The 72,089-nt window shown below is 42.2% G+C and overlaps 3 protein-coding genes across 3 annotated transcripts in view; 1 reads left to right on the top strand and 2 right to left on the bottom strand.

The window, feature by feature from the left end:
• The window catches only part of LOC139422185 (homeobox B10a), a 3,602-nt gene extending 941 nt beyond the window's left edge, over positions 1-2,661 (bottom strand). The window contains exons 1-2 of the mRNA XM_071173344.1: positions 1,881-2,661; positions 1-280 (exon numbers count right to left, since the gene is read on the bottom strand). The exon at positions 1-280 is cut by the window's left edge and continues 941 nt beyond it. Of these exons, the coding sequence (XP_071029445.1) occupies positions 3-280; positions 1,881-2,661 (1,059 nt within the window). The 3' untranslated portion in view covers positions 1-2. The remainder of the gene's footprint in view (positions 281-1,880) is intronic.
• Positions 2,662-20,121: 17,460 nt separating this feature from the next.
• LOC139422186 (homeobox protein Hox-B13a) lies at positions 20,122-21,510 on the bottom strand. The gene is made up of 2 exons (XM_071173345.1): positions 20,844-21,510; positions 20,122-20,369 (listed from the first exon to the last, which is right to left on the bottom strand). Exons 1-2 carry the CDS (start codon positions 21,508-21,510, stop codon positions 20,122-20,124), a joined length of 915 nt encoding a protein of 304 aa, XP_071029446.1.
• Positions 21,511-38,484: 16,974 nt separating this feature from the next.
• Positions 38,485-45,444, top strand: LOC139422515 (even-skipped-like1). The gene is made up of 3 exons (XM_071173673.1): positions 38,485-38,581; positions 44,303-44,541; positions 44,974-45,444. The coding sequence occupies exons 1-3, from the start codon at positions 38,485-38,487 to the stop codon at positions 45,442-45,444; spliced, it is 807 nt and encodes a 268-aa protein (XP_071029774.1).
• Positions 45,445-72,089: the final 26,645 nt, after the last annotated feature.

Raw genomic sequence — 72,089 nt, forward strand, 5'->3', positions numbered from 1 at the left:
AATCAGATTGGGAAATGTGTGACCGAGTCCCTGGTTCTGTGTTCCCGTGTCATCTTCTTCATCTTCATGCGGCGGTTCTGGAACCAGATTTTGACTTGACGGTCAGTGAGGTTGACACTGCGAGCGATCTCCAGGCGGCGATCGCGAGTCAGATACATGTTGAAGAGGAACTCCTTTTCCAGCTCCAGTGTTTGGTATTTGGTGTAAGGACAGCGCTTCTTCCTCCCCGCCTTCGCCCACAGCCATCCACAGGTTGCATCATTTTCGAATGTTGCATCCTCTGTCAAAACAAGACAAAACAAGTCTTTAGTGGTAGACTGGCAGAACGCAAATTCTTTGTTCCAGAATATGCACATTTCTATAATGCTTCCGCGGGCATTACCTGGCTGAGAATTTCAGTTTATTACGGGATATAATGTCACATGGCATGCGCATGCCTCTCTCCCCCTATGTATGTGTGTGTGTGTGTGTGTGTGTGTGTGTGTGTGTGTGTGTGTGTGTGTGTGTGTGTGTGTGTGTGTGTGTGTGTGTGTGTGTGTGAGAGAGAGAGAGAGATGTAGTACAATTGTTTTGTGTTCTATTTTCTCCTCTAATTCACTGATTGCTAGTTCTCTGGTAGTTCTCTGAAATGCAGGGTTTGTTATCACGTTATCAACGAATTACATTCTACTTGGGGGTGAATTGGGTATTGTCAAAAGAACAAACTATTATCAAAAGGACAAATGGAAATGATGTAGGACTAGACATGCATAGGCATAGGAATAGGTCTTACAAGTATGGTACTGAATTTAACGACTGTTGTGCCTACTGGAGTAAATTCAATTTGCCTAGCAACCCATACGTCAAACAAAAAACGATGCTAGACCCATGTTTGCATCAAATCTATTACACATCTCAATATTTTCCTATGTTTCATTTGTAAATGGACAAAAAGCTAAGTAGTAGTCTATCTGAGTGTAGCAGATGATGTGAATGGCGTGTAGCCTTACAGCGAGGCATAGGCTATTGTTAGGCTAAATGATGCTAGCCTACTGAATAAATCATTATATGACAAAACTCTAATCTGAGTAGGATATAGAAATCAGACGATTTCACACAAAAATGTACAAATGAATTGACATTTTAAGTAGAAATGGGTTGTTGTTGACCCATTAATCTGTTTCACTAGGCCTATAATGACAATTTATTTTTAATATGCCAAATGCCGTTGGACAACTTATTTCGACATTTACTATTGACAAACATGTTATAGTTGGAAAGAAAAATATTATTTTGAACAAAATTACGTAATTTTTGAACACTCAATGGCAAATATTGTCATGTGTGATGACTTTACAACCGGAGTTGAAATATGTTAATATTTGGTTCATTGGTTAACGTCCTTGTTATATGACCCCGATTTTAAATTGGATATTTTACGGCACCTCTCAGTGCTCATTTGACGAAACTATATACATGTTAGCTATAGCATCTAGCATTGCAACAGGCAAATAGAAGCTAGCATGAGCTTTAGCCTACATTTTATTGTGAGACTGAGTCAGTCGGTTATAGCCTACCCTCACATAAACCTGGGCCCACAGTCAATTGTAGGCTACACCTAGCTAACTGTCCCTAAACACAAAGGAGACATCCGCTGTTTTGATGTTCAAAGGAGCGCACAGTAAAATCGAGTGCAATTTAGCCTGGCAGGGTAGTTCCGTGCAATAAATTAATTTTGAGCAATGGTTCCCTTTGTCCTCTCTCCTCTCTCTTCCCTTTAACAGCCTTAGTAAAAAAACACCTTGTCTCGATTGACCGGATAATGTTTTCCTGTGGCTATTGCCATGGTCGCGTTCTATCTTTTCAGAGCTTTTTTTTAACTTTTCATTCCATTTACCCACCTTGCGACTCCTGTCTGGGACCTTTATCGCCCTTGGGTAAGTCTGATGGGGGCTTGTCTCGCCGTAAACCTATGACTAAGTCTTCCGTGTTGGTCTGACTGCTGGCCAGGGTGATGCTGCTGCTATCGCTTCTCTGGGCTGGACACTCACTGCTGCCCAACGCTAAGTCATCAATAACGCGCTTGATGTCAGTGTCTGGATATGGCAGCACCGGGAAGCTCAAGTGGTACAAATGGCTCGAGACTGAGTGGGGAGTGCGCGGTGGATTGGTCGTGGGCAAGCCGTGCACGCTGTTGTTGTACTCCTGGACTTTGAACCCGGAGTATGACTGCTCCGGGCGGAAGTAGCCCTGAATTGGACCAGAACCACCCGTCATGGAGCCCATCTCTGACATTAGTCTGGTGAAGGCAGACACGTCCGGTGACGGTTTTGAGTGGTTGTCCGGTTCCAGCAGCAAATAGGAGGAGTCGTCTTTTCTGTTTGACGCGCTGTAAGGGCACGCACTGACCTGCGGCACTCGGACCGGGCTCAAGTGTGGCTCGTCCCAGTTCAGTATTCCCTGGTGGTATTGGTATCGAGGCTGAGCCATAGCTTCTTGCGGCTGCAACGGCTGGTGCTGGTTCATTGTCCCGGGTATGGCCGTGTTTGGCACGGAACCCCAGTTATGTTGGACTCTGCGGTCCGGGTCAGGGTGGGCGACAGAGGGGGGCTCCTTTGGACGACAGTCCACGAAAGAGTTAACCAAGGACGCCGTGAAAACGAATCTCTCAGAGCATGACATTGCTAGGACATATTTTCGCGAAAAGAGTCTGGCGAGCAGCTTCCTGCAAGGGACCCAATAGCGCCTGGGGTTCACGGGCAGGCTCCTCCCCTTGCGGTGCTGGTTAATTCAAGCGCCTAAATCTGCTATTGCCAGAACTTCCTGTTTAATTGATTTCTGTAATAGGTTGCAGATTTCTTATCCTTTCTCATAGAGCCATAGCTTATCTTTAATTTAATTAAATGCATATCGCCAATGTGTCAATGGAAGTAGCAGAGTTGTTTTCAAAATGGCTTTCAAAATGGCAGAGATTGACATGTTGTTCACTGCTAGATGGAATATCTGCATTCAATTATATTTTGGACACAGTGTGTAATTCACTCACTCGGTTTAATAATATATTTACGCCTGGCTTGCCTCTATTCCAAGCTGTATGAGCATATTCATATCCGTTCTTAACGTGTATCATTTTATAGGATTAAAGCTTTCAAACCTGTTGTCAAAATTAAGCATAATTTCGCTTCGGCTACAATCCTTTGTTAAAATGGCAATTTTAACAATTTATCAGTCAGATTTATGCCTATAAATTCGACGAAATGTGCAGCAATGTCATATACATCGCAAGAGTTATTAGCTCAAATGCACGCCTAGCAATAGCCTATCACTTACATCATTATGCAGACATTATGACCACATATCTTATTTTAAATGGATGATTACTTCATACTTTGTACAATCACACACTTATTTGTGTTTTAGTACAGGTTATATACAGTGCCTTAGCCATGGCTCCTTATAACCTAATGAGTCATTGCTGTTGATGATTTATATTCTGTAAACGTTGTTTTATTGTTTGTACATAAACCCACCAGCTTTACAGACACATTTTTCGAACAATGGATAAAATATATAAGGATTAATCTTGTAAATGTATTTTTAAACGCTGTATTGTTTAGTAATAATACAATAATGATAACAATAGTAACAACTAAAGCCTATAGCTATAACAGCAATAGTTATAATGTTCTTACCTTTTTAGCAACACATCGCTAATCTACAATTGTTGTCATTTCTGTAAAGTACTATTTCAGTCACACCTATAGACACTTTAATATGGCATGAAAACAATAATTTAATGCAGGACTGTCTTTCATATTTGGTTAGAGGATAGGCCTTTTCTTGGCACACGAACGAGCTGAAGTAAAAACTAACTGCAGAATTTTCGATATAGGCTATCTAGTATTACATGTTTGAAATTACACGAAATTAAATGTCATGACCCATAGTCTGGGTTACAACTAAGCCTCAAATTGTAAAAGTATTGTATTTTTTTAAGCAGCAACATTTTACTGGATTAGGCAATAATGCGCAAATAAAACAGCTGGCATAGCTGCTGGTATGTTTAAAAAAATCTAAATCAAATCCAACATTATTTGTCACATGCGCCGAATACAACAAGTGTACGTACACCTTACCGTGAAATATTTACTTACAAGCCCTTAACCAACAGTACAGTTCAAGAAGAGTTGAATAAAATATTTACCAAATAAACTAAAGTAAAACATAAAATAACAATGATAATAAAAAGTAGCACAATAACATAACAATAAAGAGGCTATATACCGGGGTACCGGTACCGAGTTAGTGTGCCGGGGTACAGATTAGTTTACGTAATTTGTACATGTAGGTAGGGGTGAAGGGACTATGCATCGATAATGAACAGCAGTGTACAAAACAAATGGAGGGTTTCATTTCGAAACACGTGCGTAAATTCTGAATTTAGAAACAAATGAAAACACCTGTATGTCTCAACGATAAAATTATATGTGCTCTTTGGTGCCAAGTATGCGCAAAATATGTATCCTAAATAGGCAGGCCTAGTGCTCATTCAACAAGGCCCAATCAATGGAGTAGTCTACAGCATTGATGTGAAAGGTTTAAAGAGGGAAAAAAAAGTTAAGGGACAATGTGCATGTTGAAAATTGACAGAGAATACAGATACTGCTTGTTGAAAATTGACAGAGAATACAGATACTGCTGAATGCAAGTAAAGGTTATAGTTAAAAACGAGGTTTACTAAAAACAAAGGGACATTTGAACGTTTTGGAAATCTCCCCGAGTCAACATCTTTTGTGGCCTCCAGATGTCACTGTACAGTTGAATCAATCGAAGGGCCCATGACACGTTGAATAGTGGGTACAGATATAACATTGTGAATTTGTAGGGCCTAGAGGTTTATACACCTTTCTTGATGCACTGCATTTACAGGCTAACTAATACAACATGTTGGCTTTGGACAGACAACAAAGACTGCGTGCAACTAATACATAAATATGTAGCCTAATTCTTACATTTCACTAAATTATAGACTAGCCAACTGATCAAAACTAAAAGGTCCGTATGCTATAACCATATTTCGTACATATGAAACACATAGCTAAGAAACATAACTACATTCCAATCGAGTAACAAAACATTTTCTTTCTCGCAAACCAATAGGCCCTTGCGACTGTCCATCCGATAGAAATGATAGATTCGTTGCAGGTAATCGTTTTGCTAAAAAGCACATTGGTCAACAAAAGCACTATTGCAAACTGATAGCCTAGTATTTCATGATAAAGTCTATTAGCCTACACATGTTAAGGTCAGACTTCGACATAAGAATACATAAGCACCGTGTCTGAGGAAAATATAGCCTACATTAGAAGAAAAACAACGTTAAAACTGAGAACGATTTAGAAGTTTGTATAAAACGTTTGCATGGGCGCAGAAGGACAATTGTTACTGCTTCGGCGTTAGTACTGCATAGGCCTGCACATTTGTCATTAACATAGGTCTGTCTATACAACTTTAAAAGCATCACCTATATTTAAATTGTTTATATTATATATAATTTACCTATTCTACAGTAGGCCTACGCTACATCATTCAATGTAGCTTTAACTTGGACTGCACACGTAGCCTCGTGGGATGAACTGTTCCCATATTTTTCTGTAAAGCCTGCCCCATGGGATGGTAAATAATAACAAGAATAAACTATGGGAAGACGTATTAGCCTACAGTAAAACTACACTCAAAAAAAGTGACCAAAGCTTACCAGACTTCGAGGATATTGACGTATTGACGTAAACATCCTTGGATTAAAGCTGTATGCCTCTTGATCCAAAACCAAACGAATTTGTATCTTCCTTTGCAAAAACTAATCCAATCGTTTCCGGCGGGCCCTTGGCCTCGTTTATATTCCAGACACTGCAGTTTTGACGTTGACAACCCCAGTCTCATGCGGCTGTTTACTTTTTGTCTGGCGGGTTGCACTAAAGCAATTAAACATTTGTGGGGGAACTTGGAATGATGGCCATGTCCTAGGAGCCCAGATAGAATACCATCTTATATGCAAAGTACAATTTTAGACCCAACTTTTTTTTGTGCAACGAAGGAACGACAATTTATATATTCCGAACATTCCTTCTTCATAATCACAAAGAATTGCTCTCCAAATGGTGACACTAACGACAGCCAAACTCGTATAACTGTATCCATGACTACGGAGCCCCCAGATTGCTATAAAGTTTTACAGCTGATAAAGGCTCTAAATACTATGCCGCTGCTCTGGAAGGTAATGGAATCGATCTTATGCAGATATTTCCTCTCAAAGCTGGAATGCTGGGCTTTTTTTTAAAGACAAACCCACCAGGCTGTCCATGCATGCATGAGTCGATATCTATATTAAAAAAACGACTGGTTTTTATGAAAATAGAATTGTGAGTGCATTGCTTGCTGAGAATAGTAAAATAGTGCATTAGTAGAATTAAACCATATTATAACGAGCTGATTTGCATATCTTATAATCAGCACAATGCAAAAGTCTAACCTTGAGGTTGGAAGGTCGAGCGCGTGCACTAAAGAGTTGAGTGCATGGGCTACATTACTGGAAATCATAGGCTATGTGCTACTCACTGCTTCCTCAAAAGAACACGAGTTAATATTTTCCAGCATGGGGTCTTTGCCAAATTACCAACACGGGTATTGGTATACCTGTTTGTCTGGTATAGACGAAGTCAGTAGCCTATTCGTAGGTCAAGGATTGAAACAATTCATATAGCATAGTAGTCTAGGCCCATGGCGAATTCGGAATCTCCTCTGTTTACCTTCGTTTCGACTACTCACGCAATAGATACACAAAAAAGGTTATTAGAACTGAACGTTTACCTTCAATACTGTAAAAATCTTCAGCGGTGCACACTTTTGAAAGACTATCTAGAAATAGATCTAGCATGCTCCGAGCAAAATACAAGAGAAATAACCCACTGGGCAAAAACTGGTAGAATCAAAGTTGTTTCACGTCATTTAAAAAACAACAACAATGTGATGATGTTGAATCAACGTGGAAAACTGATTGGATTTGCAAAAAAATCATCAATGTCATATTTCATTCACCCAACTTTGAACCTAAATTGAATGACACGGTGACATGTTTTGTTGATTTCACGTTAAATTCAAGTTAGTTGACAACTAAACCAAATGTAAATGAAAATTACACGTTAAACTGACGTCTGTGCCCAGTGGGAACGACAGTAAGTGGTTAACTTTGGGACATACGGACATGGACAAACCCACATGCAAGTTCTGCTATCAATTATACGTTTCCTGTGCCGTAAACCAGAAATGGAATGGCACATTTGAACTTTAACAAGTCTTATCTGGCAGATGACCATTTTGGCATCTAACGCATGAATGGAAGTGCCGAGCAGTCGTTCAATATGAAATCCTCATTTTATATTTACAAAGCTGAACTAGGAGGGGGAAACTAAACAACACGGAATAGATTGCCTTGTGCTTAATGCAGGGTGTTTCACACATTATGAACATTCTATGATGTACTATAGTGCTATGTATTTCATCATTGTCAAACAGAACTTAAACAAAGTATCACCATTCTGTAAGGACCGCAAGTATTGAAGTATCCTTCAATATCCTGCATCTAGTCACCAATAGGTTTTAGAGCATGAAGCAGGCGTGTAGCCCGCCTTTACATTTCACCTATCTCTACTACCAGATGCGAGAGAAGAAGGCGGGGTAAATTGATTGTTATTTGTTATTGTTATTTATTTGTTATTAAGTAGCTTGCTTCTAGGAAATGGGGTGTTATAAGACTGCTTTTGTTTATTTTAATTGCATCTTTATAAGTAGATTTCAGAACAGCATGCTTTAAATCATTTGTATTGCATGATGAGTTATCCTTTCAAAAGTCAATGGATTAATTCTATAACATTTGCATTGAAGACACCCATTAGCGCCATCAAAATGAGATGCTCTCAATCTAAAAGTCTTGTATTTCAAAATTGCTCTGTATTTTAGATTTCGCTGAAGCCATCTTATTTATCCCACGAATATATGGACAAAGAGCAAAGAGCTATGCCTTTGAATTAATACTTTGAGTTGAAATACTGTTCGCCAAGCAAACTGAATGAGAGACGTGACAGTTGGAGAAAACGTCTGCCTTCGATGTGCAATACAATCCTATGACCAGAAGGTGACAGTGTTGCCTAACTTTGACTCCTGTATTTATTTTTGTTTGTATTTAACCTTAATCGTATCAAGGAGTCAAACTGAGACCAATGTCTCTTTTACAGATGAGCCCTGAATGACATAAATTACAGAAAATACACAAATCAATATAAATACAAAAATGCAAGCAGAAAAACAAGTCATAAAAAAATAAACACATTCATCAGTAATACGTCCTCAATCAGCTTTCTGAATTGCCATAGAGGCACCAGAACATCACATGTTAGAACATTTTGAAGACTGTTCCACAAATAAGGTGCAAGAAAACTTAAAGCTGATTTATGTCTGCCAAGGTCTGCAGTGGAGAGTACTGGTGTCTGCCCCTAAACAATAAGGCAGTGAGAATCTACTCTGTCTTTTTATTGCGACATTACTGATACATTTGTCACCATTTAAAGTTAGAATCCTGAACTTAAACAATTAAAAAGCTGTTACCCGCCACTGTTTTAGTAAAAAATTTGTAAAAAACTCAGGGATGCGCCTGGAGAAATGTAACCACTATCAAATTCATAGACAGAGCAATGGATCCAAGGACTGACCATCCATAATATCAAAATGATTATTGTAACCATGTTTTAAAGCTATACAGTGTTTATTTACATTTATATTGTTTACAAACGTTGGAGTAAAACAAGCCTCTATTTTGGGTTCTGGTGGGATACAACCGTTGAACAAAGCTCATGAGGCATTTAAGTTATATTCTTCAAGAATCAATGGGTATATATCCTCAATTTATAAGTCCAAAAAAATGGATGTAGCAACTAAGGATACTAGCTTTAATCACAAATGCCCAGATATAGACATTTAAGTTTCACTGCAGCATATGTCTATAATGGGGCCTATGATGGACACAATATACAGACTGTCCATGGAGATTACAACCAAACATTGTTTTACACAAGAACAAATGAGAAAAGCAAACTCGTCACAGAATGTGTTTGTCTACTCCATCCAGGGCCGGCTCTAACCTTTTGGGGGCCCTACGCGATATTTGGTTGGGGGGGGGGGTCATTTTTTATGACAGCCGAGAACAAAATGTACGTTTAAAGTTAATTTCCTGCAATTCTACACCTTTTGCCATGGAACGTAGAGAAAATGTTGCAGTTTTATAGCTAATTTCCTGCAATCCTATACATTTTGCCATGACTTATGCCATGAGTGAGAGTGACTAACAACTCTCTGGCTAGACTAACTTATCAATCTAAAATGTGTAAGCTGACCGCTAATTGAGTGACTGTCAGTGACTGACAAAAGAGAACAACTGCTGATGCACAACCAAATTGACTAGCGTACACACTTTTGGCCCAAACACTGATGATTTGGATGGTCTGCTTGCAATTAGCATATTCATCCAATTAATATGGTCAAAATCTGGCTTAACAATGACACCCTGTACAGAGTCTCTCTTCCAACATGTTGACATATCAGACCACAATAGACATGGTTTTCAATTCAACCCACAATTCTATCAAGGGCACTTTCAATGTCATCCAAAAATCTTCCTCTTCATCATTGTTCCATTCTCTCTATTAGTCCACAGCCGTCAGGTGTATTGTTCTGGTGTGTCCCTCTGCCCCACTGCCATGAAAGATGCAAGGATGGGGTCCTCAATGATGAGTCCGCCTTATTCACGATCCCTCTGGAATCTGGGAGACGGAGAAGTTGATTGGTTATTACTTCAGCCTGAAAAAGCCTGTGATGAAATTAACATGCTGATATGAGAATATTCATAAAGAATTTTCCTTGGTTTCCACTCTGCCTACTTGGCATGCATGCAGTATATTACATGGACATGCTATTTATTTGAACAAAGGCCCAATATCTAATAAACTGCATTCTGAATGGAAACTGTGTTTTAGTCATGGTTAACCTGTTGGGCAGTGTTGTCTCACACTTAAACATCAATGAAAAAGTATGAAGAACCACACACTGTATAGTCTACTGTACATGGCCTACAGTAGGCCCTACCAGCACCTGTGTTAAGCAATCAAACATCGATATGTAAAGATGGTCGATAGGCAACCCGTGATCTCATGATGGATGAATTAAAAACTACTAGGACTGACTAACATTGATATTTATAACGAAGCCACTAAGCCAGTTGATCAATTCAAAATCATGCAAAACGCATGTAGGCATATGGGCCTACTTCTCAAATTGGAACCAAAACTGCACAATGCACAATGCAAGTATTTTCCAATAACTCCTGAGTTTTATTTTGTATTAATATATATTTGGTGACAGCCAATCTAGATCATTGGACAAGGGTGAATTATTTTATAGATATGTATTTCAGTGACTGTATTGCCTCCGACAGACAATTACGATGGGGAACACACGCTCAATGTCCCGGGTGCCTATCAGAGCGAGAACAATTCAATAAAGAGCCTTCCTGTAAAACGAGCAGCCTATGTCGTCACTGGGAAGGACCGCCGGGTTTTTCGGAATCGTAAAACACTAGACCGTTCTCTAATCAGAAGCTCTCGCTTCAAGATCGCGTTTGACCTTGAGTGACCGTGAAAGAGGACAAAACCAAGAAATTCGCTTCTGTCTGTGTAAAGTATCGTTTCTATAACTCTCTTTATTCTATTTGATGTCAAATCCCGATCTAAAGATTGGTATATTTGGTTTGTGAGTGCGGTCTCTGCACAATCCCCCTTGAAGGAGAATTCTTCCATCGACCTCATGGGTAGCCAGCCTACTAGTGGACGCTTAATGCAACTATCTGGCTGCATGTCACTCAAAACGACGCAAGATGGCAGAAGAGAGCCGACCTACTGAAGACAAGGACGTTGCTCAAACGTGCCTGTCTCTTTGATTATGCATACGAATTCATGTCAAATGTACCAATCATATTTTAACACAACTATATTCTACAAGTTTATAGTGCAGCCTAGAAGTGAATAAACTATTTTAAATAGTTAGGCTACCCCAACAAGAAGTCCAAATTATGCCTTCCTGCTTTACTAAGTCATTGGGAAATAGGCTATTAACCAAATATGATACAATTTGAATACATTATTTTAATTTTTCATGTCAATCATCAAGCATCACATTGTACACAATCAAGAGTAGGCTACCTCATAGCAAGGCTAGTAAAATTGCAATTTATGTACAGAAAAAAAATAGAAACCGCTGATGCCCAAAATAAGTATTCGTGATTCATGAAGATTAATCGGTACGTGCTGATAACTTGTTGAGGAGCACGAACAATAATACTATCGAATGATTTGAGAATTCAATTGCAAAATCCTATTTCAAAAAAGGACAATTAAACATCCATAAAATAAGAACGCTTCTGTTGTATACCTTTTCGATAGTATTATTGTTGGGAAGTACTTTTTACAAGATGAACATGGTAGAAAGAAATTCAGCTCGAGGTAGGTCGACTCAAGAACATCTTAGACCACACATAAATACGTTTTTACCATTCTCATCTTATCCTCTTGTATTGTTCCGCATAGATTACGTAGGACCAGATAACATCCAACATTTTAATCAAGATTTGAAAAGATAAGGCATAGAAGAATAACATAAAACTAAATCGGAATTGTATACAATGCATATTATTGTATTGGTTAAAAAGTAATAGGATAAACAAACAGCTATTGTCTATCAAAGCCTCTAGAGATATTTCATGCGACAATGAGAGCAAATATTTTTATAACGCAAAATTACAACTCAGTATTGACATGTTTTCTAACGAAATTAAGGTATTGACATGACACAGCATATGCCTATGCATAAGAAGAAATTGCTAATTTCGACGGACACACAGGAACCCGCATTGCAGTATTTAGGCAGTAGCTCTTTCAGTAGCCTAGATTTTTCATTATAAGAAGTGTGTGTGCAGTAGTTATTGATAATTCATCATTTTATTGCTCACTGTATCCTATCGTTTTCTACATTCAGGCTAAATGTATAAACAGTTCAACAACTTTCAATTGTAATCGATTGGTCATATTGAAGCATGCATTTGCGAGACTCTCTCTAGAACTAATAGAGTTACATTAGTATTTCTTTACGCACTTATCGAAATAAATAAATTGGTAGCATATTACGTTTAGAATTTATATCACAGAACCACTAAACGTTTTGAATAGTGTCAGAGGTCAAACACAGCAGGTCTGATTCATATCTCCAAATGGGAATGCAATAGACTTGTATCAAACATGTAACACAATTCGGATTACAAAGATTGCATTCGTTTATCCATGTCCGTTTACTTTGTTCACCAGATGTTACTTAGGCTATATTGACCAATACAGCTTACAACATTATATATAACGTTGTCTATATATCTTAAACGGGCACAACTCTGAAGTTCCACAACAATTTGTATCCCAATGTAGGATAATGGAATTGCTTTTAACCCGGGAAGCTATTGCCTACCGAAAAGGTGATCAATTATGGCTGTAGAGAATGAATTAACCGAATTACAAGTTATTGACGATTTTGTGTGTTATTGTTTTGGAAAATCGTTAAAATACACAACGGCCTGCAAAAACCAGGATAACTATATCGGGCTATTTTGTGAACTGCGGTTTCGCTAATACACTCCGACACCTGGCATCAACTCTTGTCCAATATAGGCTTGCCTACACCACTACCCCCGAGAGCAATGTCTGGCGTGAGGTGTTGACAAACCACCCACGTCATGATACAAAATGCCCTTTTTACTGGCCCTCAAAATATGGAATTTGCGACCAGGAATGCGAGTGAGGTCAATTGGGCCTCGGCTTCTAACACGCTGCTGATTCGTGTAGGGCACCTCTGCACTCTGGCGCGGCCCAACACATCTGGACCACATCCACGCGATGCCAGCGGGCTAGTGCACTGGGCTGCTAACAACATCCACGCCTTTCATTACGATTCTAGCTACACCACTCATCCAGATGTACTGAGTCCGATTGTAATGCCTGTGCAAGGCATGGAGCAAGGTTAAAGCGATAGTTTACTCAAATGACAAAATGACACATTGGTTTCCTTACCCTGTAAGCAGTCAATGGACAAGGTATGACAACAATCCATACTTCGGTGTAGTTTCCCTGGCACTGTTTCCACATGCTAATGTTTTTCAATTTGTGTCATGGGACCGATATTAGCATATCTCGCGCATCATGTCCAAATCATCCAAAGTATCTCAAATTATTTGTGAAGCTCAACAAAGTCACATTTAGATGTTTTGAACAAAATTCGTCCCATGAATTGAATGGGATTTGTGCCACAAATGCTAAAACATTCGCATGTAGAAAGGGAAACTAAACCAAAGCATGGCTTGCTAGATATAGCAATGTTTGTGTTATTCGGTCCGATACTGAGGACTTGGGACATAACATTATTTTTGTAATTGTAGGCCATGAGTCAATATGTAAAGCCATATATGATCATTGACAATATATTCAGCATAATGTTATTGAAATGAATTATTGGTGGGCTAAATAAATCCAAATGTAGCTAACAGCTATAACATAACTAGACTCTACAACTGGAGGTCAGTGCGTAAATGATTTCAATGACAGGGAAAATGATGGAACCAATAGTTAGCCCAGCACAATGTAGAACATTGCCTCACTTTCTTCCAAAACCAACTCCGATTTATAAGGTCAACATAATTGTAGTGCCCCGTAAAATTTCACAGATGAGTTGTGTGTTGCATGCCAATACATTTGGTTATTTTACTGCGTAGTCTTAAAGTTATGTTAATCTCGGTTTAAGTAGGCGGGCTTTTCCTCTTAATCAGAACGATGCTATGATGTGTTTTCATTGTGCGCGGGTGGGCTGGTGATCATTAGCGCGCTCAAGAGTTCCAACTCGTGTTCCTGTTTGTCAATACCAACACCTCTCCCGCTTCTCCCAGTTCCCCTGGCGACATAAGAAAATAAAGCACAAACCTAACCGGATTCAAGATATACACTGAGTAGCCTAGCCCATGGTCAAACGACAGGCCAAGTCCATGCTGTCACCCTTTAGTATAATTTCCTCTCATATTATTTTCAGTATAGTCTTTGTACCTTATAAATATTGTTCATTTTATCCCTGTAGGTAGCCTAGCCTTGTCTTCTAGAACCCCATTTATTCAGCCATATCCGGCAGCTGAAAATACAATAATCTAGGCCTGGTTGAATGCGTCTATCCAAAAGTCCCTTTGCTGGCGTATGGGTCCTATCAATAACTTTTGGCATGTCACTCTACAAGAAAGGTAAATAACGGCATACGAATACATACCTAACATGATGAGAGCCTTATCAATTAATCTTAATGACTCTCCTTTCTCAATGTAATGTCAGTAAGTATCCAGCTATTGGCTATACGTTTGGTAGCTTATTAATGGTAATATGTACATTCGAAAAGTTTGTAGACATAAATATTGGACACCTAACTGTGAAGTGTTGTGGAGGGAATATATGACAAAAAATTATAATATATAAAAATTAAAATAAATATTCAAGATTCAGACATACATTAGAATAGCCTAAAGTTTTTATTTTTAAATAGTTAGAGCTAACATGCCTAATAATAATAATATGTTGGATACATATAGGGTAAACAGATAAAAGTTGTTGAAAATGATAGGCCTATGTGACTTTTGAGCATCTACACAGTGCAAGGCCAACAATTTGTTTTGCTCAACAACAACAAAAAGGCATTTTAGTTATTTCCTCCGAGTTTTCAATCCTAAAATGTGGTGTAGCCATATCATAGTGAGCCGTTCAAAATAGCAAATTTGACCACTTATATGGGCAGCAAGCACGTGCACCGCCAGAAAATATATTTACAGTTGAGTTCATGATCTATTGGAATAGTGTTGGCACCAGCTGATGTGGCTGTAAGAAACATCATTTGTTTCTACAATCTGTATGCTCTTTATAAAAGCACACATTTGGGGAAATTCTAGCTCAGCTACAGTTTAGCTAGGCTATTAGTGTTGTGCTTTTCTAAATGTGTCTTTAGGTGGGGATTTTCATCTATGATCTTTTCCCACAATAGCTTCTTACATGTGTCTATTGTTCATCTTTGTAAATATTGTATATAGATATCGCCTATGTTTCCATGTGATTTTGACCTTGTCCCCATATATACTATATGGGAATGCAGGTCTTATTCTCAATTCATTAATCCATGTAGGCCTGTGTGTCACCTTGTAGCTCAGGGAGCTCAGACTGAGCTGACCACTAATTCTAGGTGCATCGTTGGAGGCCTGGTGTGTAGAGTCATTTCTTCTTCCTCCTGCATGCAGCGAATACGTTTTGAGCCTCAGGTCTATTGACCACCTCTGTCCAGACAAGGGCCAGACTACTTATTGTTTACAAGATGTCTCAAGTTCAACTGCAAAGTCCACCGTGTAACAAAAGACTGTCCTCAATGCAGACTAGGGGGAGGGGGAGTCTGCAAAGGGAAAGAGTGTAATAAACGGGGGAAGGGGGACGGGGGACTGGACGTGAACTTGAGAGAGAAGAGTCTGGCGCATTCTTGAAATGAAGCATGCTCCTGGGACGGACAATTGAAGATATATTTACCTGGAAGACATCGCGGGATAGAGCTTGAACTCTCCTGCTTGTCTTCAAGCAAGCCACCAAAAGCACTGTCAAAATATTCCTATTTTAACAGATTGACATATTAATTAGCAATCTGCCTTGTTTAAAGAAAGCACACTCAGGAGTTTCAAAGATTAGCCTGAGTGGCCGAATGTCTCAAATCTAGAATATGCCTAAAGTTACCATGTCCAAAACATTTAATAGAATTAAGCATATTAACTGCTTTACCCCATTTCATTTTGTGTAACTTTCCTATCACAGTAGGTCACATTTTCATTTTCTGAGAAAATACTAAAATTGAAAATAGGCCTACTGAAATATATATTTTAAATTTGCTTCCATATACCCGTCAAGTTTCACAGACATAAACATTGTCCCTGTCAAATACATCGAATAAAGTTAAGTAGGCCAAACTATGATATTAAAGCATAAATGTATAGCCAATATGTGGCATAGCCTGTCCTATCAATAAATTAGTTTTGAGCGTCACACTTTAATCGTCACACTTCAGAGTTGGAATGCTGTGTGATGATGATAAGATCTGTTGCCTACTTCAAAAAGCCACGAGATGCTATTCTTTGTGGTTATGTTACAAGTTATATCTCTGTGAATCTTGAGCAAAGCTATAGGCTATACTCCTAACCCTGATATTGTATTGGTAGCTGGGTATCAAGCACACTCAAGTCCCTGAGCGTTTGTGTTATGAGAATATCTTAAATTGACTAAAGAAAAATGTCGATCACAGTGAAGACAACGTTCAACAAAAGCCAAAATATTGCTTCTGTACTGCGGCACTATAGGCTACAGCGTCAATCTTCCGTCACTCCGGAGTGGGATAGGCCCAGATGCACGTAAAAGGCCTTGAAGTGGCTATAGGCCATACGAAATGGGAAATGGATATATTTCCTATACACTGATAAAATATCGACCAATTACAATTTATTATTGTAAATAGAAGAGTAAAACAATTAATTATAGGGTCTGGTATTTCAACTGAGGGAAAATGCAGCTTTATTGTATTGCTGGTGGAAAGCTACTTCCGTGCTTAAAGCTCATATTGTGTGTTTTCTAAAGGAGGAGAAGGAACTACCATTAAACCACAACGTAAACACAAAGCAGACGCGCCGTTTGTTAGAATGCTTTTGTCAAGTTCAATGTTAACCAGCGGTGGAAAGAATGGTATTCTGCATTTATTGCCTAGCACAGTTAGGTGCAAGGCACGTCTAGCCTACGCTGTGTTGGTCTGAAAAGCAGCACTGCACATGCTGTGAAATCTGGACTGAGAAATGACTAGTCCATTCAAAATCTCCATGAATTGGCTATAGGCCATGTTGATTATAATTTATTCTAATGCACAAACTTAATCAATAAGATATACTGGGGGGAAATACATAATTCAATTGTATTTAAAACAATGAAACTGCAATAACGACATTACAAATTTGGTTTCAAAGGGCATGCATTGCTATTTACTGAGGCTTACCTGAATGAATAGAAATGCTACGGGGCACAAAAAGCTGCACACTCAAAGTGATACAAGCGCCTTAGGTTGTGTTGAAATAGGCCTATGAGGTCTAATAGCTGTTTTTATCGTCTTATTTTGGTATCGTATGTCAAATAAATTATGTCTGGTCTGATAGTAGCACCAGGATAATATCATAAAATATATGGGTTTGGGTTGGAATACTAAAAAACTCAGATGGGTTTCCAAAAGTCTCTCGCAATGCGTAAAGCGGCACAAAAAAAAAGTGTACAGTGTTCAACGGGCTTTGATATCGTTCCTCTCAAATTCTGTCAGGATCCATACCAAGCACAAACTTCCCCAATCAAGGTTGGAACATTAGATTAGTGCTTCAGCTCGTCTTTGTAATTGTTGCATTTATCAATGGTAAAGTGAAACAACCTGTATTATTATTGCATGACTATGCTGGCTGTCTGAGCGTTGCCTAGGCTACATATGGCACATATTATGGTACGCCTACGTCTTAATCAATGCGTCGGTAGTGTATGTTTTAATCTGAAATGTCGCTCCGCAACATTTTTCCATTGGCAACATTCCCCAAAAGTGTCTATATTTCCCCAACGAGCTAAATACATGCCTATATGGTGTGTCGACTTGCATTTAAAACAGAGCACAGCAAAAAAGAAAGCAACAGGACGATGCAAAGGTGATGATGCTAAGCCTTTGAATAACGACGCACCTTTTACACCCTGACTAATCTAGACCGGCGTTAAGTGCAGTATGCAGCCGGAGCGCGCTTTAGCTCTGCTCACTATCCAACAATTAAACTGTTCCGAACCGGACAGATGCGTAAATCACGTCTCAAAAGACTGTTAAACAGATTATAGTGCGTAAATCTGCTTATCCAAACGAGCGAACATTCGGATAATAATATTTCATACAGTTACGCAGGAGGATAGCCAATATGAGATCCTCTGAACACGAAGGGAAGCATGTGTGGGGCACCAAGGCTAGAAGCTACTTTGAGGGCCTTTTCCATAACAAGAGTGACACAAAATAATGTTTATGTTGTGAGATTTACTGTATATCCGAGATATGGACAACTGAAGATAATCAGATCTAGCATAACGGTGGCTATAGGCTATTCATAGGGACATAGAAACACCCCGTTCCCCGTGTAAATGTTCATGATTAGCGTTATTGCTGATCTGGTGAGCACGTGACACTCAAGGTCAAGGTCAAGGACGGATTAAGGAATTCTGCAGTTGCCTCATGCTCTTTTTTTCTTCTTGAACGTAAACATTCCTCGTATCCACCGAGAACAGGATATATAGACTAACAACCAATATTGAATAATCAACTCATTTCTTGACGCTTGAAGTGAATTTAATTTGTTTTAGTTTGCATTTAAAGGCCTATATCTATAGTCAGTTTAAACTTTGTAGCCGTATTTGACTGATTTCGTGTTGAATAGGCTAGGAATTATGTTAATTTTTAAAAGAAAATAGGCCTACCAATTAACAAAATCCTGTCTAAACCATTCATATATATTTTGAAGTAGCCTATTGGCCTAGGCCTGCGTAAACCTCCAAGGGTTCCAAGAGTATTAATGAAGCAGTAATAAGAGCATCAGTAGGTGATACAAGTAAGGCTAAGTAATAACATACAACACATTATATAGCTAGCCATTTTAAATATGGCTGTGTTTGCAGGCCTTCAACTTTCAAAGTATATTTAAGCAATAAGGCCAGAGGGGGTGTTGTATATGACCAATATACCACGGCTAAAGGCTGTTCTTATTCACGACACAATGCGGAGTGTCTGGACACAGCCCTTAGACGTGGTATATTGACCATATACTTTAAACACCAGAGGTGCCTTATTGATATTATAAACTGGTTACCAAAATAATTAGAACAGTAAAAATAAATGCTTCGTCATACCGGTGGTATACTGTAAGAGTACATCACGGCTGTCAGCCAATCAGCATGCAGGGCTCGAACCACCCAGTTTATAATAAATGATATATTTGGCACAATTGGCACAGTAGCTTTTACCCACCACCAAAATCATTAGCCCCAGAAAGACTGTTATTTGGCACGAAAAGCATGATGTTATTTGTAAAGGGTATGGATACTTTAAAAGTAATATTTGTAATATTTTTGATAAGTCATATTTTTGATGCAGCTTTCATGATGGAGCATATTATGTCAAATGAATCACCAACTTAATGCGTAAAACTCATATTTCAAATATATTATAAACGGTTTGAAATAACTTTACATTGCACTGGAATTTCTGAACTCCATTTCTTGGTCTTAGACCATCCCTATTTCAATGTGTACATTTACCAATCATTACCAATTCTATTTTATCTTTAACTATCCCTATATAAACAGGGTTTGCAAACATAATCACATATATAACACATATATTCCATGGAGTAACATTTAATGTATACAACATACTGGGATTAAAACAATTTATTAAGCATTACGCTATATTTTTTTAAAGTACTGTTTTACAAGCGTTATAAACAGTATAGATTGGGAATATGATTGCATAATACGTTTCCTATTCTACTGCAGTAACAACATTGACATACCTAACATATAGCCTATATATACCTCCATGTATAGCACGAGTTAAACAGTTAAGCAGACGTAAGTGTTACATTAAAGCAGGCAAGTGCTGTATTTACAGGCCTCTAAAACATTGTCTTTAGAGGGCTTGGTTCTTGTTTTATTTCTTCTTTTCTAAAGACGAATTGGCGATGCAATTGCGCAAGCAAAATAGCACACCAAATCCCAATCCAAAAAAAGGTACCACGTCGACGTTTTCTTTCCTTCATTTTTTGTTCATACAGCAAAAACAATGTCCCTCGTCCAAATCGTCTAGGTCAAGCCTGACTGACTACGGCGCACTGGTCTTGACTTTGGCCACGAACTTCTTCTCTTTAACTCTCCTGTTTTGAAACCAGATCGTAATCTGCCTTTCCGACAAGTTGGTTCCTGCTGAAATCTTTCTCCTCTTATCTTTCGTGATGAATTTGTTGGCGGCATACTCTTTCTCCAGTTCCTTTAGCTGCACCTTGGTGTACGGAATCCTTTTCTTTCTACCGCGACGAAAGGAGTTGCCATCGTGTTGGTGGGCCACTACATCTGCAATGGACAACAAAGAGAAACTGAAGTCTGTAAAATGTGCATTTAATTCTATAATTCAGTCTTTCTCATTGCAAGGGATAACCCATGCTGCGTTTTTGAGAAACGGAAGTGTATAACTGCCTACATATTGAAGAATTAACACCACAATGAGGTATTCAGAAGCTCAGAAAACCAGGAAGACTACAACGACCAAAATGGTCGCTCATATGAACGTGCGTGCCTATACCGAGACACATATTACAATTCAATACTCAGCCCAAACATGCGATAGAATAAGGGATTGAAAATCATAATGCATTAGATGGCTTGCGATTAATGCACAGAATGAAAAGTAATTGTATTGCGTGATCATGCATTAGAAAAAGCTTGAATTAATTTGCCTCATATAGGCTATCCAACCCATGTCACAATGTGTCCCATTACAGTAATCTAATAATCTACTAAAACAGTGTGCAGAGCATATGTTTTTACCTGCCAACGCAGATTTCCAAAGGTGTCCGGCTTGACTCTGGTCCTTTGAGCAGTACATCTGGCCGCCCCAGCCATTCGTCAGTGCCCACGGCTGATAGCTGTCCATTGGAAGCAGCGTGTCGTGACGGGGCTCTCCTGCCCCGAGAGTCTGCACCACCGACACGTCCAGGTAGCTCGCCATGGACTGGTAGGGGCTTGGGTACCCGTGGTAGAACGCAAATTCTTTAGCCCGGCTCGGGTATTCTTCAGATGTGACCGGGGTGTCCATGTATTTTTCCGCAGAGTAGCTGAGCGCGCTGGGCTGGGTGCAGGATTTGAGCGAACCCCGCCCCATTCTGCAGGGATAATAGCCGTTGCCAAAGTACCCATAGGGTAAGGGACCTGTGGAGGAGCCTTGAGGGACCGCGGGGCATGGTGTGCACTGTTTGCCTGGTTCCCCGGAGCTTGAGCCCGATACATCCACCGCGGAGTAGCCGGAGCTGTGCACCAGGCTAGAGGGGTGACCCCCCAGAGCGGAGTGGGCCATCAGATTCCTGCACTGGTTGGCCGCGAAATTGCCGCTACCAACCAGACCCTCCATGTTCTTGTTCAGCTCATCCAAGTTGTTTTCATACACAAACATAACCGTGTCCGCCCAGCGAGGATTCAGGACCAAGGAGGTGGTCATATCACGCTCACCATTCGGGCGGAGAATTCTGTTTCAAAGACCCAAGTCCAGAGTAGGACACCAGGTTACATCCACAGCTGGATTGACGCAACGGACCAAAACTTGGAATGGCGCGTCTCCATTGGATGAAAAGCTTACCACGTGATAAGAAACCCTTGTTGGGGATGTCAGTCAAATACATTATTTCTATTGCTTTGGAGAAATGACACGAGATACTCTTCAGCGTATTGTTTTGTCATTTTCTATTCCCCAATTGTTGTGTTTTCTGCGGTTTCCATGAACACGCTGTCTGGAAGAAATAGTACAATTCAACCTCTGACTACAATTCTGAAGCACAGCATTTCAATAAAAACGGTGTACAAAAGCCTTTCTACATGCATTTCGTACTGGATTTGTAGGGTGAAAAAAGCTTTCCAAAGCTCAATGCGCCTAGCTCTCCAAAGGCCAGTGGAAGCAGACAAACTAGCATGTAGCCCCTAAGATAACCATGCAAAGGACTACCTATGTTAATTAAGGCACGTCAAGCAATGATGGCATGAGGACTATTTTACCTATGACATCTATTGAATGCGCAGAAAATCTGGGAATGAATCACTTTGGCAATCACTCCAACAAAAGTCTAGTAATAATGTAACCCTGCTTGTTTTGTTAAACGATTGCATAAAAATCATATTGGCCTCACATAGGGAAATGGTAATTCAAAATTAACACTGTTAAGACATACTTTTTTTTAAACTTTCACACAAAATGACTATTAATGTAGATTTTACCACAAAACCCAACAGATTATGTTACACTGTTTGCCTCTTTACACTGTTTGCCTGGTTTGGCTTTAATTAGATCATGTAAAATGCAGAACATTTCCCAATGGTTATGGACATATTTAAAGTCGTATAATCGTCCTTGCCAAATGCATGAAGAAAGTTTATCGTTGTCATAAAAATATCCTTTAAGCATAACATGAGATTGCATACCTGGCACATTTTTGAGGGGGGATTTTAGAAATCAACTACTTTGGACGTTTAATAGTAAATTATGTGCGCTTTTAGAATATAATGCTTAATGCTCATGGCTAAAAACATATTACTGAAGGAATCGTAAAGATAATTTATTAACGGGATTGAAGGTCTTAAGATTTCTAAAATACGGGTGAAGTTCAAATAGATTTAGTGGGGTTTTGAGGCACTTGAGAGTAATATTCTTTGTGTAATCATTATTTCTGTGGTTATGACTGTAGTTATGAATTGGAATATTTTATGCTCAAATGCATAGGCCTATTGCCATTATTCCAGATTAGGCTAAACGTGTCTAAAGTATGTTGGGGCTCCTGAGTGGCGCAGAGGTCTAAGTGCTAGAGACGTCACTACAGACCCTGGTTCGATTCCAGAATGTATCACAACTGGCGTGATTGGGAGTCCAATAGGGCGGTGCACAATTGGCCCAGCGTTATCCGGGGGTTAGGGTTTGGCCGGGGTAGACCGTCATTGTAAATAAGAATTTGTTCTTTAACTGACTTGTCTAGTTAAATAAAGGCACACTATAAATAAATACATGTTATATCTCAAACCTGGCATGAAGTGTTTCAAAAAAGCAAAGTACGCTTTCATTCTGCCATGAAGTGGGTCTTGGTTTGGAAAATCTGTGTAGGCTATGCCCGTACGTAAAATGATAATCATAGTTGTAGAGGACGACATGAAAAACACAATGACTAAATACCTATATTACAGGTTGCTCTCATATTCACAAATGTGTTGAGCGAGATAGGATTTGGGGCGGCAGGTAGCCTAGTGGTTGCTGGATCGAATCCCCGAGCTGACAAGGTAAAAATCCATCGTTCTGCCCCTATAATGTTCACTGGTAGACCGTCATTGTAAATTAGAATTTGTTCTTAACTGACTTGCCTAGTTAAATAAAAAATAAAATGAGTGGGCAAATACTCATGTGCGTAAAAGTGGTGTTTAATCTGAAAAGTAGCCTATATGCTGCAATTAAAAATCCTTTACCTCTCCGACTCTGCTATTTTGAAGGTAGGCCTGATGTTATCTAGTATTATGAAAACATATGTCAATCTTCTTCTGGAATTGCTATCAGGTAACGAAATGTTCATTTTAGCTCGAAGGCGCAATTATGCATTTTATGGTTGATTTGCGTCAGCGAGAGACGCACAAGGTCCAGCGATATGGACAATGTTTCAAACAATATAACTATAATGAAAACGTTTCAAGCAATACAAATAGGTTAAACTAGTGGCTGATTCTTCTCATTAGTCAGGATTTGTACATTGTGTTTAAATGGGATAGGCAGAAATACTCTCTCTCAATCTTTACCCTCTACCCAGATTATTTAAGTGCAACAACAGCATCGCCTCACTCATTCCAACCCTCACCACACACACGCGCGCACACACAACCCCCGACAGTAGTCTTTACATAGGGATCAGAATAGGCCCTCAAGGTCAAGGCCAAGTTTAAAGTGAGTCTGGCCCTCCCTGAAGGCTCTGTTTAGGCCGCCACCGACCAGACCAGACCCGCCCCTGCCTGAGTAAATGCTCAAGTTCAAGGCTGCCTCTGTCTGTGTGTCATCATCACAAACACACAAGGTACACACATACCATATAACGTTTGTAACCAGCACCTTCCTTTCATTTCAATCGAAGATAGACCTACAGACCACAGGGCAAGTGACTAGGCTAGCCTGTATACGCTCAATTAATACATGATTTATAGAATAATGTATTAAGAATTCAATCTACAGTTTCCAAACGTATATTGAGATTACTCTTGAATAATTGTGCAATAGTGCAGGATGAGATTGCAGTATGTTATGCTGTATTTGGCGCGTTTGTCTGCTATGTCATGTCTCATGCGTACCGCGTCGATGCCACGCGCCTTGGCTCCTGGAGGTGCAAAGCATCCGCCTAATGGCACATGTTGTACTTGCGCACAGAGCTACTGTACGCAGGAAATGCCTTAATAACCCTTATTGTCAAACTTCCGGCCCAGTTGTCGAGGCTCATAATGATTTCACAAAGGGGTCGGTGCATTTCACGGTTGTCTCGCTCTCCACGAAAATAAAAGGCATTTTCCTATACCCAAATCCAGGAATAAGGAATGGTAAGTGTCAAAACTGATTTGTAACCTAAGTAATATTAACTGTGCGTAATTGCGCAACTAACAAGGGGAGTGACTCGGAGGGAAGACAACAATAGAAAGAGTGGTGTACACGTGCAAATAAACTCAGGTTAAATATTTCCTAGGAGGGTAAATAAAATGTATTACCAATACTTTGAAAACGGTAATATATTCAATTTCAAACTACTTGTCCATAAAACATATTCAAACCCAAAATCTATACAATAGCTAGCGTTATTTGGTATGAGTTACTTGCGAATACAGTAGGCTATACAGTTTGGAAATAATACATTAAACTATTAGGCTCCATCGTGGAATAAGTATGATATCATGCAGTTACTAAAGTTATTGAGGAGAACGTGTCGTGCGTAATTGTAATGCATCACCAAACATGAATAGGCCTCACCAACATTTTTTGTACAAAAATAGATGCATGTAGCCAGGAAAAAAATCGGACTTGTGCGTGTGGATTCGAAATGTATATACTAGACATGCCAATGACTATTAGGGTTAAAACCCTTGGCGTTTTGAAATGTACCAAAACCATATCTTGGAATTTAAGTGCTCTCTGGAATTTAAGAGTTCTGTATTCAATATTTGAGAATGACAAGGTCTTAAAAGTGTGATGTAACGAGTAGCCAACAGCCCAACACAATATGGTTGTGTGCTATTTATTTGTTATGGCAATTCATTATTTACATCCAAGAACTGTCTGATCAGGTATGCTACGAATGTTTAAAAACAACAAATAATTCCTAATACACAAATAAATGCCAATTATTCAGCATACTAAGCAAATGTCATGTAATTTCCCATTGCACCCTTGAGCACTTGGCAGAGATGGCGTGTTGCCATGGCCTCCCATTTAGCCTCTTGTGTGTCTCTGCGCCTGACCCATTTGGCTTGATTCTAAACTATTTCCAACCCTCTGTGTTGAGAAGATACGTAGCCTATAACTTTTCTTCCTGATGAAAATGCTGGATCCCGACATTTAGATTTAATTTATGTGAACAATGGACATAAATATGGCATCAACATTCTGAAAACAAGACCCTAACAACGAACCATTGGGTGAATTATCGACGAATACTTTCCAAATAGTAACTGTTTTCTTTAAATATGAACCAGATGTCAAAGCAGCCTTTTACAGTATTTGCAATCTCTAAAGAACCACCATTTGGTGCAGAGGACAGGTTGGGCGTTTCACCTCAAGTCACTACCGCAGGCCTGAGGCTCAACAGTTTTATTAGAGGGGCCACTCTTTCGCCATGAGGTCTAAGTCCTCAATGAGACTTTCGGGATACATTCAATTACCTAATAGTAGGCTATTTATGTTTTCTAAAGTGGATTCGTGGAGCACAATACATACTAATCAAAGTAACCTAGTCCATTGCTGTAAAGTTGTTCTAGGCCTACATTTTGTCAACTGAATATTTGCAAAAATGCAAATGCAGCAACATGCTTTAATTTACAGCAGACATGGTGGCAGTATTGTAATAGCCTACAGTTCTTGGACACTAGGCATGTTCACGTTATTTTCTATTTTCCGTGTCTTTACCATACTGATCTACCGCGCACTGAAGATTAAACGTTTTCCTAAATTGAACGTCATATAATATTATGCACCATTTTAAAGTATGCTAGAGCCTGTCAATTCAGTTGAAACCCTAAATAAAAAGATATTGACGACTGAGAAAACATAGACATAGCTGTATAGACTAGCCTATAGTTTAATTCTTTTGATATTTTTTCTGCCCATGAAACGTTGTCCATATATGGACCTTGCATGCTGAGTCGCCATTATAGAGGAGCGAGTATAACAGGGAGGCAAAAATACATTTTCCTGTATCGTAAATTAGTCGAAAATCTATATTTTTGAAAGAAGATTTTGGTTGAGTTTTTAAATTACATTTTCAAAGAGCTGGTTAGACAGCCTGACATGCGTGAAAAAAAATATATGTTTTTATTTGTTTGTACTAAAAAACGTGAGCTACAGCCGTGTAACTTCCATTTTCACGCTTCACAGCCATTAACATCAATTTCTCAAGGCTTAAATTCTAATCTTGAGTTTTACGCAAGGGAAAAAAAGCATGTTTAATCCTATTTGATCTGCAGCATAATCAACTTCACTGCTCTATCGAAACTATTATCACATTTGACGCTTGCTCTTAATGAGAATCAACACCATTCAACCATTTTGCTATAATTTCCGACAGAATGTTAAGCAGCATGTGGTTACTAATACATAACAGTTGTCAAAAAGGTCAAATTGACAGACCAGATCAAGGTCATTTCAATGAACATGAAGTCAGGGTATTTTTCAGGCTCAGAATAATGCAATATTATAACTGCAGTGTGGTAATTAATGTAGCTATATGCAGTTGTTAATTAAACCACTAAAGGTATCAACCAAGTATCATCAGCAGCAGCCCCAGCATCACCCTTATAGTCAAAGTGTAGCTAGAATAAATTGTGTGAAAAGTTTTAGGAAACAAAACCAGGTTTCAGCACTGAAGTAAAAAGGTTATTGGTGCTGCTTACTAATGGCCTTTATAACTAGTATCCCTACATAATCATCATCAACAACAACAAATCACCATCATCCTAATCATCATAGCCACCATGGTAACACAAAATACAAAATCTAAACGACTTAATTACTGTTATTGAGCTGGTTTAACTGGGTGAGTAAACAGTAGCAGTATTTAACATGAAACCAAGTTGTGAAATATACGAAATTGAAGTAGCCCGACGGCTATTTATTCCAAATATCCTTTATGTCCGCCAGCACCAAAGAAAAGAGTGTGGAGTGTTACAACACTTTAGTAAGATAGAGTGGCTATTATGTGGTTACATAAATGCCTCTAACTTCTTCCAAATGCACTGCCATTAAATGGTTGGAATAATGATAAAGGAGTGCATGCTTTCTTGAGCTTTAGCCTAGATACAAAGTCTTCAGATTCTTCAGAATCTTCAGATTCCTTAACAAACTGTTTTACCATTTGGAAACTATTTGAAGAACTTTCAAATATATTCTAAATGATGTTCCCTGTCTCAGATACATCCTCAGCAATGGTGAAAACAACAAGGGCAGTGTGACGCTTCACACACAGGCAGCCTGTCATTGTATTCGCATAAAGATCTTATGAAAATGACCCTACTCCTTCGAAGGGAATCATAACGGGTCATTAGCACCAACCGTATAACTCTGACTATCATAAAGCAACAATAGAGATCATTTCAATGTCCAGTTGTCACTGTTATATGGCGTGTTATTGCAGTGTGGTGTCAGTTCATTTCAACCAGTTTCAACCAGTTCACATCAACATGGGTATTGTTGAATACCAATTAAAGTCCTTCTTTGCTATTTATAATGGAACTGTTATAACAAGTGGATATAGTTCAAATATGACTGGTAACATAAGATGTACGGTAGTAAGTGTGTAATTTGAATGGCATTCTGTAAGAACAAACTAGCAGATGAAAAACTGTCCACTAAAGAAGATTGACTCATTCTAACTGGAAATGGTTCCAACAAAGACAATACGCAGTATGACTTCTTTCAGAACAGCTTTGATCGTACAGGAAGGAGCATAACTACGTAGAACAGGACACTACACTAAAAGCACATGTTTAGAATTAAGATAAGGCATAGACCCCTCATTATGAGTGGATGTCCTTTACTCTGTCAGGGAATCCTAACCCTGATGTCTGCGGGAGAGTTGGGAGGAAATTTTAGTTACACATCTAAAGGTAGGACTCAGACCTTAGATAGTGTATGTGTGTGTTTATACGTGTTACGTGTGTGTGTGTGTCCGTGTGTCCGTGCAAGGCATTATCTAAAATCATGTGGGCCCATGAAGCACAACCCACAAAAAAACAGACCTGGCAATCTGGCGACTTTCAGGAGACTGGGGTTCATTTCAACAATGTGCTGTACAGTATTATCTGGGTAAGTTACACCCAAGGCTTTAGTTCTCAGCACAACATTTCATATAATAGTTGAATAATTACAAAAGTAAATTCTCATCACCACAAAACCAGGATTCATAACTTGGATTGTTATGGAGACGCGCCATAATGTTCTCACGTGATCTTTAGTAGCAGTCTCTGAATATACCCTACACTACTCTACTGTACACCATTCACTGTTTTTACCGGGATGCCTGCATATTGGCCTTGTTGGGCACCTTCCTTGCCATGGTTTAGGGCAGGGGTACTCAACTCTGACCCTACGAGGTCTGGAGCCTGCAGGTTTTCTGCTATACCTGAAAAGTAATGCACACACCTGGTGTCCCAGGTCTAAATCAATCCCTGATTAGAAGGGAACAATGGAAAAAATGCAGTGGAACTGGCTTCGAGGTCCAGAGTCGAGTTGGAGGGGTATAGGGCCTTAATGACAAATATACACTCAGGGGCCAGGTTATTAGGTAGTACCAGGTCGGACCCCCCTTTGGAGCCAGAACAACCTGAATTCTTGAGGAATGGATTCTACAAGGTGTGGCATTGTTCAAACATTGCTAAGTTGGTATCAAGGGACCTAACGTTGTGCCGGGAAAAGATTGCCCACATCCTTACACCACCGACATCAGCCTGTACCATTGACAACAGGCAGGATGGGACCATGGACTCATACTGCTTATGCCAAATCCTGACTCTGCCATCAGCATGACGCAACAGCAACCGGGATTTGTCGGTTTGTGATTCTTGCCATTCTTCTTCAACCTCTCTCATCAACGAGCTGTTTTCGGCCACAGGACTGCCACTGACTGGATGTTTTTTGCTTGTCGCACCATTCTCGGTAATCCTTAGACACCGCTGTGCGTGAAAAGCCCAGGTGGCCGGCTGTTTCTGAGATAGTGGAACTGGAGCGCCTGGCACTGCCAATCATACCACGCTCAAAGTCACTTAGGTCACTCATGTTGCCCATTCTAACGTTCAATCGAACAGTAACTGAATGCCTCGATGACTGTCTGCCTGCTTTATATACTAAGCCACAGCCACGTGACTCACTTTCTGTAGGAGTGAACAATGTTTTTGAATGGGGCGGTGCACCTAATAAACTATGTTGAGGATATAAGACATGGTTCACAAGCATAGTGAGTGATCCGTCCATTAGCCCCTTAGTGGTCTTGTCACCAACATGCAGATTTGTATCATTAGTTATAGATATATAATTGTACCCTTGCAGTTTGTACTTTAAAAGTGCCAAAAGGTACACATTTGCCTTTTTAGGGTAGTACCACAGTGAAAAAGCTGTCTGATCCGTTTAAGTGGCAAAAATGTACCTATTGTGATGATGTCTCATCAAATTGGACATATAGGTAGGATGAAAACATGCCAACAGGATATGTATGCGGTCAAAATGACCATCTGCTTCTGTAGTTATTGACAAAGTTGATGGAATTACTGTTAGCCCACATATACTGTCAACTATTGATCTAACATAATACAATCCCAAATTATGAGACGCCATAGTGGCAAGTAGTAACTAGGCAGGCAAGTTGAGCCATGACTGAAATAATACATATTTAAGTACATGGTTTAAGACAGAAGGCAACTTAGGCTACCTCCTCAGAAAAATACAAAAAGCAATAAAAACTATTCTGTATCATGCATATCCCTCATTTGAAAGATCTTTATCTAAAATGTTTGCCAAATATGGACCATTACAGATAGAAACCTACATAATTAGATAGTGAATATCATAAAGCAGATCAAGTGAGACTGAAAATATTACTTCATCGAGTAAATCATTAAAAAAGAAATCGATATTGCATACAGAAAAGTAGAGTTGAGCCGGTCTAGAGTATTAGAACAAATCCCCCCACAAAAGAAATTTGCAAAATAAGACACAATCGCATGTAGACTATTACTTTAGCCTATTTAAATCATGTGTTTTTTATTTATTTTGAGAGGAGGAAAATGTAAAAAGAAACCATTCCGAACTGAATGTCGACCAGGACACATTCTCAACAATAGACCTACTAGTATTCTGCAATCTATCGAAGTTCTATATAATAGGCCTACATGCACCTAACCTGCCTTTTGTAGACCTACATATAGGCAGGCCTACATGCACCTGACCTGCCTTTTGTAGACCTACATATAGGCCTACGCATGTACATTTTCAAGGACGAGGAAGGAACCGGACACAAAAATGAATAGCGGCCCATGGAATGTTATTAATTGTCATCTATAACATAACGGCCAAATAAATTAAAACAATCAATACTTCTCCCTGTGCTGTTATATTCCAGGACTCTAAGGACTCTCCAGGACTCTAAGGACTCTATTTCTCTAAACATGAACTACAACTTGGGTGGCTGTTTTAAATGAGGATAGGCTGGATAAAATGTTATTTAGGAAATCAATAATGACTGAGGTGCACGTTTCAATGGTTCAGTTTCCCATGACTAATAGACTCACCATCGATATAACCCAAGGTTCATCTTGAACTGTAAAAGTTCAGAATAATCAACTCAATTTTGTTTTGATTAACGGACAGAAATATATCTGTATAATGACCACTACCATTACGACCGAGCTACAAGAGACACTGGCGGCCGTGTCGGATAATTATGACTGTGGTTTAGATTTCAGTCCTGATCATCAACTTAGAGGAATAAAAGCGTTTATGGCGGATAATTCCCACGCAGTTCCAGGCAGTGCTTTGAGTTCTGTTTCAGCTTGAGCACAGTAAATACCTGGGCTCGAATCATTACACACTTTCATCTTCGTTTTATAATGGCAGTCTGTGCAGTCGTTCAACAAGTTAATGGATGCGGAGACGAGAGCCAAGGCAAGTAACAAGAGCCTTACCTGAAAACGGTATCGGCCTACATGAGAGCCATTACGCACAGTTTATGCACCAGCCATTCTGTCGACTCTGAGCTCCAGACATTTATCGTAGACGTAGCCTACATGTTCTCGTTATCAGTTGTATGACTCAAATTCACTTGCTAGAACATCTTGACAATGCGTTACGAAAAGTGCCTAAAACAAAACTTTACTATAACCAAATATCTAAGGTCATGACACAGAAAAGACGTTTTGGGTTTGGCAGAATAATAACGGTGTTCTGACGCAACATCTTGGAGAGGGAAAAGCAATTGTTTTCCTATTAATGAAGAGAATGCATTTCCAAGTAGACCTACTTTTAATAGTTTCCAAGAATGTCCATCAATGAAAACGAATACTGCATATACATGTTCCAGTCGTCATGTTTTCATAATAATTATGTTTACTCTACTTTTAATAATACAATATTATGCTTCTGCTTTGCCTAACAGCAGTGGGGCTATATTTATTTGATTGCGCTGGGTTGGTTTGACAATGACATGGTGGTAGGCAATAACAAAAATAACCAAACATTCAAATCCGAAGCGGTAGTCACAATGTAGGTCACAATGTAGGCCAATGTACAGTAGGCCAATGTACAGTAAAATATATATATATATAACAGGAAACATTTCGCGAACAATGTATTCGATAAATTAAAAACGAGGTGAACGTTTAAGATGACAAGTACACTATCCATAAGAAACCTCAAAAGGCAACACGCACGGTTATTTTGTCCCTCACAAGAAACAAATGTTTGGGTCAAATTATAGGCGTAAGCTTACTAATAATATTGAAATTACTATTATTAGGCATGTATTGTAATAACCTGCACACGTGATTGTGTTAATAGAGGCTGTGTGCACTCCTTGTGATGTGTGTGCATCACGCATTTTTTCACCACGATTAGCCTATCCGCACCTCACCTCACCTCACCTGCACTGCAGGGGGGGGGACGTCGACGAAGACGACGACACACCTGTTATTGAATATTTTGACAAGTACACACTTATTAATTGATTTACCCCCAATCAATTCAAGTTCACTATATTACATAAAGCAGAGGGAAGTAAACCTTTGCGCAAATGCATTAACCTCGATAAAAGATTGAAAAATATACAAGTTGAGAATTGCAGTATAGGCTACCTTATCTATACGTTTAAATTGTTTTTCAGAACTGAATAAATACGCACGACCCTTGCAGGAGGAATACAGTGTGACATTCAAAATAATAAGGACTGGAACTGGAAAGTAGTACAAACAGAGTAATGTAAGCAGGTCATTATAGTGCATCTAACTTCAGGCCTAAAAATGTCAATGATTAAATGTTTGTCCCTATGAGCAGCACCTTCATTAGTAACAGTGAAATTGGGTTGACATATCGACTCTTGATGACACATACGCTAAAACGACCTGTCAGAGATGAAGCAAAAACAAAGAAATAAAAAATAACAGTTGACAAAGTGTCAGACAAACGGAACCAATATATAAACATATTTTAAAATGTTTAACCTTTATTTAACTAGGCAAATCAGTTAAGAACAAATTCTTATTTCAAATTACGGCCTACCCCGGTCAAACCCGGACGACTCTGGGCCAATTGTGGGCCGCCCTATAGGACTCCCAATCACGGCCGGATGTGATGCAGCTTGGATTCAAACCAGGTACTGCAGTGACGCCTCCTGCACTGAGATGCAGTGTCTTAGACCACTGCGGCACGCGGGAACCCTATAACCTATATTGTGTGCGTGTCAAGCTTATATTTGTTTCCCCAACACAAACAGTGACAGTGTTTTTTAAATGTATTTCTTATTTTCCTTTATTTAACTAGGCAAGTCAGTTGAGAACAAATTCTTATTTACAATGACGGTCTACCAAAAGACAAAAGGCTTCCTGCGGGGACGGGGGTTGGGATTAAAATGAAATATTTTGGACAAAACACACATCACGACAAGAGAGACAACACAACACTACATTAAAGAGAGTCCTAAGACAACAACATAGCATGGCAGCAACACATGACAATACAGCATGGTAGCAACACAACATGGTAGCAGCGCAAAACATGGTGCAAACATTATTGGGCACAGACAACAGCACAAATGGAAAGAAGAGAGAGAAAAGTGTAGGTCCCTCTTGTACTGTACACAGACAACATCTGCTTCGGGCTTGACAAAGAGGCCATGGGCCTTTGCCAAACGTCGTTAAATTAACAAACTCCAGTTTCAGTCAAGGGAGAAGGATTGGCATCGACTCCCACCGATCTCTACAGGGGTGGTTGGTTTATTTCGGTCTCAACAATGAATAAGCGTCGCGTTGAGTCATAATGAAATGCAGAGAACAGCTTCAAATGGCATAGTGTATCGTTCTCTGGTCCAATATGGCAAACCGAATGTTAACGACACTGCAATATGTAAGAAACATGACATCATCAATACATACCGCCATGGGGTTGCTCAACATACACGAACGTTTATTTAATTTTGTTATTCTTGGGTGGTGACATGGCTGGTTGATCCATCACCACTTTAAGTTAGACTTGAAAAACATAGGCTGACTTAAATGTTCTAAAACGTTAAATGAACACAACAGGCACTTGTGCTAATTGCCATTTGTTTTTCCAAGACAGAAAATTAGCAAATTCATAACTCTAGCATTACTCAATTGATGAGTGAACTGAAATAATATATGTTGAATCATAACCGCTTGTTCTATAATATCACATTTCGTGAAATAGGCCTACGTACAATATTTAGGCCTACGTTGAGGACAGCAAGGGATGCGGCTACAAATAATTAAATCAAATTATTTTGTAAATTGGCCTAATTATGAAACTAATGCTATTGGAATAAGTTTGGTAGGGGACATGTATAATCTAAATCTTCCATTAAGTGGTGCAAAAACAAATCAGCTATAGGTTACCTATGCCATATGACGAATTCCATACAACTTGACAGACAGTCATGCATCTTTGTCACTGATATATATTAATTTCTGCAACAAATGTCGATTATTTCCAAATGTAGGATATGTTTTGATTGTTAAAACTAACGAAAACTGTGGCATAAGCCATCATGGTTGGAAAATATTCGGAGGAGAACTAGAATTTAAAAAATCTGAACAAATGAAAACTAGATATTTAATATAGCCTTATTCGTCATTGACAGCAATTCATTTGTGCTTTTGATTCTCTGACCTGAAACTAACATTGACCACAAAGGTCTGCGTTTTATTAATTGAATGATAATTCCTTCAACGAATATCGCACGTCGAGAGAACGTTCGATAAGTGGGTCGTTAGACCGTGTAGTTAAATGGAAAGAAAAGCAGCACTGCTCTCGGATCAGCTTTCTCCATTCAAATTATTCCACAATACTGACGACGGATCAGATCCCAGAGAGATATTACAACCTATTGCTGCATTAGGCTATTGAAGCTTACCAAATAATAATGCACTAAATCACAGATTGGGCACATCATTGCCCACACGTTGTCTGTCACACACCATGAAACACTTGGCAACAATTCCAGACAGTAGCCTAGTCGCAAAATAAAACTTAATTGATTGAACATGAACTTGATTTCAATATGATTGAAATAGGCTATAAGCCCCTGGTATCATAATGCCGTCAACTTGTGGTTTTTCATTTTTAGAACCATTTTATCCTTCACTTGTTTGTAACAATTCCAAATACTATGGCAACTTTGTATTTGTAGTCAACTTCGTTCTGAAATGATCTGCAGTCACATACTTTTTCTTTATGGCGCGGAAGAGCACTGTGTGTGCACTTTGGCTGATACCAGTGGTCTGGATCACTCGTAGATGTAAGAAGATTTTTTAAGAGCCACGTACTAACGAAGGCTCTGAGAAACACATCGGCTCCTAAATATATACACGAGGGTCAACTATCACTGTTTTAACTGGGAACGGAACATGAATATTTCAAGCAAGCTTATCAGTCCTCCCTATTAATTAGCTTTTTGACCCATCTAAATGTTCCTCTTCAACTCGGTGACGCAAACACAAGTGGTACTCTGCACCCTCGTTCAATGACAGCCTTCCGAAAGTGGGCAGTTAGTGGTCTGATCATAAGGGGGCGCTCAGTGCCTAAACCCACAAACCCTTTTCTGCCCCCAAAACATGGGAGGGTATACGCTATGGGAAGCTCAGAGGGTCGGCCTATATTTAGTCAATATACCTTAATAGCAGAATGCATTCATGTGACCTACTGAATTGGATTTAGAGATAGGTCATTGGAATCAGAGATAGGTCATTTCAGCGTAAACTGTTTAATGTATTTATTTGTTAGTCTTTGTACAATACTCGATAGACGTGTGTGGTTAACGTCTATATTGGGGTAGAGAAGAGGATCCAGATGTCCAGAACATCGATGTTTCCCACATCGAATCACATCCAAGTTCTACATGCATTTGGAAAGTATTTTGTAGACCAATTTAGATTGAATAGCGGCCAAATATGACTCTGGTTATTCGATCAGTCTGAATGTCCAGGATGATTGTCAGTTAATTATATACAATACCAATCCAAAGTTTGGACACACCTACTCATTGAAGGACTTCTCTTTCTTTTTTTCTCTTTAAAAAACAACAATTTTCTGCATTTTCGAATAATATTGAAGACATCAAAACTATTAAATAACAGATATGGAATCATGTAGTAACCAAAATACTGACAAACAAATACAAATATATTTTATTTTTGAGATTCTTCAAAGTAGCCACCCTTTCTTTGCCTTGATGACAGCTCTGCACACTCTTGGCATTTGCTCAACCAGTTTCACCTGGAATGCTTTTCCAACAGTCTTGAAGGAGTTCCCACATATGCTGAGGACTGGTTGGCGGTTTTTCCTTCACTCTGTGGTCCAACTCATCTCAAACCATCTCAGTTGGGTTGAGGTCAGGTGATTGTGGAGGCCAGGTCATCTGATGCAGCACTCCATCACTCCACTTCTTGGTCAAACAGCCCTTACACAGCCTGGAGGTGTGCTGGGTCACTGTCCTGTTGAAAAACAAATGATAATCCCACTAAGTGCAAACCAGATGGGATGGTGTATCGCTGCAGAATTCTGTGGGAGCCATGCTGGTTAAGTGTGCCTTGAATTCTAAATAAATCACAGACAGTGTCACAAGCAAGCACCCTCACACCATCACACCTCCTCCATGCTTCATGGTGGAAACCACACATGCGGACATCATCTGTTCACCTACTCTGCGTCTCACAAAGGCACGGTGGTTGGAACCAAAAATCTCCAATTTGAACTCATCAGACCAAAGGACATATTTTCACCGGTCTAATATCCATTGCTTGTGTTTCTTGGCCCAAGCAAGTCTCTTTTTCTTTTTGGTGTCCTTTAGTAGTGGTTTCTTGGCAGCAATTCGACCATGGCCTGATTCATGCAGTCTCCTCTGAACAGTTGATGTTGAGAAGGGTCTGTTCCTTGAACTCTGTGAAGCATTTATTTGGGCTGCAATTTCTGAGGCTGGTAACTCGAATGAATTTATCAAAACAAATTAAAATCATATTTTATGAGTCACATGCACCGAATACAGTGAATTGCTTACTTACGAGCCCCTAACCAACAATGCAGTTTAAAAAAATACAGATAAGAATAAGAGATAAAAGTAACAAGTAATTAAAGAGCAGCAGTGAAATAACAATAGCGAGTCTATATACAGTCTTATGGCTTGGGGGTAGAAGTTGTTTAGAAGGCTCTTGGACCTAGACTTGGTGCTCCAGTACTGCTTGCCGTGCGGAAGCAGAGAGAACAGTCTATGACTAGGGTGGCTGGTGTCGTTGACAATTTTTAGGGCCTTCCTCTGACACCGCCTGATATTGAGGTCCTGGATGGCAGGAATCTTGGCCCCAGTGATGTACTGGACCGTTCACACTACCCGCTGTAGTGCCTTGTGGTCGGAGGCCGAGAAGTTGCCATACCAGGCAGTGATGCAACCAGTCAGGATGCTCTTGATGGTGCAGCTGTAGAACCTTTTGAGGATCTGAGGACCCGTGCCAAATCTTTTCAGTCTCCTTAGGGGGAATAGGTTTTGTTGTGCCCTCTTCACAACTGTCTTGGTGTGCTTGGACAATGATAGTTTGAAGGTGATGTGGACATCAAGGAACTTGAAGCTCTCAACCTGTTCCACTGCAGCCCCGTTGAGGAGAATGATGGCGTGCTCGGGTCCTCTTTTGCCAGTAGTCCACAATCATCTCCTTTGTCTTGATGACATTGAGGGAGAGGTTGTTGTCCTGGCACCACACAGCGAGGTCTCTGACCTACAGGCTGTCTTGTCGTTGTCGGTGAATAAGCCTACCACTGTTGTGTCATCGTCAAATTTAATGATGGTGTTGGAGTCGTGCCTGGCCGTGCAGTCATGAGTGAACAGGGAGTACAGGAGGGGACTGAGCATGCACCCCTGAGGGGACCCTGTGTTGAGGATCAGCATAGCAGATGTGTTGTTACCTACCCTTACCACCTGGGGGCGGCCCGTCAGGAAGTCCAGGATCCAGTTGCAGAAGGAGGTGTTTAGTCCCAGGGACATTAGCTTATTGATGAGTGCTTTGAGGGCACTATGGTGTTGAACGCTGAGCTGTAGTCAATGAAAAGCATTCTCACATACAGTGGGGAGAACAAGTATTTGATACACTGCTGATTTTGCAGGTTTTCCTACTTACAAAGCATGTAGAGGTCTATAATTTATCATAGGTACACTTCAACTGTGAGAGACGGAATCTAAAACAAAAATCCCGAAAATCACATTGTATGATTTTTAAGTAATTAATTTGCAATTTATTGCATGACATATGTATTTGATCACCTGCCAACCAGTAAGAATTCCGTCTCTCACAGACCTGTTAGTTTTTCTTTAAGAACCCCTCCTGTTCTCCACTCATTACCTGTATTAACTGCACCTGTTTGAACTCGTTACCTGTATAAAAGACACCTGTCCACACACTCAATCAAACAGACTCCAACCTCTCCACAATGGCCAAGACCCGAGAGCTGTGTAAGAACATCAGGGATAAAATTGTAGACCTGCACAAGGCTGGGATGGGCTACAGGACAATAGGCATGCAGCTTGGTGAGAAGGAAACAACTGTTGGCACAATTATTAGAAAATGGAAGAAGTTCAAGATGATGGTCAATCACCCTCGGTCTGCGGCTGATTGCAAGATCTCACCTTGTGGGGCATCAATGATCATGAGGAAAGTGAGGGATCAGCCCAGAACTACATGGCAGGACCTGGTCAATGACCTGAAGAGAGCTGGGACCACAGTCTCAAAGAAAATCATTAGTAACACACTACACCGTCATGGATTAAAATCCTGCAGCGCATGCAAGGTCCCCCTGCTCAAGCCAGTGCATGTCCAGGCCCGTCTGAAGTTTGCCAATGACCATCTGGATGATCCAGTGGTGGAATGGGAGAAGGTCATGTGGTCTGATGAGACAAAAATAGAGCTTTTTGGTCTAAACTCCACTCGCCGTGTTTGGAGGAAGAAGAAGGATGAGTACAACCCCAAGAACACCATCCCAACCGTGAAGCATGGAGGTGGAAACATCATTCTTTGGGGATGCTTTTCTGCAAAGGGGACAGGACGACTGCACCGTATTGAGGGGAGGATGGATGGGGCCATGTATTGCGAGATCTTGGCCAACAACATCCTTCCCTCAGTAAGAGCATTGAAGATGGGTCGTGGCTGGGTCTTCCAGCATGACAACGACCCGAAACACACAGCCAGGGCAACTAAGGAGTGGCTCCGTAAGAAGCATCTCAAGGTCCTGGAGTGGCCTAGCCAGTCTCCAGACCTGAACCCAATAGAAATCTTTGGAGGGAGCTGAAAGTCCGTATTGGCCAGTGACAGTCCCGAAACCCGAAGGATCTGGAGAAGGTCTGTATGGAGGAGTGGGCCAAAATCCCTGCTGCAGTGTGTGCAAACCTGGTCAAGAACTACAGGAAATGTATGATCTCTTTAATTGCAAACAAATGTTTCTGTAGCAAATATTAAGTTCTGCTTTTCTGATGTATCAAATACTTATGCCATGCAAGAAAATGCAAATGAATTACTTAAAAATCATACAATGTGATTTTCTGGATTTTTGTTTTAGATTCCGTCTCTCACAGTTGAAGTGTACCTATGAGAAAAATTACAGACCTCTACATGCTTTGTAAGTAGCAAAACCTGCAAAATTGGCAGTGCATCAAATACTTGTTCTCCCCACTGTAGGTGTTCCTTTTGTCCAGGTGGGAAAGGGCAGTGTGCAATGGAGATTTCATCATCTGTGGATCTGTTGGGGCAGTTTGCAAATTGGAGTGGGTATACGGTTTCTGGGAGGATGGTGTTGATGCGAGCCAGGACCAGTGTTTCAAAGCACTTCATGGCTACAGACGTGACTGCTACGGGTCGGTAGTCGTTTAGGCAGGTTACCTTAGTGTTCTTGGGCACAGGGACTATGGTGGTCTGCTTAAAACATGCTGGTATTACAGACTCAGACAGGGAGAGGTTGAAAATATCAGTGAAGACACTTGCCAGTTGGTCAGCACATGTTTCAGCGTTATTTGCCTCGAAGCGAGCATAAAGGTAGTTTAGCTCGTCTGGTAGGCTCGTGTCACTGGGCAGGTCTCGGCTGTACTTCCCTTCGTCTCCTGCAATGGTTTGCAAGCCCTGCCACATCCGACGAGCATCAGAGCCGGTGTAGTACGACTCGATATTAGTCCTATATTGACGCTTTGCCTGTTTGATGGTTCGTCGGAGGGCATAGCAGGATTTCTTATAACCTCTCGGGTTAGAGTCCCTTGAAAGCGGCAGCTCTAGCCTGTAATCCATGGCTTCTGGTTGGGGTATGTACGTACAGTCACTGTGGGGACGATGTCATCAATGCACTTATTGATGAACCCAATGATTTATGTGGTGTACTCCTCAATGCCTTCAGTGGAATCCCGTAACGTATTCCAGTCTGTGCTAGCAAAACAGTCCTATACCTTAACATCTGCTTCCTCTGACCACTTTTTTATTGATCTAGTTACTGTTGCTTCCTGCTTTAATTTTTGCTTGTAAGCAGGAATCAGGGGGATAGAATTATGGTCAGATTTTAAAATGGAGGTTGAGGGAGAGCTCTGTATGCGTATCTGTGTGTGGAGTATAGGTGGTCCAGAGTTCTTCTTCCTCTGGTTGCACATTTAACATGCTGATAGAAATTTGGTAAAAACGGATTTAAGTTTCCCTGCATTAAAGTCCCCGGCTACTAGGAGTGCTGCCTCCGGGTGAGTGTTTTCTCGTTTGCATATGGCGGAATACAGCTCATTCAATGCTGTCTTAGTGGTGGTATGTAAACAGCTTCAAAGAATACAGACAAAAACTCTCTCAGTAGGTAGTGTGGTCTACAGCTTATCATGAGATACTCTACCTCAGGTGAGCAATAGCTTGAGACTTCCTTAGATATCGTAAACCAGCTGCTGTTTACAAAAATATATAGACCGCCGCCCCTTGTCTTACCAGATACCGCTGTTCCATCCTGCCGGTACATCTTCTAACCAGCCAGCTGTGTGTTGATGTTGTCGTCGTTCAGCCACGACTCCGTGAAGCATAAGATGATACAGTTTTTAATGTCCCGTTGGTAGTTTAATCTTCTCCTTACCTCTGCGATTTTATTTTCCAAAGATTGCATGTTTGCTAGCAGAATGGAGGGAAGTGGGGGTTTATTCGATCGCCTACAAATTCTCAGAAGGCAGCCCGACCTTCGCCACCTCTTTCTCCGCCTCCTCTTCACGCAGATCACGGGGATCGAGCCTGTTCCAGAGGAAGCAGTGTATCCTTCGTGTCGAGCTCGTCAGAGTCGTGAAAGGAAAAATAGGATTCTGCTAGTCCATGGTGAGTAATCGCAGTCCTGATGTCTAGAAGTTATTTTCAGTCATAAGAGACGTTAGTGGCAACATTATGTCCAAAAATATTACAAAAATAAGTTACAAACAATGCAAATTAAAAAAACACAATCGGCTGGGGGCATGTAAAACGTCTGCCATCCGCTCCGGCACCATCTTATCCTCTGCAGCAGAGGTTAACTCTGGGTCTTCCTTTCCTGTGACGGTCCTCATGAGAGCCAGTTTCATCATTGATGGATTTTGCTACTGCACTTGAAGAAACTTGAAAAGTTCTTGACATTTTCCGTATTGACTGACCTTCAAGTCTTAACGTAATGATGGACTGTCATTTCTCTTTGCTTATATGGGCTCCCGAGTGGAACAGCGTTCTAAGGCACTGCATCTCATTGCTAGAGGTGTCACTACAGACACCCTGGTTCAAATCCAGGCTGTATCACAACCAGCTGTGATTGGGAGTCCCATAGGGCAGAGCACAATTGGCCCAGCGTCGTCTGGGTTTGGCCAGTGTAGGCCTTCATTGTAAATAAGAATTTGTTCTTAACTGACTTCCCTAGGTAAATAAAGGTACAACTTTTATAATAATGGAGCTTTTCTTGCCATAATATGGACTTGTTCTTTTACCAAATAGGGCTATTTTCTGTATTCTCTACCTTGTCACAACACAACTGATTGATTGCCTCAAACGCATTAAGGAAAGAATTTCTTATAACCTCCCGGGTTAGAGTCCCGATCCTTGAAAGCAAATGAGCTTTTAACAAGGCACACCAGTTAATTGAAATGCATTCCAGGTGACTACCTCATGAAGCTGGTTGAGAGAATGCCAAGAGTGTGCAAAGCTGTCATCAAGGCACAGGGTGGCTACTTTTAAGACATTTGCTTAACCTGTATTCCAAGCTCCATTTGACCTGGTTTGACCCGGTTTCCCCCAGACAGAATACAAGCAGTCAGTCAACGTGGAGCCACTCAGCCATTTGTGATCAAAGAGTCTATGTATAACAATACAAACATCAACTTGGATAATATCAGTAGCCTAAGCCATCCTTCAGCGCCATGTCCGGAGTTTAAACCACGTGCACGCTCTGTCTCTACGTCTGGAATAGGAGGATAGACATGTGGACCACTGCGCACCCAGGTTGCCACCCTCTCCCGATGGTCCCCATTTCCATGACCACTTCACTGGGGCTATGCAACGTTTATCGGGGCAAGGAAAGGTTTATACGTTGGGGAGCGGGACAAAGAGATGCAGAGGCTCTTCCACCAGTCTTATAGCCTACCCGGAGGCCACACGTTGGTATTTTTTATTTTTTATTTTAAATAAGCCTACCCTACTTGCCGAGCGAACCCGTGACAACTAACACTTCCTATTCCCAAATTAGACAAAAATGACGTTTCAATTTTAGATAGCCTATCTAGAATGAGGGCGACGCATCGATTCAGCCATCTCTGCAATTCACTTTTCACAATGACAAATCGATGAGAATTAGGCGGCTATGCATCAGATTTAGTTGAGGTCTATGATGAACAAATCTACTCAATAGAATGTATTATCGATCCCCTCAGTGGAGGTAACACTCTTTCATCATCGATGGGATCGGGACTGGATTAAGCATTGTAACAGGGTTCTGATGGAACATAATCCAATGATGACATTGATCAGTCAAGTCAGCACCCCATTTACAAGTGCGCACTAGGCGCAACTGTATTGACACATTAGTAAGCACATAAAGTAGAACATTTCCTCTGATTTTAAAGGTACCAACTCGTATTTCAACGGGGGAATCTGATACATTTTGGAACCATATTTCATTTCAAATGTGTTAAATGCATGTAGCTACGTTAATATTTGTTTGACTCTGTAGCCGATCAATAATATGTTTTACAATGTTTTAAAGCATGTCTCTGTTTCAATAATCATGAACGTCAGCATTGCCAAATGTGTTTACATAGGCCTAATTATATCAGTGTATGAGTTGGTGTTTTAAATACTATTTATGCCAAACTTTACGTCTAAACTGTATTAAATTGGTCTACACTATCTGAGAAAATTTTAAATGGCCAGTTTTGCACAAATTTACGAACATTAAGGTTCTAATGATTGACTTCCAAAAATACAAACATCAAACGCCACAGAACAATGAGGGTTGGTCTATTACGACATGGAAGCTTCTGTGACAGTAAGGAAAGGGAGGTCGATCTTAATTCTCCATAACAAAAGTACAAAGACTGATCGGAGACCAAAGACAATTGAACACCTCCTTCCCTCCTTGCGCCCAGGCGGCGCCTAGGCGGTTAGACCGTGTCTCTCATTAGCAAAAGATGTCTCGACCAGGGAGATATAAACGCTAGAAAGAAGGAGAGAAGGAGGGGGATTCAAACGGGGCGACAAAAACAACGAATCCCATCTATGTAAACGAACTTGGCTCAAGTCTGCAGACAGAGCGTCAACAAGGCATGGAAAGAGACACCGATTTTGGATGATACAGTGGCGCACGCATTGGGAATCATTTGAATTTTAGGCGAACATTTTTAAAGGAGTAAACTTTGTTAATTAAACCTGAAGCCAGGACACAAATAAACTACAAGAAACGACATTATGCGTAAGTAGCCCTAAAGTATTCTCAAATATTTTTAGTAGTCTGTACGTAGCCTTGGCTTCCACGTGCTGTGGAAGCCAACCGATAATGTACGCGTAATTACGCATGGACAATACATTGCCAAATAGTATGCTACGGGTGTTATATCTCGACTAGACTGCAACGACCGTGACAGACTTCTGTTTGGTATTCCTTTCGAATAGTAGGCCTATCCTATTGAGAAGTTTGGATCCAACCAGTTTGCAACAGACATCCACTTTAATTTCTAAAATGAAATCAAAACTGTTCTTTTTCATTTAACTTTACGTTCAATGTTTGTAATTTTCAGTTGCAGAGGGCAGAGAAACGCCGGTCGCCACAGTGGTTGATACAAACAGTGGACATGGAGATGAGCCATGCCCGCGCAGCTCAGTCAATTTTATTGACCACAGTCGACGACACCGTACTGCCTTTACCCGGGAACAACTGTCCCGCCTGGAGCAAGAGTACCTCAAGGAGAGCTACGTTTCTCGACCGAGGAGATGCGAACTGGCGACAGCACTGAACCTCCCCGAGACCACAATCAAGGTAGCTTACCCTAATGCACACATGGAAATTCTATTTAATTACCTCTCATTCTTGATCATTTTGAGAGTTAAGACTACACTTGGCCCTGACCAACTTAGTCACTTTAATATGCACATAAACGGCTTTACCTTTATCTAAACTATTTGAGGATATATTATGAATGACAAGGAATGCAAGACATGACTTCATAAATGAGGGAGTTTAGCAACAGCTTCTGGCATTCACTTTTTTATAGGTAGGGAGTGTCAGTTCAGGCTCCCGAACTACCAGTTTAACAGTGATGGTCCAACCTTACCTGAATGTAAACAAAGCACATTTGTGATGTATTATAGTGTGGGTCTACTGTAATTTATAATTGAGAAATGTGAAGCAGCCCAGGTGTAGTGGGCATCTCGGTTGGTCACTCCTTCCTTCCTCTCCCCCCAACCCCAGGTATGGTTCCAAAACAGGCGAATGAAGGACAAGAGGCAGCGTCATTCTCTCAGCTGGCCACACCCCCTGGACCCCAACCTGTGTGCCCTGATGGTGAGCCAGGCTGCAGCAGGCTTACCTTACTCCTTTCTCTCTCCCCTCCCCCTGCACCTCTACTCTCACCACGGAGTGGGGGCAGGTGCGCCCTCTGTTCCCAGCCCCTTCGCTGCTCCCCTCAGGCCACTAGATCCCCTGCGCCTCTCTCACTCCCTCTACCCCAGGCCGGGTGGTATACCCCCAACGGCCCTCTACCCCCATTCCAATGTGATGCACCATCCCGCCACTTGCCCCTGCCCCCTCTGCCTCCACTGGGGATCAGACCAACTGTTCAAAGCCAGAGGGCTGAGCGCTATCGGCCTGAATCGACCATGCAGTCCCAAAACTATGGCTGCCAGTCTGGACAGGAGGGAAGAGGTGCCTTTGCCCAGATGACGTTTGCTGCAGTAGCTACCAGGAAATGATGATATGAAGTCAATGGTGGTGACAGTACATTGAGCACAATCACACCTCATGATCAGATAAACTGCCCTCCCTGGAGGAGTGCAATTTGATCCAACTTTCCATGTTGTTAGAGCTCTAGATTTACATGTGTCTGTCTGTAATAACACAGCTGGGGATGTTAATACTGTTTTATTTATTTGTGTGAAATGCAGATCCATGATCTTGAAACATTCCGGCCTTCGCACATACGGTAGCTAATACTGGGGATGACCTTGAGGCAATAAGAAACATTCCTTTTGTTGTAATTGCGTGTTATTATGTGCAAGAACGAGAAGTTTCATTCTAACTGGTGATTCACTAAAAGGCAGAGGAGTTCCATTAGTAGAATGTCCAATTAGACATTGAAGGTAAAACAATATATTTAAAAAACCCAGACATTTTCTAGTCCATAGAAATTCACATATTTCACTGTTTGCTCTGATAATCAAGTATGAATCTCAACACATGAGAAATGGCTTTGCAGAAACTACTGTTGCTCATGTGTTTGTCTGATGTTTGCACTATTCTATTATCTTGTCTAGAATTGAAGAGAATTACATACAGTGCCAGAATATGTGAAGGCGCAAAGTGTAGATAAGATTTTCCTTTCCATCTTTCGGAATATGCGATGAAATATTTTAGTTAATACATATTTATGAGAAATCTCTGGTTCAATATTTTAAAGAACAAATTGTGATTGAGTACACTCGTTTGCATCAACAATGACATATATTACTCTGTCAAGCATACTTTTACAAAGTAAATTAAATAAATAAACTCAACACTTCTCAAATCAATCTACATTTTCAATGTACTTTTGAATGGTTCAATTGCACACATAGAACCTATATTATAATCATATGACTGTGTCTTATCTGATAACAGTTCCTTGGTCTAGGGCAGCAATACCTTTTAGTGTAAGGACAGAAGCTGGGAGACAAGAAGCAAGTACAGGGAGTGAACATTTAATAAACAACGGACATGAAACAACACGGGCAGCATCTGGACAGGGGAAACAAAAGGACATTAATGCTGACACAGGGATCAAACTGAGGAAAAGACAGATATAGAGGGGGCAATCAACAAAGTGAAGGAGTCTGGGTGAGTCCACTGAAGCGCTGCTGCTCGTAATGATGGTGATTGGTGTGCGTAATGATGGGCAGCATGGCGCCCTCGAGCGCCAGGGACGGGGAGCGGGCGTGACAGTACCCCCCCTTTAGGGGCGTCACCCGGTGTCCCACCTGGACGAGCCTGACGGGCCGGCCGAGGCATGGAAGCCGGCTGAGGCGTGGGAGCCCGACGAGCTGGCTGAGGCGTGGGAACCCGAAGAGCCGGCTGAGGCATGACTTGGGGTGGGAGCCTGCAGAGCCAACCGAGGCAAGGAAACCTCTTGAGCCAGCTAAGGCGTGGAAGCCTGACGAGCCAGCTGAGGCACCCCTGGGTCCTTCGACAGCAGCACACGGACCTGACGTCACCAACCAAAACAAAAAACAATATGGGTGTCAGCATTCTGTAAAGACAGACGCTGGGAGACGAGAAGCAAGTACAGGCAGTGAACAATTAATAAACAAGGGACGTGAAAGAGAACACGGACAGCATCTGGACAGGAGAAACAAAATTACATTAATGCTGACACGGAGATCAAACTGAGGAACAGACAGATATAGAGGGGGCAATCAACAAATTGAAGGAGTACGGGTGAGTCCAATGAAACGTTGATGCGAGTAACGATGGTGACAGGTGTGCGTATTGATGGGCAGCCTGGCGTCCTCGAGCGCCAGAGAGGGGGAGCGGGAGCAGGCGTGACAGTTAGACTTGTTTAGATTACCGTAAGTAGTTCTTTGTCTGATTCAGCAGTAATCCCAGACAGACTGTAGACACAGAGGCTATCAATTACATTATTGCTATTTATTGACGTTCAGGTGCCCTGTTATTATAGATTGTATTACACATACAGAGACTGCATGTTCTTACCAGGCTAAAAATAGAGAAATTATAGTACAGGCCAAAACATCAACAGATAGGAGATGGGAGGTCAAATATGGACAGATTTAAAAAAGGACAGAGCGATGTATATAACTGTTAAAATGACGAATAGAAGCCCTCACTGATGTATGCCATACTCAAAGTAATATTATACTGTAGGTCCGGGAATAAAACAATATCAAAATATCCACCTCTCATTGAAGCTGAAAACAAATTAATAGCCTTCTGCTGGACATGGTTGCAGCTGTGTGCCATTATGTGAAACTGCAAAGCACAACAACCCTCCACATCTTGTAAATTGTTCGTAGAGTGGTCATAAAATGTTCTGGACAGAAATCCGCAAAAAATGTTTGTAATGAAGCTCTGTTAACGTCGTAAAACAGAAACATGGATGGAAGAATTCGCCCTCCTCCGAGACAGACACAAAACCAACCAATTAGAACACAGCTCTGATAATCAGACTGGAAGTCTGGTTTAACAAGTTGACCATCGGGACAACACACTCTGCTCCAACTCAAACCTGTGCTGTTATCAAGAAGAACAACAGAACATCACACTGCCTTTCTATTCTGTAGTCCCAAACACTGAGTGTCCACACAACCGTTTCTTTGCAAGTCTGTCATCTCTTGAAAAGGTGATAAACAGGGCTACTGGAAAACAGGATAATCCTACTTTGCAAGTCTTAAAACCTGTCGAGGTCACCCTTCTCAAATGTAGATCAAACACTACTTTAATGATTTACCTACAGGAGCGGTCTAGAATATATTACAGTATGTGTAACAATGTTTTACTGCAAGTCTTTTTGAAAACAATAACTTTTACAGTGATATGGGTACAGTTCACTGAAAAATCAATAGGGCACTTAAAGAACAAAAACAAACCAATAACTGCAGCACTATAAGTGCTTGCTACTGTATGGTACATTTTGGGGTGTATTAAGGTGACCGAATGAAGTTCAATGGAAGTTTTCAACCCTATGTTCGTTTCAAATGAAATCAGTCTAGATTGATTGCTTTTATCTAAGCACTCATAATGACTGGGCAGATGATTTCTAAGTGCCAGCAGTGGCTTAGATTACCCTGTGGTCTCCACACCTGCACAGGTGCTTAACAAAGTATAGGGAGAGATTAGTCTGTCTGAACACAGCTTATGTTGGCGGGACACCAAGGGGAAGAGCAGCCATTTGTGAAGGCTCTTCTGTCTAGGGTTCATCTCTACAGCTCTATTGTGATCATGCGTTTGCCTGACTAAATATGACTGGCTACCGAGACTGTCGAGGACAGGTTATATTGCAAAATTGCAAAAATCGCTGAAGTTGGAGACTTTTATCTCCCTCACCAACTTCAAACATCTGCTATCTGAGCAGCTAACCGATCGCTGCAGCTGTACATAGTCTATCGGTAAATAGCCCACCCATTTTTACCTACCTCATCCCCATACTGTTTTTATTTATTTACTTTTCTGCTCTTTTGCACACCAATATCTCTACCTGTACATGACCATCTGATCATTCATCACTCCAGTGTTAATCTGCAAAATTGTAATTATTCGCCTACCTCCTCATGCCTTTTGCACACAATGTATATAGACTCTCCTTTTTTTCTACTGTGTTATTGACTTGTTGATTGTTTACTCCGTGTGTAACTCTGTGTTGTCTGTTCACACTGCTATGCTTAATCTTGGCCAGGTCGCAGTTGCAAATGAGAACTTGTTCTCAACTAGCCTACCTGGTTAAATAAAGGTGAAATAAATAAATAAATAAAAAAATATAAAACAATAGTATCAGCATTGGGAAAGGAACTCCAAAAAAAAAAGTTGTTGGATGAAATGACTGAATACATTTGTAAGCAGTTTATTGTTGCATAAATTAGTTAGCAATTTGCCTTCAATAAAATCGCTTGTGAGAGGCGCAACCTGCTGGAATGGTGTCAGCTTTTATAGGGACCAAAGGGGATGGAGAATTGCGGGTCGTATCCAGGTCGGTCACAGTAGCAATGATGGACAAGGTCTCTCAATCACCAGTCTGTCCTCTGCAACGTAGCTGGCATAAGATACAAGTAAAAACCTGTTGTCTGAATCACAATCCCCTACCACCGTCTTGACCAATGCTACTCCAGACCAGCACAATCCCTCAGGATTCAAAGCACAATCTCCAATTCAAAGAACAATCTCAGAGTTCTGAGCTCAAAGAGCTTTTGTCTTTCATATGAACAGTGACTGCTGAATGAAGGAATGAAGCGATAGGGAACGGCCTCTGTAAATGCCATGGAAACACTAGATGGGAACAGACAGAGGGGAATCTCTTTCCCTCTGGAAGTCTGCATAGGTAATAAGATCAGACAGACACTGGAAAGGAAGGCTCTCTAACTAGAGAACTATGGGCAATCCAAGCAGCGAAAGCAGAGCAGACAGTAAAATCTCTGTTTCCCATCCAGCGTTTCTGCCTGTGGGGAACGCCACTGGGGAACGCCCTCTGGGGAACGCCACTGTGTGATATTTACTTTATCCTGCTGCTGGACATGCTAACAACATGCTAATGACATGCTAACGTAGACTCTTTCTCTTAATGGCATCAACAGCCACAATGCTCTGCAACCAGACTTCAACACTTTTATTTCCACATGCAGCTCATAGTACGAAATTGTCCACGTTTTGGATTGGTTCACAGACCTTAAACAAGTTATTGAAATGGCATCAAGTAAATAAGGTATACTTTGTAACCCCCCCCCCCCCCCCCCCCCCAATGATGAATTAATAAGTATTTTCAAATATACTTAATATTGTAAATATGACATTAATGACTACTATGTGACTTGACAGAGATATATTAACAAGAAGCTGCTGAGGTGCTGGATTGTGTTGAACAACTAACCATAACTACGCTCAATGTAATGTTTCCAAATGGAGGCCTACCTTTTTAACCTTCAGCTACCAGACATCTTGGTTTTTTTTATGCTTCCCCTTGTGTTTCCCACTAACCCTCACAGCCAGCCAGCCAGCCAGCCAATCAGTTCCACAAATGGGATATAAATACTGCGGTGGATAACCATCAGCGCTTCAGACAACAGGACAAGTTACAGCCTGAGCATAAGCACCTGCTAGTTCGAGTTGAAATGATGTACCCACCTGAACATTTCAAAACAGCGCTCCGTAAAACATGAACGAGTAGTAACAGATATCGATTTAGATGTTTAGACATTTTTGTTAATTTGATGAAAAAGTCACAGAGACTAAATTGCTGTGTCTCTTGGTGGAAGTGGTCAGATTGAAGAGTAATGTCTCTTGATGATGCTTGATAGATGAACCAATGTTCCAACCACATTCCCATCTGGGCAAAATCATCTTGGCGGAGTTAAAACAAGTGTGAGCATGCAATCCACAAGCATGCCTGTAGTTATGTTGACCTGTACAACATACAGTCTGTTGTTCATGGAAGGGACAGCGGTCTTGCCGGTATCTACGTCCATAGCTTCTTCTTTCACCAGGTCCCGGGAGTGATGGTGGTCGATGGCCTAATCACAGCGGTTGACCACGGTCTGGTCTGTAGCCTGGTATATCTCCCATCACTCCGTGCGATGCCACAAAGTGTCCGCCGGAGAGCTGCGGCAGCCAGATGTGGGCTGCTGGAGTGAGAGCCTTGTGCTGCATCCACTTTAGGTCACGGGCCGAAGACAAAGACAGCTGCTATGCTTTCCCCAACAGGTGTAGAAAAATCTTATTTCACCCACCTTGTATTACCTATTTGCCCAAAACCTCATGAGAGGTGATATTTGTTACCACAAACAATCTTATATGTCATTAGCTGATTTCCTACCTGCTGTTCTGTGACAGGGCCATGATGTGTATTGGCCGCTTGGTCATAGGGGCTAGCTTAAAGATGGTGTAGAGGCCTGGGGAGCGCTGGGTCCTTCACATACCTGAGGGAGGGGCAGCCTGGGGTGGGGCAGCCTCAGGGTGGTAAGGGGAGAGCCCTGCATGTGCATTTCAGCAAAGCTGCTGTTGTTGTTACCCAGCTTACCCAGAGAGGCACTGACTGGAGATGAGGGAGGGAGGAGAAAGGTTAGATGAGGAGTGTGTATGACAAACGATAGGGATCTCTATCAATGTGGGGCAAGCAGGCATCACAGAAAAAGGAAGAAGTGGAATAGTTAGTAGTTCACTTACTGGGTAAGAGGAAACATTGTTCACTCCGAATCGGTGCACTTCACACCCAATTTGGGAACATGCCCTGGAGAGGCATGGTGGAGACACTGTGGCCCAGCCCCTGGGGGTGCAAGTCTTGGTCCCGCCAGGGCCAATAGGGCTAAGACAGAACAGTCCCGGGAGGGTGACACTCAGACAGTACAGAGGGCTCCTTATCTTTGGTCGCACTGCAGCGGTCACTCTACGACTCCAGCTACACAGACATCATAGTTTAACATCAGCATGTGGTAGAGCAGGGGGGTCAAATTCAATTCCTGGAGGGCCATGTGTTTGCAGGTTTTTGGTTGTGTCCTTTCAATGTGTCAAATGAAGACACGAGGGGAGTTCCTAACTAGTCAATGGCCTTAATTGATTAATCAAGTACAAGGTAGTGAAAACCTGCAGACACTTGGCCCTCTATAAATTGAGTTTGACACCCCTGTGATACAGCTCTCAAGCATCCATTCACTTCTCCAATGGGGCTTGAATAAGAATTGATGGCATTGTTTGTCTAGTGGCTAGACATGTCTGTCCCTATGTGTTGCCCATGTGTGTTGCTGTCTATGTTCCTCTCTACACTTCTAGATTAGTATATCTGGACTAACGATTGAACATTTCTGGGGGCACTCTAAAAGTTATGATTTCTGAGATTGTAAATATGCACCTCTGGGAATATTAATGTGCGTTGAATTACTTTTAAGTGACCAAACGTATGTGTTAGCATTTATGGGCTATTAAAATAGCACGTGTGTTTGGATTTATGGATAAGCCTATATAAGGCGTGGGTCAACCTAATAGAAAACATGGTATTTGCACGTTTACAGTAATGGGATGTTTGAAGGAAATGTTGTTGGGCTTTTTATTAAAGAAACATGTTGTTTTACTGTTGTTAAATTGCAGCCTAAAGAATAATAAGTACTAACCTTTGAACCTGTATAATATCTTTCAAATAGCTGCTCAGGTATTTATATATGCCTGTCTGTGTACAGCATATACAGTGGGGCAAAAAAGTATTTAGTCAGCCACCAATTGTGCAAGTTCTCCCACTTAAAAAGATAAGAGAGGCCTGTAATTTTCATCATAGGAACACTTCAACTATGACAGAAAAAATGAGAAAAAAAATCCAGAAAATCACATTGTAGGATTTTTAAGGAATGTATTTGCAAATTATGGTGGAAAATAAGTATTTGGTCAATAACAAAAGTTTATCTCAATACTTTGTTATATACCCTTTGTTGGCAATGACAGAGGTCAAACGTTTTCTGTAAGTCTTCACAAGGTTTTCACACACTGTTGCTGGTATTTTGGCCCATTCCTCCATGCAGATCTCCTCTAGAGCAGTGATGTTTTGGGGCTGTTGCTGGGCAACACGGACTTTCAACTCCCTCCAAAGATTTTCTATGGGGTTGAGATCTGGAGACTGGCTAGGTCACTCCAGGACCTTGAAATGCTTCTTACGAAGCCACTCCTTCATTGCCCGGGCGGTGTGTTTGGGAAAGACCCAGCCACGTTTCATCTTTAATGCGGCAGGGTTGAAGGGGCGGCAGGGTAGCCTAGTGGTTAGAGCGTTGGACTAGTAGGTCCCTTTGCAGAAAAACAGCCCCAAAGCATAATGATTCCACCCCCATGCTTCACAGTAGGTATGGTGTTCTTTGGATGCAACTCAGCATTCTTTGTCCTCCAAACACGACGAGTTGAGTTTTTACCAAAAAGTTATATTTTGGTTTCATCTGACCATATGACATTCTCCCAATCTTCTTCTGGATCATCCAAATGCTCTCTAGCAAACTTCAGACGGGCCTGGACATGTACTGGTGTAAGGCTCCGGGTGTCGTGGGTGTGGAGTCAAATGCAGGAGACAGAGAGTTCAATGCTGTGCGTCTTTTAATAGCACCAACGCACCACAGGGTGCTCACAAAAGTTACGTTCCCAAACACAGGGAATCAAAATGTACAATGGAAAAAATCACGACCAGGCACTAACACGTACCTCTTACAACAGAGCCGAAGGTTACATTGAAATAATCCCGCACAACAACCAGGCGGGCCGGCTGTCTAATAAAGACAAACCAATTAAACATAAACAGGTGCTACCACTAAACATACAAGGAGGGGGAGGAAAGACAATCAGTGGCAGCTAATAGGCCGGTGACGACGACCGCCGAGCGCCACCCGCCCGGGAAGGGGAAACACCCTCGGTCGGACTCGTGACAACTGGCTTAAGCAGAGGGACACGTCTGGCACTGCAGGATTTTAGTCCCTGGCGGCGTTGTGTGTTACTGATGGTAGGCTTTGTTACTTTGGTCCCAGCTCTCCATAGGTGATTCACTAGGTCCCCCAGTGTGGTTCTGGGATTTTTGCTCACCGTTCTTGTGATCATTTTGACCCCACGGGGTGAGATCTTGCATGGAGCCCCAGATCGAGGGAGATTATCAGTGGTCTTGTATGTCTTCCATTTCCTAATAATTGCTCCCACAGTTGATTTCTTCAAACCAAGCTGCTTACCTATTGCAGATTCAGTCTTCCCAGCCTGGTGCAGGTCTACAATTTTGTTTCTGGGGTCCTTTGACAGCTATTTGGTCTTGGCCATGGTGGAGTTTGGAGTATGACTGTTTGAGGTTGTGGACAGGTGTCTTTTATACTGATAACAAGTTCAAACAGGTGCCATTAATACAGGTAACGAGTGGAGGACAGAGGAGCCTCTTAAAGAAGAAGTTACAGGTCTGTGAGAGCCAGAAATCTTGCTTGCTTGTAGGTGACCAAATACTTATTTTCCACCATAATTTGCAAATAAATTCATTAAAAATCCTACAATGTGATTTTCTGGATTTTTCTTCCCTAATTTTGTCTGTCATAGTTGAAGTGTACCTATGATGAAACTTACAGGCCTCTTTCATCTTTTTAAGTGGGAGAACTTGCACAATTGGTGGCTGTCTAAATACTTTTTTTGCCCCACTGTATGCATAGTACCGTACACAGTTGACTACTGATAAGTGCACTTCGGATAAGTGTACATTTGGAAAAGTGCTCACCTTGGCAGCCATGTTGCTTATGTATTGCCGTGAGTCAGTCTTGACAACAGGTGGCACTGTGACGTCTTTATAGAAGGGCATTCCCTTGAGGAGCTGGTACACCTGGTCTACGATGCCAGCAGGCTGGCTCTCAGCTGCAGCCCCCTGAGACGAGGAGGCAATGCAATGTTATTGATCAGGTTTTTTGAACATTGTTTTTTGGGGGGAGGGGATTGAGGTGACCATAGGACACAGCAGCAGGCAGAAGGCAGTACTCACATCGGGATGGGGCAGAAGGGCACTTTGTGGATTTTACCCTTCAGGTCCAGTCTCTGACACCTCCTCTGGCTCTGTTTCTCATGCGGCTCCTGCAACTGCTCTCTGCACAGAGAAATGTTCCTGAGTATACTTTGTGTAAACCTGTATACAAGCACTGCTGTGTGCGCCACACATGGACACAAACATCCCTGCTATGTGTATAGTCTATCCAGTAAACCTGCATGCACACATTATGCATGGCACTGAGGTTGGAACTGACGTGTGGGTGATGTGTGTGTGTCTACCTGGTACACCTCTCTCTGGCCTTGGTGGCAGCAGTCTGTTGGAAGAGGGAACTGCTGTGTTTGAGGTAATTGTCGTACTCCTCCCCTCCCGGGCAGGGAAGATCCTGCGGAAGCCGCCCAGGTAGCTCAGGGCTACGAGGACCAGCTGCTACTGGCTCTGCTCCTTGCTCCTGGAGCACAGAGGACATTGGAATGGGCTTGGTAAAATTACATTTTCTTTGTGCTACTTTTTCATTTTATGTTTGGATAATTGGGTATGACTCAGCGGAGACTATTATGAGTCCGTGCAGATTGGACCATAAAACTCATAACAGCAGACTATATTATGACTAAGTCAAGGCAGACTATTATGACTCAAGAGCAGCAAACTCAATTATGACTCAGAGCAGCAGACTATTATGACTCGAGCAGCAGACTATTATGACTCTGAGCAGCAGACTATTATGACTCAGAGCAGCAGACTATTATGACTCAGAGAAGCAGACTTTTTTTGACTCAAGAGCTGCAGACAATTATGACTCAAGAGCAGCAGACTATTATGACTCAGAGCAGCAGACTTATGATTCAAGAGCAGCAGACTCTATTATGACTAAGTCAAGGCAGACTATTATGACTCAAGAGCAGCTGACTCAGAGCAACAGACTTTCATGACTCGAGCAGCAGACTATTATGACTCAAGAGCTACAGACAATTATGACTAAGTCAAGGCAGACTATTATGACTCAGAGCAGCAGACTATTAAGACTCAGAGCAGCAGACTTTCATGTCTCGAGCAGCAGACTATTATGACTCAAGAGCAGCTGACTCAAGAGCTACAGACAATTATGACTCAAGAGCAGCAGACTATTATGACTCAGAGCTACAGATTCTTATGACTCAAGAGCAGCAGACTCTATTATGACTAAGTCAAGGCAGACTATTATGACTCAAGAGCAGCAGACTATTATGACTCAGAGCAGCAGATTATTATGACTCGAGCAGCAGACTATTATGACTCAGAGAAGCAGACTATTATGACTCAGAGCAGCAGACTTTCATAACTCGAGCAGCAGACTATTATGACTCAAGAGCAGCTGACTCAATAGCAGCAGACTATTATGACTCAAGAGCAGCAGACTATTATGACTCAAAAACGACTAAAACAGGCTTACATTGGCCAGTTTCATCATGATTTTCAAAAACATTGTTTGTGATACGCATGTAAAATGCATATCAAACATCCTTCCTCCCAATGAAGTTTCTATGTGAGAATTGCCAGAACAATCTGAGATATTTCCGGGAGTTCCTAGCGTGGAATCACCCTATTATGACTCAGTGCTATGACTCCATAACATCCATGTGCTGTGACTCTATCATGACTCAGTGAAGTGACTACAATGACTGTGCTGTGACTCTATTGTGACTGAAGTTTTGCAGGGTCGTCACCACACCTTGTCTCCTTGGAGCGGACGTGCTGCAGCCAGTCGCTGATCCTGCGCCTCTTCCTCTGTGGCTTTGTGTCGGTCACAGGCCCCCAGATTTATCAGCACCAGCGTGTCATACAGCAGCCTGTCCTTCACCTCTCTGTCCAGCCTGGGGTCTGTGGTGAAGCTAATGGAGTGGTTGATCTCCACACACAAATACACAAGTACATCACACTCTACAAATACATGAGCAAGTGAGCGTGTGTGGTCTCACCTCTATCAGCCAGGGCTTGAGGCGGTGGTTGATGAGCACGTCGAAGCCCAGGATCTTGAAGTAGGCCCCGGTGGCGTTGCTGGAGGTGGCGTAGTGCAGGAAGCAGATGCGGTAGCTGTGGCGGAGCACTGAGTGGGCTGAGACCAGAGCCTTGATCGCCTCATCCTCGATGTCGGCCCACAGCTTCCCCGTGTCACAGTGCATCGTCTCCAGGAGACGGGTCGGCGTCAACAACTTCCTGTAGGGAGGGGGAGAGAGACAGACAGAGGGGAGAGACAGAGAAAGACAGACAGCGAGCGAGGCAGCAAGAGAAAGACCATTCAAACAGTCAGACAGGAATGTCGCCACATACAGTATTGGTTGTGCATCGTGTCATAGACCTGTTCCAATGCCCTTGCCTCGTCTTGCGAACACTTTTAACCGTCACAATGTTGTCTGTGTGTACACTGTAGACACACGTTCATTTTCACTTGATCCCCACTGTTAAGGTTCTAGAACTTAGTTTTGTTTGGGAGGCTATGATAAGCTCAACATACCAAGGCAGTGATGAAATATGAGTGGCAGTATATCAGCCTCCTGAGTCGTGACACATGCTGCAAATAAGATTGGCTGCTTGGCCTGCTGACAAGCCTGGCTGTGGCTCTTGCATACTGATACAAGTATGGCGCGGGGGACCTGGGCTGGAGATGGCCATAAGTCTCAGAGTGAGACATGACTGACAGCTCTGAGTCGTTGCTTTTAGACTGACATAAATTGATCCAGCAGCTTCATTCTGAAACAGGTCGCGTAAGCATGCTCTCAGTTTTGTGACAGACAGGGTTTTCTCAAGTGGATTGAGCTGTTATCCTAATGAGAGGGAAACATATATAATTTATACCTAAAATAATAGAAGTTGTGCTTGCCTTTCCCTTCCTGGAACCAAGCACTAGTACATGTCCACGCTAGAGGAAAGTGTCAAATACAGCATCAGAGAGAAAGCCCAGGAAGACCCGTGTCAATAGATCACCTTTCGATGCCAGCGTTCTCATCCCAGACAAAGTTCTCACTTTGTTTGTTAATGGCGTAGGTGGTCAGGTGCATGAAAGAGGCCAGTGTGTGAGATAGAGACTGTGTCGAAGAGGAACTTAGAAACCAGGAGTACTTTCACAGTGCTTGCATGTTGGGCATTGTTGCTAAGTCTTTTATGACAGAGCTAGTAAAACGTCAGCTTGAGTCATCAATGGGGCCATATCACTGGTAAAAAAAATAAAAAATACGATTTGAGAGGCTCAAGATTGAACACACCCATTGTAGGTCTGAGTTCAAGGACAGATGTCTATCTTATCTAAGTCCGTCTGCCTGCGTGTCTGTGTTTGATTGTGTTCCTGTCTGTCTCTGTCCCCTTGAACACGCTTACAACAGACGGACGATATGCAACATGTCAATACCGACAGAAAACAAATGTTACCATGTCTATGGTCCCTAACAAAACTACACAGTATGAACACGAAGGACCAATGACATTGTGTACATCTCATGTTTATTTCAATGTTAAACATGTTGCCCTCTCATTCCCTCTTCTGTGGTTGTGCCCATTGTGCCGTGCCACACCACGTTGTTGCGGGTGGGGTTGTAGCGGCTGGTGCAGAAGCGGGCCAGCCGCTCCTTATACAGGAAGATACGGAAGGGGTCGAAGACGTCACCAGCACGTAGATGCGTAGGTCAAACTAGAAGCCGTCAATGACCAATGGCTGTTTGTGGTGGCAGAGGGAGACAAGAACAACAAATAAGAATGGCTAAGACAAAGTAGAATATCTGGAAATTATGACAAGACAGGTTGAGAAAATTGCTGTTCTGCTTTACCCTGACAACTCAGTTAATGGATATAATAGATTATACTCAGGATCAACATACATCTCAGCGGTTCCCAAAGTTTTCCGTTCCGGGGACCACCAAATCAGTCAAAAGCTTTTGTGGACCACCATTCGTGGAGTTGCAGTATTTAAAATAAATACAATTTAGAGTCAATTTGATCAATGAATGTAACAGTATAAAGGCCAATTATTATTATTATTATAATGATAAACAATCTGCATTGTGAAACGTTATGTAAAATTGCTTATTATATCATTAATAATCCCAGCTGCACCTTTTTCTTCACATCTTCTTGTAAATGCAGTACAATAAAACCATTTTTTTTAAAGGTCAACAGCCAAAGTTCATCCTGCTCCTACTCTACTTTCATAGATGATTTAGATCAGGGGTTCCCAACCATTTTTCCCCAGGGGACCCTTTTTCACATGTAAAAAAAATGGAATTTAAAAATGTTGTTTATTTAGATAGAGTATATTAAATAAAACACCAGCTTGAATTTGTTTAATTTGAAGGACCTAGGAAAATGTTTGTTTGAAGCTCATTTCCTGAAAGACTCATTACATATTTTGGTAGGCTAATTAATGACAATAATAATAATAGTAATAATAATAAAAAAATCATAATCATCATTAAAAAAAAAATAGACCCGATTTCCTCAAATGTTATTCTGCTACCAAATATGTTTTAATAGGATAATTTATATGAACCCTAAATTTAATTATACTGATTCTCTTTTACAGAAAGTGATTTGATCAACTGATAGCGACACTGGGAGACGAGAAGCAAACACAGGGAGTGAACATTTAATAAAAAACGAACAAGAAACAAAACAAAGTCAGCGTCTGGATAGTGGAAACAAAACTATATCCCCATCGATAAGAATGGGGGCGTGCTCGGACCTTATTTTCCTGTAGTCCACAATCATCTCCTTTGTGTTGATCATGTGGAAGGAGATGTTGCTGTCCTGGCACCACACTGGCAGGTCTCTGACCTCCTCCCTATAGGCTGTCACATCGTTGTCGGTGATCAGGCCTACCACTGTTGTGTCGTCGGCAAACTTAATGATGGTGTTGGAGTCGTTTCTGGCCATGCAGTCATGAGTGAACAGGGAGTACAGGAAGGGACTGAGCACACACCCCTGAGGGGCCCCTGTGTTGAGGACAAGCGTGGCAGATGTATTGTTACCTACCCTTACCATGGGTCGGTAGTCATTTAGGCAGGTTACCTTAGTATTCTTGGGCACAGGGACTATGGTGGTCTGCTTGAAACCTGTTGGTATTACAGACTCTGACAGGGAGAGGATGAAAATGTCAGTGAAGACACTTGCCAGTTGGTCAGCGCATGCTCAGAGTACATGTCCTGGTTTTACTGTTTGCTTATGGCCGTATACACCTCATTGAGTGCGGTCTTAGTGCCAGCATCGGTTTGTGGTAGTAAATAGACAGCTACGAAGAATATAGATGAAAACTCTCTTGGTAGATAGTACGGTCTACAGCTTATCATGAGATACTCTACCTCAGGCGAGCAAAACTTTGAGACTTCCTTAGATATCGTGCACCAGCTGTTGTTTACAAATATACATAGACCGCCACCCTGTCTTTACCAGAGGCTGCTGTTCTATCCTGCCGATACAGTGTATAACCCGCCAGCTGTATGTTATTCAAATCAAATCCAATTTTATTGGTCACATACACATGGTTAGCAGATGTTAATGTGAGTGTAGCGAAATGCGTGTGCTTCTAGTTCTGACTACGCAGTCATATCTAACAAGTAATCTGACAAATTCACAACAACTACCTTATACACACAAATAGACAAAAATGTAAAGGGATGTACAGAATATGTACATATAAATATATGGATGAGCGATGGCGTGCGGCATAGGCAAGATGCAGTAGATGGTGTAGAATACAGTACATACGAGATGAGTAATGTAGGATATGTAAACATTATTAAAGTAGTGTTATCTAAAGTGACTAGTGATACCTTTATTAAGTCCATTTATTGAAGTGGCCAGAGATTTGAGTCTGTATGTTGACAGCAGCCTCTCTATGTTAGTGATGGTTGTTTAACAGTCTGATGGCCTTGAGATGGAAGTTGTTTTTCAGTCTCTCGGTACCAGCTTTGATGCACCTGTACTGTCTACGCCTTCTGGATGATAGCGGGGTGAACAGGAAGTGGCTCCATGAGGTTGTTGTCCATGATGATCTTTTTGGCCTTCCTGTGACATCGGGTGCTGTAGGTGTCCTGAAGGGCAGGTAGTTTGCCCCCGGTGATGAGTTGTGCAGACCGCACTACCCTCGGGAGAGCATTACGGTTGAGGGAAGTGCAATTTCCGTACCAGGCGGTGATACAGCCCGACAGGATGCTCTCGATTGTGCATCTGTAAAAGTAGTGTTTAAGATGACAAGCCAAATTTCTTCAGCCTTCTGTGTGGGTGGACCATTTCAGTTTGTCCGTGATGTGTATGCCGAGGAACTTAAAACTTTCCACTACTGTCCCGTCTATGTGGACGGGGGAGAGGGGGTGCTCCCTCTGCTGTATCCTGTAGTCCACAATCATCTCCTTTGTTTTGTTGACGTTGAGTGAGAAGTTATTTTCCTGACACCACACTCCGAGGGCCCTCACCTCCTCCCTGTAGGCCGTCTCGTCATTGTTGGTAATCAGTCCTACCACGGTAGTGTCGTCTGCAAACGTGATGATTGAGTTGGAAGCGTGCATGGCCACGCAGTCATGGGTGAACAGGGAGTACAGGAGAGGGCTGAGAACACACCCTATGGGGCCCCAGTGTTGAGGATCAGCAAGGTGGAGATGTTTTATTACCTTCACCACCTGGGGGCAGGCCGTCAGAAAATCCAGGACCCAGTTGACGAGTTTGGAGGGTACTATGGCGTTAAATGCTGAGCAGTAGTCAATGAACAGCATTCTTACATAGGTATTCCTTTTGTCCAGATGGGATAGGGCAGTGTGCAGTGTGATGGCGATTGCATCGTCAGTGGACCTATTGGGGAGGTAAGCAAATTGGAGTGGGTCTAGGGTATCAGGTAGGGTGGAGGTGATATGATCCTTGACTAGTCTCTCAAAGCACTTCATGATGAGAGAGGTGAGTGCAATGGGGCGATTGTTATTTAGTTCAGTTACCTTAGCTTTCTTGGGAACAGGAACAATGGTGGCCATCTTGAAGCATGTGGAGTCAACAGACTGGGATAGGGATTGGTTGAATATGTCCGTAAACACACCAGCCAGCTGATCTGCACATGCTCTGACAACGCGGCTGGGGATGCAGTCTGGGCCGGCAGCCTTGCGATGGTTAACACGTTTAAATGTTTTACTCATGTTGGCCACGGAGAAGGAGAGCCCACAAACTTTGGTAGCAGGCCGTGTCAGTGGCACTGTATTGTCCTCAAAGCTAGCAAAGAAGTTGTTTAATTTGTCTGGGAGCAAGACGATGTCCGTGACGTGGCTGGTTTTCTTTTTGTAATCCATGATTGACTGTAGACCCTGCCACATCGTGTTTGAGCCGTTGAATTGCAACTCTACTTTGTCTCTGTACTGACACTTTGCTTGTTTGATTGCCTTGCGGAGGAAATAGCTGCACTGTTTGTATTTGGTCATGTTTCCGGTCGCCTTGCCATGATTAAAAACAGTGGTTCGCGTGTCCAGTTTTGCGAATGCTGCCAGTAATTCACGGTTTCTGGTTAGGAAAGGTTTGAAAAGTCCCAGCGGGTACGACATCTTTGATGCACTTGCTAATAAACTCACTCACCGAGTCAGCTATACATCAATGTTGTTGTCTGATGCTATCCGGAACATATCTCAGTCCACTTGATTGAAGCAATCTTGAAGCGTGGAGTCCGATTGGTCAGACCAGAGTTGTATTGACCTGAGCACGCGCGTTTCCTGTTTTAGTTTCTGTCTATAGGCTGGGAGCGACAAAATTGATTCATGGTCAGATTTGCTGAAGGCAGGGCGCGGGAGGGCTTTGTATGCATTGCAGAAGTTCAAGTAGCAATGATCCAGAATTCTGCCAGCTCGTGTCATGCATTCGATATGCTGATAGAATTTAGTGAGAATTGATCTTAGGTTAGCTTAATTAAAATCCCCAGCTAAAATAAATGCATGGTATGGTTTCCAGTTTACTTAAGAGTCCAATGAAGTTCTTTCAGGGCCGACGAGGTATCTGTTTGGAGGGGGGGGTTCACGGCTGTGACTATAATTGAAGAGAATTCTCTTGGAAGATAATGTGGTCGGAGAGAATGTCATCGTTCAGCCACGACTTGGTGAAACATAAGATATTACAGTTTTTAATATCCCTTTGGTAGGATATACGTGCTCGTAGTTCGTCCACTTATTATCCAGCGATTGTATGTTGGCCCATAGTACCGATGGCAAAGGTAGATTAGCCATTTGTCACCGAATCTTTACAAGGCACCCCGATCTCCTTCAGCGATATCTGTCTCTTTCTCTTGCGAATGACGGGGATGAGGGCCTTGTCGGGTGTCTGGAATAAATCCCTCTCATCCGACTCATTAAAAAAACATTATTTGTCTAGTTCAAGGTATGTAATCTCTGTTCTGATGTCCAGAAGCTCTTTTTGGTCATAAGAGATGGTAGCAGCAACATTATGTACAAAACAAGTTACAAAGCCATTTTACAGCTTGTTTCTAGCCTAAAGCATTGCAGATATTTTTGTTACTTTAGATCGGTATAAACAATCGAGAACTGTAAATTGTTTTATAGCTTTTTTAATCAAAGGTCCCACATCCCCCCACAAAACGGTAGCATCCCATATGGGGGGCGAGCCCCCTAGGTTGGGAACCCTTGACTTAGATAACAAATAGACAGCCATATCAAATTTCAAAGTCCACTGCAGGGTACAGGGCCAATTGTGTCCGTCTCCCGACTAAGAAAGAGTTTGGGATTTCCATTCACAGACATCATGCAATTAAAGGATAAGGGTATATTATCTAATGTAAAAGGTGTATCAATCTAGCTATCTAGGTTAAACCAGATTGAATGGTGAGCAGGGCATAAAATGAACACCGACCACCTGCCAAATGCAGGTAGATTTTGGCATTGTTGGGTAAGATGTCTATTTCACCAGCCACGTGTGCAGTTGGTCAGGACTCCACAGTGCGAGCACTTCATTTGTGAATAAAAATAGTCAAGTATGATCACATTTATAGTCAAATAAATGCTGCAGCAGCTGTTTTGAAAGTTTCTGCTCCGTTTTGTATCATAGCTGATAAATTAATCGCAGAGAGTCAAAGAAATACAAATCCTATATAGCCCACTCCACTGCGTACTGCAACACTGCCTGGTTGGGAGCTATGCACACATGAAAAGCTGAGTGAAAGATACCTTTTTTTAGAAGCGCTGCGCACAGGCATAAAAATGGGTCTAATTTACTTGAAAGGAAAGTCTACTGAATTGAGACTTTGTCCTTGTGCTATTTGCTAATTTACATTGTTTTGTTCACAAGCTAAGTTGTTTTTCTGTTTGAAATGATAGGGAAGCTAAAGACCACTTCCACTAATCAGACTTAATCTCACAGGCACAAACATGACTTGAGTCTCGCTACCACAGTCACAGTAACACAGTAACTCTCTTTGCATCTCTCTTTGCACCAAGTCTAGGTCCAAGAGGCTTCTTAACAGCTTCTACTCCCATAAGACTCCTGAACAGCTAATCAAATGGCTACCTGGACTTGCATTGCCCTCCCCCTCCCCTCACCCCCCATTTTTACACTGCTGCAACTCTGTTTATTATCCATGCATAGTCACTTTACCTCTACCTACATGTACATATTACCTCAATTACCTTGACAAACCTGTGCCCCCGCACATTGACTCTGTACAAGAACCCTCTGTATATAGCTTCGCTACTGTCAACGGGTGTATTAGAGGTGTCAGGTGCAGGAGAGTAGAGTAATGTAAACAGGCGCACTTTAATTTTAGTTCCAAAAAACGAGAGCACTACATAAATCAAACACGCTCAAAACACAGAACATAAAAGTAAAGCGCAAAATAAAACACCACAATAACATGAAACAAATACACACAAAACATGATGGGATAAATACGGGATGGGATAAATACAAGTAGATTGATTGGGGAAATGAAAACGAGGTGTGTATAGAACAAGACAAGACAAATGGATATATGAAAAATGGAGCGGAGATGGCCAGAAAGCCGGTGACGTCGATCACCGCCCGATCAAGGAAAGGAGCCAAATTCGGCGGAAGTTGTGACAATACCCCCCTTGACGCACGGCTCCAGCAGCGCGCCGACACCGGCCTCAAGGATGGTGAAACTCCCGCAGCAGTTCAGGTTCCAAAACATCTGTAACCGGAACCCAGCACCTCTCCTCCGGCCCGTACCCCTCCCACTCCACGAGGTACTGAAGGCCCCCCCACCCGACGCCTCGAATCCAGGATGGAACGAACGATGTACGCCGGGGCCCATTCGATGTCCAAGGGGGACGGAGGAACCTCCCGCACCTCAGATTCCTGGAGCGGACCAGCCATCACCGGCCTAAGGAGAGACACATGGAACGAGGGGTTAATACAATAATCAGAGGGAAGCTGTAATCTGTAACATACAGTGCCTTGCGAAAGTATTCGGCCCCCTTGAACTTTGCGACCTTTTGCCACATTTCAGGCTTCAAACATAAAGATATAAAACTGTATTTTTTTGTGAAAAATCAACAACAAGTGGGACACAATCATGAAGTGGAACTACATTTATTGGATATTTCAAACTTTTTTAACAAATCAAAAACTGAAAAATTGGGCGTGCAAAATTATTCAGCCCCCTTAAGTTAATACTTTGTAGCGCCACTTTTTGCTGCGATTACAGCTGTAAGTCGCTTGGGGTATGTCTCTATCAGTTTTGCACATCGAGAGACTGACATTTTTTCCCATTCCTCCTTGCAAAACAGCTCAAGCTCAGTGAGGTTGGATGGAGAGCATTTGTGAACAGCAGTTTTCAGTTCTTTCCACAGATTCTCGATTGGATTCAGGTCTGGACTTTGACTTGGCCATTCTAACACCTGGATATGTTTATTTTTGAACCATTCCATTGTAGATTTTGCTTTATGTTTTGGATCATTGTCTTGTTGGAAGACAAATCTCCGTCCCAGTCTCAGGTCTTTTGCAGACTCCATCAGGTTTTCTTCCAGAATGGTCCTGTATTTCCACATGTTTGGTGTGTCTCCCAGGTGGCTTGTGGCAAACTTTAAACGACACTTTTTATGGATATCTTTAAGAAATGGCTTTCTTCTTGCCACTCTTCCATAAAGGCCAGATTTGTGCAATATACGACTGATTGTTGTCTTATGGACAGAGTCTCCCACCTCAGCTGTAGATCTCTGCAGTTCATCCAGAGTGATCATGGGCCTCTTGGCTGCATCTCTGATCAGTCTTCTCCTTGTATGAGCTGAAAGTTTAGAGGGACGGCCAGGTCTTGGTAGATTTGCAGTGGTCTGATACTCCTTCCATTTCAATATTATCGCTTGCACAGTGCTCCTTGGGATGTTTAAAGCTTGGGAAATCTTTTTGTATCCAAATCCGGCTTTAAACTTCTTCACAACAGTATCTCGGACCTGCCTGGTGTGTTCCTTGTTCTTCATGATGCTCTCTGCGCTTTTAACGGACCTCTGAGACTATCACAGTGCAGGTGCATTTATACGGAGACTTGATTACACACAGGTGGATTGTATTTATCATCATTAGTCATTTAGGTCAACATTGGATCATTCAGAGATCCTCACTGAACTTCTGGAGAGAGTTTGCTGCACTGAAAGTAAAGGGGCTGAATAATTTTGCACGCCCAATTTTTCAGTTTTTGGTTTGTTAAAAAAGTTTGAAATATCCAATAAATGTCGTTCCATTTCATGATTGTGTCCCACTTGTTGTTGATTCTTCACAAAAAATACAGTTTATATCTTTATGTTTGAAGCCTGAAATGTGGCAAAAGGTCGCAAAGTTCAAGGGGGCCGAATACTTTCGCAAGGCACTGTACCTTGTTCACCCTCCTCAGGACTTTAAATGGCCCCACTAACCGCGGACCCAGCTTACGGCAGGGCAGGCAGAGGGGCAGGTTACGGGCCAAGAGCCAGACCCGGTCCCCCGGTGCGAACACCGGGGTCTCACTCCATCACTGATGGACACAGGCGGCTCCCCATGTCTCCTCCGCGCGCCTAAACCAGTCGTCCACCGCAGGAGTCTCAGTCTGACCCTGATGCCACGGTGCCAGAACCGACTGGTACCCCAATACACACTGAAATGGGGAGAGGTTAGTGGAGGAGTGGCGAAGCGAGTTCTGTGCCATCTCGGCCCAGGGCACAAACGCTGCCCACTCCCCTGGCCGGTCCTGGCAATAGAACTGCAGAAACCTGCCCACATCCTGGTTAACTCTCTCCACCTGCCCGTTACTCTCGGGGTGAATACCTGAGGTAAGGCTGATCGAGACCCCCAGACGTTCCATGAACACCTTCCAAACTCTCGACGTGAACTGGGGACCCCGATCCGACACTATATCCTCAGACACCCCGTAGTGCCCGGAAGACATGTGTAATCAGGGCCTCCGCAGTCTGTAGGGCCATAGGGAGACCAGGCAGAAGGAAGAGACGACAGGACTTAGAAAAACAATCCACAATGACCAGGATCATGGTGTTTCCCTGTGAGGGAGGAAGATCTGTTAGGAAATCCACTGACAGATGTGACCAAGGTCGTTGTGGAACAGGTAAGGGATGTAACTTACCTTTGGGCAGGTGTCTCGGAGTCTTACACTGGGCACACACCGAGCAGGAGGAGACATAAACCCTCACATACTTAGCCAAAGTGGGCCCCAGTACTTCCCAGTCAGACAGCGCACTGTCCGACCGATCCCCGGATGACCAGAGGAGGGAGACATGTGGGCCCAATAGATCAACTGATCACGGACAGCAGACGGAACGTACATCTGTACGCAACGCCTGCTCAATGTCTGCATCCAGATCCCACACGACCGGCGCTACCAGGCAGGAGGCCGGGAGTATGGGAGTCTGATCCATGGGCCTCTCCTCTGTGTCATACAGTTGGGACAGTGCGTCTGCCTTCTTATTCTGGGAACCTGGTCTGCAGGATAGGGTAAACACAAAACGGGTAAAGAACATTGCCCACCTTGCCTGACGAGGATTCAGTCTCCTCGCTGCCAGGATGTACTCCAGGTTGCGGTGGTCAGTCCAGATGAGGAAAGGGTATTTAGCCTCCTCAAGCCAATGTCTCCACGCTTTCAATGCCTTAACCACAGCCAACAACTCCCGGTCCCCCACATCTTAGTTACGCTCCGCTGGGCTGAGCTTTTTCGAGAAGAAAGCACAGGGGCAGAGTTTTGGTGGCCTGCCCGAGTGCTGTGAGAGCACGGCTTCTATCCCAGCCTCGGACGTGTCCACCTCCACTATGAATGCCAAAGAGGGATCTGGATGGGCCAGCACTGGAGCCGAAGTAAACAGATCTCTTAGCTGCCCAAAAGCCCTGTCCAACCCCGGCCGTCCACTGCAACCTTACAGGACCCTGCCCTCAGCATTGAGGTAATGGGCACAGCAACCTGGCCAAAATCCCAGATAAATCTCCAGTAGTAATTGGCAAACCCTAAAAAGCACTGCACCTCCTTTACCATGATGGCAGTTGGCCAATTACGCACGGCTGCAATGCGGTCACTCTCCATCTCCCCCCCTGATGTGGAAATGCAATACCCTAGGAAGGAGACTGACTGCTGAAAGAACAGGCATTTATCAGCCTTAACATACAGGTCATGCTCCAACAGTCGTCCAAGTACCTTGCGCACCCGGTGCGTGTAGCGGAGTAAATCAGAATGTCATCGATATACACCACTACACCCGTGTAAGTCCCTGAAAATCTAATCTACAAAGGATTGGAAAACTGATGGAGCATTCATCAACCCGTACGGCATGACGAGGTACTCATAATGCCCTGTGGTGGTACTGAACGCTGTTTTCAACTCGTCTCCCTCCCTGATACGCACCAGGTTGTACGCACTCCTGAGATCCAGTTCCGTGAAGAAGCGCGCCCCATGCATTGACTCAATCGCCATGGCGATAAGAGGTAGCAGGGAACTGTACCTCACCGTGATTTGATTGAGACCTCTATAGTCAATGCACGGGCGCAGACCTCCATCCTTCTTCTTCACAAAAAAGAAACTCGAGGAGGCGGGTGAAGTAGAGAGCCGAATGTACCCCTGACGCAGGGAATCAGAGACATATGTATCCACAGCCACCGTCTCCGCTTGCGACAGTGGATACACGTGACTCCTGGGAAGCGCAGCATCTGCCAGGAGATTTATCGCACAATCCCCCCGTCGATGAGGTGGTAGGGTAATTGAGTCGCCTTATTTTTACAGAATTGAGTCGCCTTCTTTTAATTAATTGAGTCCCCTTCTTTTTACCTGGTCTGGACTTTCCACCATGGTAGCACCAACGGAAACCCCTACACACGTCCCTGAGCACTCTCGCAACCAGAGAGCCCTCTGTTGCCAGGAAATAGTGTGGTTATGCAGAGCCAACCAGGGAAGGCTTAGTACCACAGGAAACACAGGACAGTCAATGAGGAAGAGACTGATTCTCCTGCATAACCATGGCCAAGGAGATGGTGGCCTCCCTAATTAGCCCGGACCCAAATGGTCGACTATCTAGAGCGTGTACCGGGAAGGGTCTAACTATAGGAAAAATGGGGATCCCTAACCTAATGGCTAATGCTCTGTCGATAACATTCCCAGCTGCGCCTGAATCGACGAGCGCCTTATGCTGGGAATGTGGGGGAAAACTCAGGGAAACAAACAGGCACAGTTGTTCACCAGAGAACTCTGGATGAGTGTGGTGCAAACTCACCTGGGGTGACACCAGAGTGCCCTGCCAGTTGCTTCGACTCCCAGAGGAACCAACACGGCACCGACTCGCAGTGTGTCCTCTGCGGCCACAGATGGCGCACGTGATGGCTCCTCCTCCAATCTCCCTATGAGCAGCCCCTCCTAACTCCATGGGCACCGGAGCGGGGGGGCTGGACGATGGAACCAACAGAGCCCACTCTGGACGTCCGCGGGTGACCAGCAGGTTTATCCAGCCGGATGGACAAATCCACCAGTTGGTCAAAGGAAATGGTGGCATCACTACAGGCCAGCTCACGTCCTCTCGTAGGCTGCATCGATAGTGGTCGATGAGGGCCCTGTCATTCCATCCTGCTCCGGTGGCCAAGGTCTGGAATTCCAGTGCGAAATTCTTGGCGCTCCTCTTCCCCTGCCTCAAATGGAAGAGCCTTTCCCCCGCCACTCTGCCCTCAGCTGGATGGTCGAAGACGGCCTGGAAGCGACGGGTGAACTCCTCGAAGTGGTCTGGCGCCTTCTCCTTCTCTCCACATGGCATTTTCCCACTCCAGCGCTCTTCTTGTGAGGCAGGAGACGAGGGCGGCTACTCTCTTTCCTCCCGAGGGAGCTGGGTGCACAGTGGCCAGGTAGAGGTCCAGTTGTAACAAGAATCCCTGGCACTGTGCTGCCGTTCCATCATACTCCCTGGGAATGGAGAGACTCATCCCACTGGAATTCTCTCCTGATGGAACGGGTGGAGACAATCCCGGTTGTGCTGGTCGAGGCACTGGAGAGACTTCCTGTCTCTCCCAGCGGTCCATGGTCTGGACAACACGATCCATCATGGCACCAAGAGGATGTAACATGGCCGAATGTTCCTGGACGCGCTCCTCGACTCCTCTAACCGGGGTACCTGCCCCTGCTGACTCCATTAAAGGTGTGTAATTCTGTCAACAGGTATATTAGAGGTGAAGTCAGGTGCAGGAGAGTAGAGTGATTTATTTTAGTTTAAAAAAACAAGAGCACTACATAAATCAAACGCGCTCAAAACACGGAACATAAAAGTAAAGCGCGTAATAAAACACCACAATAACATGAAACAATTACACACAAAACATGATGGGAAACAGAGGGATAAATACAAGTAGATTGATTGGGGAAATGAAAACCAGGTGTGTATGGAACAAGACAAATGGATAGATAAAAAATGGAGCGGCGATGGCTAGAAACTGTAGTGTTTTTGCGGATGGTAGTACATTATACTGTAGTATTTAGTGTAGTGTTCTACAGTACTAGACATGATAGAATACTACAGTACTTACTATAGAATTATGTAGTAAACTGTAGAATCTCTCCATCATAAACTGTAGCATTTTTTTATGGAGGGGAGAGGGTAAATCCTATAAAGTCATATGCAAGGAAAACGTATGTATTTAAAATTAAACTTGAAGAATGTCATTGTGAGCTAGTCGTAATGGGTAGGGCCCAAAGGTTTTTCCTGGTCAGGATGTTAGGAAAAACTTCGGACCCAAAACCTATGAACAAGGGTTTTAGGGGACATCTTCAAACATGGTAGGCTATGTAGCGTAAATCTTTAGAAATTGATTATGGGGATACCTGGTAGCATTTCAATGCCATGCCGAGGTCCAGAAAGACTGTGATGTCAGTCCAGAAGACTGACCAGTCCTCCCCCTCTAGTGCCTCCTTCAGGCCAAACCTGTACGTTGCACTGGCACCACAAAAGAGAAACAGAGTGCTAGATTAGATTTTGTGTCACTGATGTACATACAAAATCTCATGATGTCAAAGAGGAATTATGTTTTTAGAAATGTTTACAAATTAATAAAAAATTAAAAGCTGACATTTCTTGAGTCAATAAGTATTGAACCCTTTTGTTATGGCATGCCTAAATAAGTTTAGTGGTAAAAATGTGCTTAACAAGTCACATAAGTTGCATGGACTGAGTGTTTATCATGATTTTTAAATGACTAACCCATCTCTGTACCTCAAACATACAATTATTTGTAAGGTCCCTCAGTCAAGCAGTGAATTTCAAACAGATCAAGCACAAAGACCAGGGATATTTTCCAATGCCTCACAAAGAAGGGCTCCTATTGGTAAACAGGTAAAAAAAAAAAAAGCAGACATTGAATATCCCTTTGAGCATGGTGAAGTTATGAATTACTTTTTGGATGGTGTATAAATACACTCAGTCACTTCAAAGATACAGGCGCACTTCCTAACTAAATTGCCGGAGAGGAAGGAAACTGCTCAGGGATTTCATCATGAGGCCAATGGTGATTTAAAAACAGTTACAGAGTTTAATGGCTGTGATAGGAGATGATTGAGAATGGATCAACAACATTGTAGATACTCCACAATACTATCATAAATGACAGTGTGAAAAGAAGAAAGTCTTTACAGAATAAAACATATTCAAAACATGCATCCTGTTTGCAATAA

Source organism: Oncorhynchus clarkii, chromosome 12, assembly GCF_045791955.1.
Source record: "Oncorhynchus clarkii lewisi isolate Uvic-CL-2024 chromosome 12, UVic_Ocla_1.0, whole genome shotgun sequence".
Taxonomy (NCBI): Eukaryota; Metazoa; Chordata; class Actinopteri; order Salmoniformes; family Salmonidae; genus Oncorhynchus; species Oncorhynchus clarkii.

Excerpts from the sequence above, each read along its gene's own strand:
- LOC139422186 (XM_071173345.1), bottom strand. The coding sequence starts at position 21,510 with ATGACCACCTCCTTGGTCCTGAATCCTCGCTGGGCGGACACGGTTATG. Across the intron at positions 20,370-20,843 it reads TTGGAAATCTGCGTTGGCAG|ATGTAGTGGCCCACCAACAC; the intron begins GTAAAAACATAT and ends TGTCCATTGCAG.
- LOC139422515 (XM_071173673.1), top strand. The coding sequence starts at position 38,485 with ATGGCCAAGACCCGAGAGCTGTGTAAGAACATCAGGGATAAAATTGTA. Across the intron at positions 38,582-44,302 it reads GACAATAGGCATGCAGCTTG|TTGCAGAGGGCAGAGAAACG; the intron begins GTGAGAAGGAAA and ends TGTAATTTTCAG. Across the intron at positions 44,542-44,973 it reads TCCCCGAGACCACAATCAAG|GTATGGTTCCAAAACAGGCG; the intron begins GTAGCTTACCCT and ends CCCCAACCCCAG.